Source organism: Nothoprocta perdicaria, unplaced genomic scaffold, assembly GCF_003342845.1.
Source record: "Nothoprocta perdicaria isolate Ctin4 unplaced genomic scaffold, notPer1 scaffold_3, whole genome shotgun sequence".
NCBI lineage: Eukaryota > Metazoa > Chordata > Aves > Tinamiformes > Tinamidae > Nothoprocta > Nothoprocta perdicaria.
The window spans coordinates 1609165-1679091 of NW_020455532.1; the positions used below are offsets into that span (position 1 = coordinate 1609165).

A 69927-nucleotide genomic window follows, 5' to 3' on the forward strand; every position below is an offset into this window, starting at 1 on the left:
TTTTCACTTCCCTCTGGAGCTCCAGGGTCGGATCCTGCTCTCCTCTGCACAAGATAAGGCTGGTGGCACTGTGAAGAGAAGATGGATCACATCTGAGCCCATGGCCCAGACAAACAAGCCCCCAAGTCTTTGCTCTGTGCTCCAAGGCCAGAGGATGGAGGAAGGCAGGACCAAGCTCTTCCTCCCTGATAAAGGGCAGTAAAGGCATTTGGGGGAAGCCAAGAAACAGAATGAGGTGGCCGAGGAAAACAGTAAGAGGGGATGGAAAAGGCAGCAGCCTTTGCCTAATATTTTGGTGCTCTCTCTGCTAGGCAAAAGGCAGGAGCTTCCACCTCAAGGCTGGCCCAGTTTTGCTCTGCTTTACTCTCCCCTGCACCCTCACCTTTTCCCCCAGATAATTGTGAGGAAGAGAAGGTTTTCTGGCGCCTCTTGGAATTGGTTTTGTTTCCTTGCCCGCCAGGGCTCTTTCATCTCAACAGGCTGCTCTCAACACACCTTAATTTGAGATCTCCTGCATGCATGAAGCAATGGAGTTAAGTGACCTTGCTGAATCTCTGGCCACTGCAACTGCAAGAGAGCAGAGAGGGAAAAGAAAAGAGGGGAGGAGGAAGAGGCACTTTGCTGCCTCCCATTAAAGCCCCGAGAGGCTGAAGATGAGAGAGCGAAAGTTTCAGATTGCCAGAATGTAATTCTGAAAGTCATTTTCCAAGCACAGAGCTCTCCACAATGTCACCTCTCATCTTCCAAGGTGGGGATTGAAGGAACTATAAAGCGCGGACTATTCCGCAAGACAGAGCTGCTAATTCAAAGACAGCAGAGTCACCGTTCCCCAAACGGGCGGATTCACCCCCTTCTTCCGAGGGATCCGCACAGCTGAGATGTAAATGCGCGGGGGGCCCGGGTCCAGCTCCTTAGTCGTTGCTAACACGGCAGTGATCTAACTGAGCTGAGCACGGCTTTTATTTTCCAGATTCTTCAAAAAGATGTTGAAATAAGCCCACCCGTTCAACACGTTCAACAGTCACACTTTTAATTTGATTCAAAGGCCTGTTGGAAAAAAAATAAAAAGAGAAAAAGTGCATTTTGCCTCTCCCCCAGACCCCCACAAAGCTGCTCCTCCCCTCCCCCTGCTTCCAGCCCTCCCTCTTCAAAGAAATCTGGATTAAGGAGTTCGATGCTTTCAACAAAGGCTTCAGCCCGGGAAAGAGTGAATTAGCCTCTTGTTCTACATTCTTTGCTGACCTTTATTCCAACTGTATTCCCCCTCATATTTATAAAATAAAAAATAACCCAAATGCGCAGACATGCCCCGCTGAGATAAATTGCATTCAACCCCCTTTCAGTTAATATCAGCTTTGTCCAGAGCTCCTTATTACCGTTGCCACCTGTCTCTCCAAGTGCCAGCGTTTTCCCTTCCATCTCCCAAATTGCTCAAGGGGAGCCTTGGGTGGGCCTGCCCGCTGCCTGCACACACACTCACTTACCGCCCAGGTCAGGGTGTAGCATTTCATACCCAAAACTGGGCTTTTTATTAGCGATTCCTTCCTCTCTTCTCACTTTCACAAACAACACTTTCCCCAGGACTGACCCACAGAAGGAATCGGTCCTGTTTTCATCATGGGTGATGAGCTGGGTGCTCGACAGAAAGCACTTTGCCCTCCGGACCAACCAAGTAACATAGTTCACTACTATTATACATATTAAACACAATCCTGGTTAACTTATTTTTATTTTTTTTTTTTTATTTTTATTATTTCCTGGTAGCTCGGTTCCCAGCTTTTCCATCTGGGAGGCCAGTGAAAGTGTTCCTTGCTGGCCCATAGCCAGTTTTCTCCAGCTGGGATCAATTCAGTCCAACGTTGCCATCTGTCCTTGGAGGCAGGGACACGTCCTCTTCCATTGCGGGGTCTCTCCCAGAAAAGCAGCTCCCTTTCCCACTGCCCCATGTGCCCTGGGCTCCACCAGTGTGGCCATCGTGGGCCTGATGTGTTTGCAAACAGCCCCCGGCTTGTGAGGGGTCCAGCATCCAAATGCAGGGCTGAGGGGGGGTCCTCCAGCCCCTGGGCTGCCTGCAGGGCACGACCTGAGGGGGAATTTGTGGGGTGGGAGGACTCCGCAAGTGGACATGGTGTCCCAGGATTTCCCTGACATGGAGGAAGTGGATGGGGCTCCCTGGGGATGCTCGGGGGGGGGGGGGGGGGGGGGGGGGGGGGGTAAAATGACACTCCCCCCTCCCCAGGATGCCCATGTCATCACCGCACCCCTCTAATAACCAACCCCCGAAGCCCCGCGATGTCCCCCCCGCTTCCCCAGCCGCTTCTCCCCTTTGCCCCCTGCCCCGCTGGGGGAAGACCCGCGGCGGGGGCCGGGGGGCCGGGGCCGCTCCGCTCCGCTCCGCTCCGCGCTGCGCCCGCCCCCGCGGATTGGCCGCCGAAGGAGCCGCGGGGAATTTGCGGCGAGGTCCCATTGGCCGCCGCACCGCATAAGTTTTTGCTCCGGACCACAACTTTTTCCAGGGATGGAGTGAGCCCGGAGCGGTCCCGCCGCCCTCCTCCTCCTCCACAGCCGAGCCAAGGCGCGCACCGCTCGCCGGCAACGATGAAGCTCTGCGGGACCTTCCTCGGTTCGTAACCGCTCGCTTTGGGTCGGATCCGCTCGCTTTGGGTCCGAGGGGGAAGAGGGAGAGCTGTTGTTGTTCCCCCCCCCCACCCCAACCTTCTTCAGCCCCCTCCCTCCGCCAAAGAACGAACCCCGCCACCCCCTCCTTCAAGCCCCGCCTTGAGGGAATAAAAGGGTTTGGTTGTGGAAAGGGACCCCAAACCACCCTGCGGACCCCCAAACTCTTCCGTTTTCCAACTGTTTTGGAGTGATTTGCTCCCCTCGTTGCGTGAGGAAAAGCAGTTTTCCGTGCGCGTTTGAGAGCACGGGTTTCTGGAGTTTTATAATTAGTGAATGAGTTTGCAGAGCCAGCACTGGTTCTGCTCTGGGCTCAGCTGCAAAGTGTTGGGTACGCGAAGGGCACGGGTCCCCCGCGCTGCTGCTCCGAGGGGCTTTGTCACCGCTGCCGCTATTTACAGCTAATTACAAAGGGCGAGGAGGGAAAGGCGGCGAGGGGGGCGGAATGAGGAGAAAATCCTGTTTTCTGGTGCGTTTTGTTCGGGATGTTTTTGCTCTTGCACGCTGCCGAATAATTGGGGCGAGGTGGGGCTGTGTGTGGTGCAAATCTAAAGTTGGTTCGAGGCTGCAAAGCTGCGTGTGCTCCAGTGCCTGCATTAACCGAGGCACAAAGAGAAGGTCTGCGACAACGCAAGGTGCCTGTTGCAAAAGATTGTGACGGCTCCAAATGTCGCTCTCCGGGTGGGGAAGAAAAGAGCTCTAGGTTTGGGTTAGACAAAGACATCGCCCCTTCGGAAGGAGCCGCCCGGCTCGGTGAGAAGGGGCGAGCCGGGGAGCGAGCAAAGGGTTATTAAAAGTTTTTTGTGCCTGTGCATGTTGTTCCATCTGCCAGGGGCCTGTAGTGGGCAGGTTTCTTCGCAACCCTTCAGCTGTTCCATATACAATATTAATGCTGGCCATTTCTATTCGGCATACAACGGCACTAATTGTAGTCTGAGGCATTAAGGCAGGCAGCCCATCTGCATAGAAGCTTTCAGAAGGAAACAAGGAAAAAAATCTTTCACCCCCAGCTGGTAACCGGAGAAGTTCGTGCCTATTACAAATGCATAAAGTTTGAGGTTTAAATTACTTTGAAAGAGTCTTGGAGAAGCAAATAAAATGCAGCTTAGTATCTTTATGTGTGTGTTTACACATGTAGTTCTGATTTTATTTAAGATAATCTTAAACTCGAAATGTTTAAAATAAAAACTACACTTAATGTCTTCATCTTTTTTTTTTTAAAAACTACTGCACTTGGGAAAAATCCTCTTCTTGGCATCCGTTTCTGCAGGCTATGCAATCGGTGACCTTCAAAATACGCGTTTCAACCTGCTTACTACAAAGGCCTAAATATTCAAATATTTTTTTTTTTTCCACGCTGTATTGTTGCCTTCAGGGAAACTGCGGCTCTTTCAGGGAACAATACAATAATTATTTCCTCCCTGAAATGGCTGCAAAGTGCCTCTAAGAGCTTTTATTTTCATTTTTTTTCTCCCCAAAGAAGGGGGAAACACCCCGAAAAGCGGCGTTAACCCCGCGCGCGCCGGGCCCGGCGGCCGGAGCTGTCCGCCCCAATGGTGCTGACCCGCCGGCGGGGCCTCGGCCCCGCTCGGAAACCGAGTGGTTTGCCCCAAACTGCCTCTCTGGATTTCTCTCCTCAGTACTTAAGCGTGGGGAAGTTCAAGGGGGAGGGAAGGAGCTTGCAGTTGTGGGTGATTCTTGCTTCCAAACTTCTTGGTGATGAGTAGGCACCCCGAGGAAGCTGCAATTTGCTTCCTTCTTTCGGGAAGCTTGGAGGGGAGGCAGTGAAATCTGGTGATTTTGGAAACAAAGGGGAGCCAGGTGCTTTTTCTGCCCTGAACTTGGTATCAAAGCTGTCAGCCCGAGGCGCTAGAGGGGATCCTAAGCGCACCGTGCGGTTTAATAAATACAACAGTAAAAACAATCTGTGCTAATACTGAGATATGGCTACATTTCCATGTGCATTTATATGTGTATGCACACTTGTACTTGCACACATGCAAGTAAACAAGCTTCCCTCCAGCTTTCCATCCGACCTATTGTGGTTTTGTTTCTCAAGTTTTAGCCTTACATCTCTAAATAGGAGAGCGGAGCAGGCAGCCGCCTTGTTAGCGGAGAGGAGCTGAGCCTCCGTCCCTCCCTTTGATTCTATCGCTGGCGCAGACAATAGCGATGCTGCGTAAACCGGGCCTGCTGCCGGCAGATAAGAGTTTAATAGAATTCCTCAATGCCAAAGGTTTAGGATGTAAAATATCCCCATCTTCGCGGTGTGTCCAAAGGAGATAGAAAACGGCTTTTCAGGAGTGCTCTCCACTGAATGCCTCCTTTATGCTAATGCCTTGGGAGCATGCTAGGCTTGCAAAGCGTAGAAATGGGCATGGTAGGGATTTCCAAAGCAACTCCAATAGTTCAAAATTAGTATTCGTGTCACTGAGTGTAACCCAAATTAGGAGGAAAATCGGCCTCTGCTGCAGAGGTTTGGGGACGGGATGGGGCTGCACTCTGCACTTGCTGAAGTCTGCACTGTCAGGAAGGTATGTGACCATGTCCTGGTCTGGCGTGGCCTGAAATCCCTCTGTGTGCAGGATTTCACCCCTTTCTGCCCGTGCACGATGTACTCGAGGTGACCCAGGTCGAAGAGGGGCTGTCTGTCGCCTGTGATTCTGCCGGGATCAAGAACTGGGCAGCTCGGGGGTGAAGTTTTGCAAAGCTGCCCGGCAGGACTCAACTTCCCTGCTGGGTGTTGCCTCCAGCAATTCTGAAGGCTCCTGGGGATTCAGCCCATTAGTGAGCTCCGAAAATCATCGTTGAGGATAACGGAGTCTTAATCTATTCGGCACGTCTTTAGAGTGCTGGGGACGGCATATGAGCGCAGAGAAGTTGCTCGGCAGAAGGGAGACCCCTCCACAGTTGCCACGAGCCCCCGTTTTCTCCTCCATATTCCAAAAGTGACAGGCAAAGTGCTCGTGCGCCCTTCGGGCCGGGGGTGATAGGGGTGAGGCGGGGGGGCTCCTCAGAGCCTTCCTCCAGCTCGTCGAGGGCTTCCTCTTCCGAAGGTGGCCAGATTTCCTCAAAACGCTTCTATTTCGTGGAAAGATGATGCTGGCTCCAGAGAAGTCCAACTCTTTCCGGGAGGAAAATACGTGTAATGGAAGAAGATGCACGTTCCCCGCCACCTCCCTGCGCTTAGAAACACTCTTCAAACTATTTTAGTCATCGTGTTCTTTAAAGAGAGTCATCATCTTGCCTATCGCCAAGCCAAAACCGTAACCGTCTGAGCCGCGATCCATCCTTGCTGGGGTGAGGCGGTGTCTACTGGGAATATGTTGTGTCATTTATTTTTGAGGGGAGAGGAAAAAAATATTTATACACCTTTTAACCACTCGCTTTTGAATATGCATATCAGCTAATATGCAATGCTTCTAGGTTCATAGAGGCGATAAATTTCCCAGTCTGTTCTTTATGGTGATAGGTCATCTTCCTAACCACCAATAAATATTGTAAAGTACTTTCGCTGGAGCTGTGCTAACCCAGGGCATCTGTCACTCGCTGCTTGCTGCTATTAGGAATTATTGGGCTGTACCACGCGCCGGGATGCGCGGGGGGGATGGCACGGCGCTTGCAGCGCTCTCCGTCCTTTTGTGCTCCTGCTATCAAAGGAGCCCCGAGCCTTGCGCATATTAATTATGAATCAGCTCCGGCAAAAATCACTCACCTTCTGCTGGCGCTTGGGGAGGGGGAGTGCGAGGCGAGAGGGGCCGGCGGGGCTGCGAGAGCCCCAACTCTTCACGCACTCAAGTCAGCGGCTCCATCTCTCTCTCCCTCTCTCTCTTTTTGATGCTATACTGTAAATTTATTTCACCTCGGAGAGTAAACAGATATATTGCAACCCCAAGGGTTCATGGGTAGTGTATTTACAAAGGGAAGGCGCAGCAAGCCCCCTCTGTGCCATTTCCATTAATGAGAGCGGTCATTAAGTAAATGAGACATTGCCTTTAGCAGGCTTAAGAGTTCACACACTAAGGAGTATCAGATATTTAATTGAAACCAACAACCCGTCTTACACGCGTGTTACTGGTGTAGGGAAGTGGGCTGCCCTCCAAGAGCTCTCCCCCCACAGCCTCCCCCATGCAAATTTCATGATTGGTTTCCGTGATGTCATTTTGCAAAGGGGCAGACAATAGCTGTGGGGAAAGGTAAGTCAATATTATGTTCTTTCGCTGACAAAGGCAGATAACGCTGGCTTTCCCCCCCTTTTTATTTTCTTTCTTTTTCTTTTTTTTTCTCTCTCTCTTTTTTTTTTTTTTTTCTTCGTTTGGATGGAGGCAGAGGGAAAAGGCGATCGGAGCACACGGTTAATGTAAACAGACGCAGGCTTTTCGCCTTTAGAGCATGAAGGCTGGGGTTGTTGTTTTGAAAATCGCACCGGCGAACCGAGGGGATTTTATGATGATCGTCATGTTTCTAGGTCCATCTTTGCTCGCTCGCCGCGAGTTGCTAGTGGACATGTTATGCTTCTGACTGAAAAGAGGTTGAATAAGACGAGGAAGGAGGAGAGGAGGAGGAGGAGGAAAAAAAAAAAAAAAGCTCAAGATCGCGTTCAGCTGGGAAACTTTCTGAATATTTCTGGAAGAGGATGGTTTTGCTGGGTTTGTGCACCTAGAGCTCGGTGGATGTTGCTCAGGAGGAAAGCGCGCGCGCTGCTCGCGGAAGACGCTCCCGGGAGCCGCGGAAGAGCCGGGCGCCTCCGCGGGCGCGGAGCTCTCGGAGGTGCTGATCCCGCGGCCGCCTCGCGCCTCGCCAGCCAACTCCAGGCCAGGTATCTCAAGCCGGCGCTTTGCGGACTCGTGCAGCTCTTATGGCGCTCTAAATTTCCTTGCTGCGAAGTGAAGGGAGTTTTTTTCTTTTTCCCATTTTTTTTTTCTTTCTTCCCGTAAATATTTCATCGGAGCGGCGGCCTCGGAAGGGGCACGACTGCGGCGGGCACGTTTGCACGGGCAAGTTGCTCACCGGGTGCTCGCTTTTGCAACTAACAGAGTTGCTTTTTCTCTTTCTTCTTTTAATTTTTTTTTCCTTTTTTTTTTTTTTTTTCCCTCTCTTTATCTCTCCCTCCCGTTATCGACTACTTTAGACTCCTCTATTTATAGCAGCGAGGAGCAAGGGAAGTGTGCCATGTTTGTGGCTCGCTCTCTACATTGACCGTGACAGAAATCTGCGGCTTCTTATTTTTAGCTAGCTCGGAAAAGAGGCTTTGCTGGACTAATCTCTTTATCGATATCGGCAAAGTTTTGTTTTGTGGGGAAGGGAAGAGAAAGGTGGAGACGATGCTTGAGGAAATGCCGTTGACCCCAACGAGTTCGGCTGGAGTTTGGGGGGCCGTTTTCCGGCGGGCAGGGGCGATGCTCCCCGCGGCCGCAGCCCTTCGGGGGGGCCGCTGCTCTGGGCCCCCCCGCCTTGTCCCCTATCCACCCCCCTCCCCGACCCCCTCGGTTTGTGTTCGAGCCCCCTCTCCTCGAGCAGCCCCTTCGTGCAAAGCGCAAAAACAGCTCGAGCAAAATACTCGCCACGGCCCTATCGCTACTTTTAGTTATTTTCTTCTTCCCTTTCGCTCTCTCTTGTTGGCTCATCTGCTGTTATTATCAGCCTTTTCCATATGGCCACTTTAATTAATGGCAGACAAAAGGGGGTTGCGGCGGGGGGGTGGAAACCAGGAATTAGAGTTTATAGTTGATTTGTCTCTGATGCTGTCATAGAAACCAGAAGCAAAGATGCCGCCTTTCCACTTCTTTGTATGATCCTGTTTATTGTTCCCGAGCGGCGCAGATTGGAGCAGGCGCGTGTCGCAAGGCACAAACCATCGCCTGCTGCCCGAGAAACCGCCTCGTTCGCAGGAACTTGTTCCCTTGAACTCTTTCGCAAAGCTCCTGCCTTCTCCCCTTCCTTAGCCTCTTCCCCTGCCGAGGATAACTTATTTTGTATTTTTTTAATATTATTTTTTGAAAGTTTGTAACGATCCGAGGGAACAAAGACAAGAGTGGGAAAAGTCTAGGAAGTTGGGTCATGCCTTTGCTAAAAGCGGCCGGGAGGCGCCCCTGGGTCCCGGGGCGGTTCGTTAACGGTTCGTCGCTGTCCCCGGGCCCGGAGGGAGTGGAGCGGCTCCGGATCGCGTTGCGGAGGGACCAGGGTGCTGACACTAAGCGGGGCAGCAAATGCTGGGGGGTCCCGTCGGGGAAGAGCCCTTTCCGGAGGTGTCTGTCCCAGTAGAGCCCTTCTGGACCCTGCACCGCCGAGTAGGGTCCCTGGGGGTCGCAGCCCCTTCACCTCGACGGGGTGGCAGCTAAAACACATTACTCCTCACCCTCGCAGGTCCCTGGCGGGCAACCCGGCGAGGGGGGAGCAGACGGTACCCAGTCAATGACAAAAGTGGCAAGAGTGCCTTTAGGACGGATGTTGCCCCCACTTTCTTGACCACCCCCCTGAGCTGGGAGCAGGACGAACCCCCAGACCTCCCTTTTCCTTCTACCCGCCTTTCGCAGCGGGGCAGTCTCCCTGTGTGCCCCCTTCCCACCTCTTTGCCCGCTGAGCACCTCCTTGTCCCAGAGGGCTCCCACCCAGCAGAGGGACCAGCCCGGGGGTGGGCACCCCTCCTCCCCGCCCCAACACACGCTTTTGTTTACTGAAGCTTTGTGGGCTAAGCCTAGCCCCGGGCCAGGGTGTCTGCGGGGAGCGGGGCGGCCCCGGGCGCCTCGCAGCCCAGGGCTGGGCGGGGGGCATTAGGCGTGAAGCAGCTGGGCCGAACCCCCCTGGGCTCGGGACTTGAGCAAAGCGGCAAAGTGAGAGCCAGGCTGCGGGGTGGGGGGCAAGTTGTGCGGGGCCAGGGCTCTGCCCCCAGAAAGTGCAAGACCTCCAAGAAAGAGAGGTTTGCAAGAAAAACCCTCCCAAGTCCCGACCCCTCGGGGGTTTGAGGCTCCCGAGGCGCAGACCGAGCCCCGTTTCTTTGCGGATTGTCCCTTTCCCCGGAGCGCCGGCTGCCCCGGAGCGAAAGTGCCGGTAAAGGGGCAGGAATGGGGACTCGGGAACCGGCGCTGCGAGCGGGTCGGCCTCGTTTCCTGGCAGTCAGAGGATGAGGGCCGGGCTGGCTTTGCAAGACGTAGCTCGGCGTCAGAGCAGCTGCCATTTTAGCAGACATTTTTAAAACACTTCTCCCCCCACGCTCCCTCTCCCCCGTAAGACTCCGTTTTGAGGCGCCGCTTCCAAACTTGGCTCCTGGGTGGAAATGGGAGTATCCTCGTCTTTTTGGTGGGGAGAGGAGGGGAGCAATAATGTATCCTAAACGAGCTGAATTTCCCAGCTTCTGTGGCTCGGAAACATAGACCCTCCTCCCTCCTGCAAACTGGGATTTAGGGGAGGGAGGAGAGATTATAACCCCTGTCTTCCCCCAGTTCAAAAATAAAATAAAAGGAGTGCAAAATGCCTTTTGTTGGATAGGGAACGAGAAGCACCTCATGCTTTAGCATCGCAGAGGGGACTCCTTTTGCAAAGCAGGACTTGCATCTGCCCGTAGGGAAGTTCGGGGGGCAGCCTACCCCCCGGCAGAGCGAGGAGGGGGAAGCGGCAGCTTTCCAGGAAGGCTGGGAGCGCGCAGGGAAATCGCCACGCTGGGCTGGGCTTCCCAGAAGACATGAACTCAGCCGTGGGAAGGGGAGGGAGGACGGGGGAGGCATCGCGTTACCGCTGCGAAGTCAGACGCGATGGAGTTTGATGGCAACGTGGGGGTGGGCCCTGCCCTCCCCTTCCCTTCGCCCGTGTGCAGGGGCTTGTGGATGGGAAGGACTTGCTTTTATGGCCATGAACTGTGCAGCTCGGCTGCTGCGCGCTCACAAAGGACATCTTCCTCCATCACTTTGTGGCTGTCTCCCTTTCTGCTTGGTGCGGCTGATCCACGTAGCAAACTTGGGGAGCCGGGAAGGGCTAACCTTGCTCTTCCTCCTCTGCGAGATTCCCCTGGGCAGTTATTTGTTGTGCAAATGCTGTTTACCCTGTGGCTGTGTGGAGAAGGATGCTGAGCCCCAGGAGGGTGGCTAAGATGGGCTTCAGGGCCCAGGTTTATTTGCATCTTTGTGAGAGGGACCTATAGATGCTGCCTGATATGGGCTGGGAGTAACTCCTACCCATCCTTGAAGTTCCCTGTTGGGAAACCTCTTCCTTGCCACCCTGCAGATGCACTTTCCCTGTGAGTTTTGATGAGTGCTGCAAAGAACAGCTCCTTTGCGTACACGTGAACACTGGTGTCCCATGGATGTGTGGCGCGGAGTCCCCCTGTACCTGCTGGCCTCGCTTTCTGACTGTCCTTAAAGCTGACTGTGTGAAACATCGTGTCTTAAAGCACTCCGTATCAGTTTGGAGGCTGTTTATCTTTACCTATGCAAAGTAGAAACTCGAGCTGCCACCTAGCCGTTAAAAAGGGAGAGCAATGTGTGAGTAAAGAAATAGGAGGATAAGTTCTTGGGGCGGGAGGAAACCACGCAAGCATCTTGCTCCTAGATGAAGCGGCTCCGCATGGATTTTCTGCTCGTGGACTCAGGGAGCCAGGTTGTCAATAATGCCAAAAAGCAAGAGGGTTTCCATACATATATATTTTTTTCATAGATGTGGAAAGAAGAAGAAAAGAGCTCAGTGTCGAGGAGAAAAGCGTTTAGTGTACAAAGGATTTTCTTCCTATTGTAGTTTTCTGAGCTCTCCAAGCACGTGATGGCAGCAGCGCCTCGGAATGTCACGGTTCTCTAGTAGCTCCTTTCTTAAGTATCATCTTGGGCTGGAGGAAGGTTGTTTTTGGTTGATGAAAACCTGGAGATAGTCAACAACAGCGTGTGTTGAACTCCAAAAATTACCTGGCTGGGCTGACTTCTTGCAATCAGAAACATTTTGCGTTTTTCTCTGTACTCTTGTAACAGGCATGAACTGGAGTTTGAGGGCAATGTGGCTATATACCTAAAGCAGAGTCTGCACGGATGAGGCAGAAACCTCTCTATAAAAGTGGCCTTGAGAGACCTGGCATGGGAATTGCAGCTGCTTTGGGGCAGAGTTGAGGGAACTGGAGCTGGTTCATTTGTGGGTGTCCGTGGGAAGGTGATGGATCATGAGCAAGGCCAGGGACCCGGCCTGGATACCTCTCCTTGCTGATCCCACTAGAGCATTGATTTGTGCCGTACGTGACTCAGATGTCCTGTGTGTTGGATACCAGTGCCTAAACATAGTTATCTGGGAAGGCTTGTCTAGGAAAAAGCCCATGGTGAGATGTGCCCTGGCACAAGGGGATGCCAGCAAAGCCAAGGGCGCCTTGCCAGGCACGTTATGGGCTTGTTGAGGAAAGGTGCAGCCGAAGGGGCCGAGATTGCCTCATCCGGCCGCTGGACGCCTTCCAACAAGGGCCAGGACTTTACAACAGAATAGGGACGGGACACAGCTCTAACCCCCTGCTTCTCACTTCTCCTTTACTATTTTTTAAAAGTTGGTGAAAAAAATATTTTCACCTGCATTAAAATACTTTTGATCTTTGTCTTTCATTTGAACTGTTTTACTTCAGAGAGAATAGATTAATAAACACTTTCAAATGGAAAAAACATAGTTTGAAAAGGTTCCCTTTTTATCTTTAGCAGAAAGCTTTAATGCTAACCTGGGTAGGGGTTTTGTCCCTCATTTCCTTTTGTGCTCTCTTTTTATCTGAACAATGATAAATTTGGTTTTATTGTGATCACACTGGCCTTTACTGGTCACTCTTTATTCTTTCCTTATTATTATTTGATTTTGAAGTCAGCACATTATAAAAATTGCAATGTTATTTTAATCAGACCAAATGAAAGAGCAAATCAGAGCGAGACTTTTAATCTGCCCCAAGCAAAACTGCCTCGTACATCTGTCATGTTGGGATTAGTGGAACTCTTTAAAGAAGCTGAAGACTTTTTAAACAAAGTATTAAACATTTGTGACCTGATTTCCATTCTTCCAATATTCTCATTAGTAAGAGTGCAGGCTGAAAGACATCTGTTGGCTCCTATTTGTTTTAAGAATATTAAAGAATAAAAAGAATATTATGGTGTGGCAAGGGGGGAGGAGGGAAGGAGGCATCTAAATGCAACGTTTGGAGGCAAATCTCTAAGCTGCACTTTTCCAAAGTGCTTCTGAAGTGGGACAGGAAGGGAATGCAATTGCGTGAAATCTGTCGAGATGGATGCTTCAAATTATTAGTTTAGCAGTAAACTCTTGGGCAATTGAGCATTAACCCTTGAAGGGAAATTGCCTGTCGGGCTATGAGCTTTGCTGTGCTGAAGAATGCTGAAGGGGCTTTATTCCAGGTTTGCCTTGGCACCCATGTGCTACCACAGTCTGGACTGCAAAACAAGGAGAGACCCGACCTTGAGTTAGGTGTAACTATAGACTGTGCGTATGGAACACCTGAATGCAACCCGTGCTGCTGCTGCCTGAGTGAAAATGTCACTCTGGGTTTGCTGCTTAGGCTTGGTTTGGAGATAATGCAGCAAAAGGAAATGGGCTGAATTGGACCCCTGAGAGGGGTGTAAAGGAGGAGCCAGTTCAGGAAACTACTTTCAGGCACATGTTCAGGAAACTACTTTCTGAAAGCACCCTTCGTTATTAACATGGGTGCGCAGTTTAAGAGAAGATTGCTGTCGACTGCAATCTTTGCATCTTGTTTATGCTTGCTGGGTAAAATATTAACTAAAGCATCTGAACATAAAGTTCTGGTGTGAAAGAATATCAGCAGGGGAGAGCCATATGGTGCCAGCATGCTAACAAAATACCAAACGTTGGAGATTCCTTTTTGCAGAAGACTGAGAACTCTCATTGCCATACATAATACATGAGTTCACGCCTTTGATTACTCTAAACATTAGCCCAAGCGGAGCGGGCGTCTCTTTGGAGCTAACGCAACTTAGGGCATGCAGTTCTCTTCCCCCTCTTCCTTTACATAAAAGAAATCAATGCCGAGCTGTTAAGGTACAAATCTCCAATATGCTGTAAGACAATATGTTTCCAAAACTGCTGCGTAAGCTGCCTGTGCTCTAATTAAATATAAGCTGCGGTAGAGACTCAGGTTTCCTCTGTTTCGTTCCTTTGCTTGAGACCATTTGGCAACCAAGCGGCTTTTCCCGGGGCAGCGTCTGTGAGCCGGGCCCGGCTCCCTTCTGGCAGCTGTGGGTCGGAGCCTTTGGAGCCTTTGGAGCAGGGCTGGAAGCAAAGCGGGGAGCTGCGGTCGCCCGCGCGCAGCAGCTCGCTGGGGTGCTGCTCACCTTGCATGCTCCTGCATGCAGGCTGCGTGTATGCAACAGCAATGAAAACCTCAGCATTAGGAGGATCCCCCAGGGGATAGTATTATAAGGTACCAGCAGTGTCCCCGGGGGAGCTTTTATGCATATGGTATTTAAAAACTAAGGGCCTGCTTGTAGAATCCACAGGTGCCAGAGCGCTTTTTTAAACAATCCCTCCAACATAACAATTTGTGGTTGAATAACGGTGCCTTCCGATTGATCCTGGGAATCCCTGCATGCAGCTTGTTAAGTGTTGTGCTGAGTTCCAAGTTAGCTGTGTGCAGAAACGCCTCCGTAGTGCCCAGAAACCTCCTCATCCAATGGCTCTGATGAGCCCATGCGCCCTAGAACCAGAACTTGCTGCCCTTGGCTCTCTGTAGCCCAGAGATGGGAAGCCGGGGGCCACTGCTGGTGTTTGAGGCTCTGAGCCCCCTGCTTCAGGGCTTGAGCATCCACATCCCCTGGGATGGGCGCCTGATATCAATTGTTTCTATGAACATATCTGGAAATGTGTCCAGATCTGAGGAAAACTCTGGCCGGGCCTTGCAGCATGAGAAGCTTCCCAGTGTGTTACTTGTCTGACTCGTGTGTGTTACAGGAAATAGGTTAAGAGACTGAGAACTTGGAAAACAGCAGCAGAAATGCTGGAACTAGGAGCATTGCTGTATAAAGAGGTGTCTGTTCAGCTAAACTGAAAAATCAAGTTGAGATGAGTGAGGTCGTACAGACAAAATGGGGTGACAGAGTGGAAAGGCAAAGATTTAGTTTGCAACGTGATGCCCGTTTTTGTGCACAGCTGGAATAAACCAAGATGTCAAAATTCGTGAATAAGCGGGTAGGAGGCAGTGGACGAAGCTGCGGCCCCACGCGCTGTCCCCTGCGTTCGCTGCGTTGTCACCAGAGCCTCTCCTTTGCCGCTGACCTTCAAGCTTGAGTTTTCATGCAAGCAAGTCCGTGGCTCTAGGCAGCCCCCCTCTCCTCGTCTGTTTTGCTTAGGCAGCTGAGAAGAGGCTTTGCCTTGCGAGCTCCAGAAAATGCCCTTGAAACCAGGGCAGGGGCTGGGAGGAGCCTCCTGACTTCAGCAGGAGCAACCAGGGCAAAACTCAAAGTTATCTTGGGGAAAAATCCACTCAGCTGGAGCAGTGCTGTGGAAATTGCAGGGGAAAAGGCTCAAAATGGGCCTGGATGGCTCCGCTTTGCAAACAGGAGCGAGTTTGGAGTCCAGCTTTGGTGCACCCTGTGCTCCTTGCATGCACTTGCAGTTCTGCATCCCCTAAGCTCCCGGCAAGCAGAGTTAAAGGTTTGTTTGTTGCCCTCTACGTTTTGATGTAATTAGTCAGCAAGCAACTAGCCGCTTTTGCCCAGAGAGCTGCTCTCTCCAAGAACATAAGTGACAGGGGAGGATTAACAACCTCCTGGAGAGAGCCGCTCGGGCGAGGAGCGCCTGGGAGCAACGCTGCTGCTTTCACAAAAAATGACAGCCTAAACAGTTAACTTTGCCCGCAGCGTCCTGGGGACTTGTCATCTCCTCTGCTGTTCCCCCTGGACCCTTTGGGCTCCCTCGTGTCGTGGGGAGGCTGCTCTGGCCGCTGGGCGGGCAGGTCGCTGCTGCGGTGGCAAGGTGGCCCTGTGTCCTTGTTGCTCCCGCGTGGTGCCTTTGCTGGGATAGTGGGGAGACTCTGTAGGAGAAGGGATGAAAAAGGGGCTTGCAGGTGTGGATCTCCAGCCTGCATCTGTTTGGATACCCATGAGGTGTGCTGCTCTCCCAGCCCTTGAATATTCCCGGATCCAGGCTGGAGATAGATGTGGGGGTAAAACTGATGTTGGGGCTGGAGCCGGACCTGTGTGAGTGACTCCGGATGCAGCCACGGGATGAAGGCTGGAAGCTGCTCTGAGTGCTCTGCCACTGCTCTCCCAGCTCCCGTGGCCCGTTATCCTGCTCCGTGCCCAACAGTAAGTGTGTTACCCCACGGGACTTCTTCTTCCACAATGATCTCACCTCCTTTTCTGCCTTATTGCTCCTGTCTGTTTGCCTCCGTGCGACACAGGCTTAAGTGTCAGGTTTTCACTTCTCATATGGCAGAGGAGAGGAGAAGCTGAATACCGTGGAGACAAGACGGCGGTGGGGAAGCAGCCTGCGTGGCCTCTTCCCTGGCTCGCCGGGCTCTTCCAGGCGCCCTCTGCTCCACACCCGCTTGGATGTCTCCTGTGATGCAGGAATCACCTGCTGGAGCAACTGCGCTTTGTGGCTCCAACCTAGGGCTGCCCTGGGGACTTAGCCAGACTCATGTAAGACTTGTACAGTCTACCGGGTCTGAGGAGACTTTGGACCGTGTGGTTCAGCTGCTTTCCAGCAGCCTGGTTCAAGCATCACTTGGATATCTGTACCCTGTTGTGGGACATGAGCAAAGGGCCAAATCCAGGTAGAAGCAGCAGAGGGTTGTGGGTGTTTTTTTTTTTTTGTTTAGATTTTCTGAGACCTTGTGTTGGCCAAGGGTGAGGTCCCAAAGCAGATTACCATTCCTTTAGATTCTGACACTTGGAATCGGGGCATCTCCAGTTCTTTGGAGGCCAAGAGAAACTTAACAGTTGTTTTCAGATCAACGATAGCACAGAAAGATGGGAGAGGAAGAATCAATCCATAGCTAGACTATTCCTTCCACTTCGTCCTGGCAGACTGAGGAAACTGGTATCCATCCCTTGGAGAAATTGGAGCTAATGGCCCTTTGCCCTGGCCCAGGAAGGCTGCCTGAAGCTGGATCTCTTCACTCGTTATTCTGCATGCAGGGAACCTCCTCTGTCACTTTTTCATTGCATATTTGGCTTTCTCTTAGCACGTGTCCCTCTGTCCCCACTTGCAAGCACAGCCCTTCGGCTTGCTCTTCCTCTCCTCCCTTGATTTCCATCCACATTGATGACGGAATGGCTTGGGCACATGGTCATGTCCCATCAAAAGCTGCTTCCCAAGGGTTTATGCATGCCAGCTGCACATGCAAAAGGTTTCCCAAGACAAAAGCTCCATTTCTAACTTTACCCTGAGCCGTTGGATTGCTCTTCTCAGCAGCAAAACCTCGTGGAGCTGCTTCCTTCCCTGCTCGCCTAAGACGCGCTTCTCCAAAATTGTCTCTAAAAATCCATCTGCAACGACTTCTCCTGCTGGTGTTTCGACACATTGGCTCCACGGAGGCTTTCGGTTTGGTATGAAAAGTAATTATTACCAGGGTGCAGTTTAGCAGTTGTTTTTTACATTGCTGCTAAGGTTAAAAGAAATAATAATAATAATATAAGAAAGACTCAGCCGGAATAACTGCTTGCAACATGCTATTTGCATTTTTAAGGAAATACTTCTTTGAGACAGCTTGGGTGAAAGGTCGGCATTTGCATATAAATGGAAAAGAAAGTGTGTGATGCTGGAAGTTACATCTATATTATTTTCTCAGCAGTGAGCTGCTGTTACGGAGATTAAGGGACGCGCTTTGCATGTGGCTTTTATTGAATAGAGAAGGTACCGGCAAAGCCAAATTAGGGCGAAATAATGAAGAAAATGTGCAAGGAGAAAGCAGCGTCGTCCTGTTTCTTGCTTGTTGGAGCTGCTCGCCTGGTGCTCTGTGTCTGTTCCCCGTGTGCAAGGTGTGCTGAGCGTGGCGCTCGGTGTGCACAAAAGGATGTTGGGGACAAAGCAGCCCGTGGGGACCCCGGCGGTCACCACTGGGAAGCGAGAAGCTCCTGCTCGCCTGATGCTGTTCAGGCTCGAAGGTGGTTGGAGAGGGATTTATCTCTGGGCTTGTAGCAAGTTCCTGCTGTTGCAATGGGAAGAAAGGTGTCTGGGCAACTCTTGGCCAAGAATCAGAATAGGAAAATCTTATTTTCAAGGGAAAAGCAGCAGGCAGAGATGCCTGCAGCTTGGGCCTTACCCAGCTCTTGGATGGGCTCAGCACCAGCTCCTCCAGCCTTCCTGCAAGCCCTGGGCGATAAGTGAACAGCACTCCCATTCCTTTGGCTTGCTCCTCCTCTATGGCCCTGTTTGCTGGTTCTCCTGACGCTAGCGAGGTGAATGGGCTTCCCTGGGGATCTCCTCGCTTCTCTGTCCACGGAGCAGCTCTGCATCCTGATATTGGATCCTGAGGAATGGGATGCAGCTGCGCTTGGCTCCGGGTGCAAGTGGGGACCAACGCGGAGAGGCAGCTGCACTCCTGCACGGGTGGCTCTTTGCCTCTCTTGAAGAGCACGCAAGCCATAAAATCACGAGCGTGGAAGGTGAAAAGTGCTTTATTTTAAGTCTTCTGCAGCTTTTTTTAATGTGCTTCTGTCACTCTGCAGAAGAAGCAAAAAAGCTTCAATAAAAATGCGATTAAGTGGCTGTGAACAGCGCTGCGTGAACGCGGCTGTTGGCAGCCGTGGCCTCCTGTGCCGCTTGACGTTGCGGATGGGATCAGGGTGTCAGATCAGACGTGGAAATGGGACAAAATCCTGCCCTAAAGAACTTTGCAGTAAGAGCTACCAAAATCCTGCCCTAAAGAACTTTGCAGTAAGAGCTACCAGGCAGAGATGAGAAGAGAGACCTAGAGGTGAGCAGGAGCAGCCCCAGTGCAGCGCACAAGTGTGCCAAATTCTTGTCGGGTCTTGACAGGACAGCATGGATGCAGCCATGGAATGAGTTTGCCGAGGCTTGGCCCCAGCGCTGCAGGATGGGAATGGTTGTGGCTCCCACATCCTGTCCCTTCCCAGGGATTTTAAGGTCTTTGAGGCTTTTCTAGGTCCAGTTCCCATGTGAGAGCATCGAAGCTCAGCATCTCCCCAACAATCAGTGACGCTCCCTTCCGAATCCGCTAAGGAAACGTATCTTTAGATGAACAAATAAAAAACGAAGACCAAGCAGCAAGCTAGCTAGCCCCGCTGCGTTTCCCATCCATACATCCCCTCCTAATTGATTATTAAATCATATTTGCTGATAAGTATGAGATGTAATATCTATTACACAGCTGTTAAACCTCAATTAATATGTTTTAATGATGAGTCGTTTACTGTGCAATATACAATTAACATCCGGTATTAAATCTTAAATTAAATGCATGTTTGGGAAGCTAAATTTGAAGCACTAAATGTAGCTGTGCTGCAGCAAACAGTGGTAATTGTGCTGGATACGCCGCGACACGGCGGAGCGATGAGATTCCCGCTTATGGAATGGGGCAATTGGTTGCGTTTCGGTGGGGATTTCATTGTGCCAAGTCCTGGTGGTTCTTTGATGAGGTTCAGCTGGGATCTGAGAGACCAGAGCCTTAAATCAAAGATGAAAGCCCTGCTGATGTTCCCTGGGGGAAGGCAAAGCTCCTGGTAAACTGGGTCTGAGGTCATCCGTGATAGCCCAGGGGTGAACCTTTCCTGGCCACAGAGGAGTCTGTTTTGCTGCTTGTTTTCTTCTTCACCTCCTTCACTCAAAGTTTTGTATGAGGTAGTAGGGAATTCCCTTTTGAGGAGTTTTCTGTGGCTGTTCAGATCATTTTAAGGCTTTTCCTGGCAAAAGGAATGCTCTGTTTTCTTCTTGGAAATGGAAAGCAAAGCACATGTCTGCAGACTAACTTTGGTGCTCAAGCGCCATCTGAATTGCATGTGGGTTCTCTCCAAGGTTTCCTAATCTTCTTTGGAGTTGATAAGGATGACCCCCACATTGACCCTCCTGTTTGCAACACATCCCTGTCCCTGCTGCAGGTGCTTTTTCCTCCTCCGTATTGAGTCTCGTGACCTCTCAATCTTGCACCGATCTTTCAAGGTGTCTTTATGGTCTGCAGTTATTTTGTATCTGCAAACCTCTGTTCCTGTGATTTAAGCTCTTCTCTGTCCTCCCTGTCCCCCATGGAAGGTCCTGTTACTCCAAAACGTAGTTTTCTGCTGCTTGGGAAAAGGCTGTTCAAGGAAATGCATCCCCTTAGCTAAGCACGCAGGCCACAATGTCCTACTTATGCACTATAGAAACAGCTTTTTTTTTTTCTTTTTTTTTTCTTGTTATTTGATGTGTTTCCTGTTCTTTCCTCTGTCCCTCTCTAGCGTCTTCCCTGCGCTTTGCCGCATTTTCCATCATCTGCCTGGCCATCTGTGTTTCCTTGTTCCATTCCTCGTGGCTTCTCCAAAGCAGACTAATGTTTCAGCAGCTCTTGGGTTTAATTCCCAAGCCCTGTGCCTTTTCCATGGATCCCAAGCAGGACAACACAGTCCTTCAGGCAGTTGTCTTTGGATTGCAGCCTCCGGCACGGGTATTTCTGAGGGGAAACCTAAAAAAAAGTGTCTCTAAACGGCTCTCCTGACTTCAGAATAGCTCTATTTTGGGACAAGTAGCATGAAGGTGACTTTCATGGTCATCTGTCTTGGATATTAACTTGGATTCTGCGTCACTGTAGGAGCTAATTATCCTGGTCTTTCCATGCATTCACCCTCGCACGAGCACTGGGGGCTATACTGGTCATCCCTTAACATGTTGTATGTGAGGAAGAGACACAGGCAGGGGAAGAATAAACTCCCTACATATTTCCCATGCGTTTTCCTAAAAGAGGTTTAGGAAACCACTTTTTGGCCAGCAAATCTGTAGTTGAGGCTAGGCTGCTCCAAGCTCCTCCAGCCTTCCTTACCAAGCACTGAGAGCACCTGCCCTTCACAGGGTTTCTCCAAGATATGGGAATTCTCCTACCTTGGGCATCCTAGAATAGAAACTAGCCAAGCGATGGGAAGATCAAGGCAAGGAAGTGCAGGAGCCTGTTGGGGCAGCAGGAATGAGACCCTGGGTGCTTCTATTGGCCTTGAGACGAATGAATCCCTGTGCACGAGTGCTTGTTAGCCCTGAGCCTTTGTCTGTCCAGGCTGCAAACTCAATCCTGGGTGACACCAGGAGGTCCTGCCCTGGCAGATCCTCAGGCACTGCTTAGGAAGAGCAAACAGGGAATAAACTTGAAATTTCGCCTTTGGCAGAGGTGGGTGCCATCTGCATTTTGCCGACTGACCCTGTTTTTCTCTCTTTTCCCCTCCGATAGAAAATGAGTTTCGGGGGGAGCTGCTGAGCCAGCGCTGGACGTGCGGGGAGAAGATCAGCAGCTGCGCGGGAGCCCCCAGCCTACGCGGCGCACGCGGCAAGGTGAGCGCGGGACCCCCAAGGAGCACCCCAAAACCTCCCGTCATTAACACAGGTCCCCCCCGTCAGCCGCTGGAGCAGGGCTTTGACCCTTGGGGACAAGGTGGTCCCCGAGGAGCCTTCCTCTTCCCCGGAGGAATTGGTGCCCAAGCAAGAATTAGGAGCCGCTGGCCCCTTGTTGAAGGGTAAAAGCAAAGCTGGGCTTCCAGCTGCTCCAGCTTGGCTTTGGGGCCAGGTTTTTTTAATCGTCTCCTTCCTCTCGGGTCCCATCCTTCAAGGATTGCTCAGATCTGGGTATTTAGGTCAATCTGAGGCCTCTTAAAAGGGAGGAAAAAAGGAGCCTTTCTCTCCAGCGCCGGCTGATCGGAAGAAGACCCTCGTCCGCCAGGTGAAGCGCTGGTGGCTCCGGAGGGGACAAGCGAGTCATTCATCCCGGCGGGGAGAGGCGGCAGCTCCCGGTCCCAACAGAGCCGCTCAGTCCCCGCCGCAGCTGGACTCCGGGAAAGGCTCCAGCCCCGCGCTCCGCAGGCGGGGGAGCTTTAGTTAAGCTGAGAACTGGGTGGCTCGGTGCACAAATGATGCTTTCTTGCCCCGTTTTGGCCTCTCGGGAACGAGGCGTCGAGCTAGGACTTGATGGGTCCAGCTGCGCTGGGGAGAGTCGTTCCCGGGTGAGCTGGGGAACATTCCTATGGCCTCAGATAGACCGAGCCTTGGGAAAAAGCAAATCTTGGCAAAAATCCACGGTCTTTGCCGAGCAGGTGTCGCTGGGATGGCTCGCACCTCTGCAGAAAGCAGAGTAAGCGCTTGCCGCTATATTTAACGCGAGCTCAATTAAGGCTTTTCTATTGAACCTGCCAAATAAGCACTTAGATTAGCTTTAATAAGACGGTTGTGTGTTAACGAAGCAGCGCATGGGAAAGGTAACGTCCTTCCCTGGCACGGAGCCTTTTCCCAGTGCCCGGGTTTCCTTGGGAAGCTCAGGGGACACGTGGGTCCCGTCCTGCACATCTCCAGCCTCAAGGCCAGTTTATTCCAGAGCTCAAAAAATAAGGAGTTAGGGGTAAAAACTGCAGGTTTTTGTCCTTTTCTCTGGGCATGGGTGAGCTGTTTGTGCGTGCTGAGCTGCTCCCGTGTCCCGGTGCATGGAAGGGCGTTGGGAGTGCGCTTTGCCATAGTGCTTGCAGAGAGGCAAGAGGAAAGGCCGTGTCAGCTTAAACCCTGGCAGCTGGAATGAGCCCGGCCCAATGGCTGGACGTCAGTGCCAAGGCGCAGCTGTGGCAGGATGCTCGGGAGCATCCTTTCTGCTCCGCTTCCCTCATGCGGAGGATCCCGCCGCTCCCGATGGAGAGCATCAGCGTGCGGGAAACGTTTCATTTGCAATTGTGTTTTTTTCCTTCTTTGAGAGAGTGGGAGTTGGACCCTTTTTTTTTGCATTTGCAAATGCAAACTGACAGCGCAGCCTCGTTAGGATGCCTCTGACACAGCTGTAGCTCTGGCTTGGAGGGGTGGTACAAGCTGTGCTTTGGCACGTGAGGATGCCGAGGCAAAACCCGCCACAGCCTCCAAGCAGGCGAACGCCACACAGAGCGTCCTCCCTTGAAAGTCAGGCGAGAGCAAGAGACAGGTGTGGGTTTATTCAGCTACAAAAGGGGCTCGAAATAGGTGGAATGTCAGGAGGATTTAAATCAAGCACCAGAAAAGACCCTAAAGGTGGACGGGAGGAAAGAACTCCAGAGGAGCTGGTGCCCGACAAGCGAGGCTCCTCCTGGCTGGGGTGAGGCACTGGAGGCAGAAGGAAGGGTTTGGGGAGCCTGCATGGTAGATGCAGCACCGAGGTTTTGAAGGCAAGTGTTACATGGAATAGGATCCCTCCGTTGGGCACCAGGCTGTCAGCAGCACCAGCGAGCAGCCGGGTCCCTTCCCCGCCGCCTGCGAGCCAAGGTCGGACCTAAGGACACCCCGTTTCTGCTCTGCCCAAGGGGAAGGCACCCACGGTGATGCCTTCTCGGAGTGATGCACTTGCAGGAACCCTGACCTGCCCAGGCACCAGAGGGCCAATTCCCTGGGAAAGCCATCTGGCAAATAAGGAAAACCTCTGGAATTCATTGTACTTGCATGTATGCTCCTCGCAATGAAGCGTCGTGCAAGGCACTGGCTTGGGAAGGCTTGGAAATGTAATGAAGTCCCTTTGGCACCTGCTCCTCCCTGTGCTTTAGCCATTGGCCTGCAGGGACCCGGGACTTTAAAAATAGAGATTACGGTAATTGTGTGAGCACTCGTGGGAGGGCAGCAATAAACGCGGAGCGTGCGTCGGTGCCCCTGGGATGTGCGCAGAGCTCCCTCCTATCCCTGCCCCTAACTAACTGCATAGGTCACTGCGGGTCCATACGGTGCTTCCCGAGTGGGAGAGCAGCATTTTGGGGGAATTTCACCTCCCCAGTTTGGCGGGATTCCGTGCTTTCCACTGGGGATCTTCTTCCCTCCGTTGCTTCTTGCAAAACGAGCTTTGTGCTGGATGCCGTTCCCAAAAGCCCACCTGGAAAAGCCCAAATCCAGCAGGGCTGCTGGTTTCTCCCCCATCAGGCAGCTGCAAAGTGCCCCTGGAGCTGGGTTCCTAGCAGGGAGAGCTGCATCTATTGGGGTGAATGCAGAGAAATCAGTTCTGCTTTGCAAGAGGCTTTGTGGCACAAGGTGGCTCTCCCCACCAGTCACCTCTTGGGGTATGGGAAGTGCAGAGGATCTTAAAGTCCCTAAATTTGGGCATTCAAAATCAAACCAGAGCTTGTGCCTTTAAAACGAGTATTTTTAGTCTGAGCAATCAAAGCAACCCTAGAAAGTCCACGTGGAGCAGAAGAAAGTTTCCCTGCAGCCCCTATGTGCGCAGAGCTACTTTGCTCACCACGTATGGGGTTTTCCTTTAATGGCGATTTCCCTGTGATCTTCTAATAATTCCCTTTCCTTCTTGCTGCAGATGAGTTTAGAAAATGACGATAAGCGAGCACGCACGCGATCCAAGTCCATCCGAGGTGAGCAGCGGGATGTGGGAGCCACAAGCTTTGCTGCTTCCAAAGGGGCTCTGCTGTCAGGTCGTGGGGTGGCACATTCCCAAGCTAGACCCTTCCTCTCCAACCCCACCAACACTTGTCCACAACCCTGGAAAAAAATCCCAATCCCTTTACAGCCCCTCCTAGCACATCACATGCCCACATGCATGTTGGAGAGGGCCTGGGCATGGAAGGGACATGAGGACAAATGACTTTTTAATCAAACCTTGATTGCAATTTATTTTCTAACATATATATATATATAAAAAGGCAATATTTGCAGGTATTCTGCAACTTCACCCCTGCAGCTGCTCTGTGTTGCTCTGTCTTGAGCTACCCTTGTCCTTGCTCTTTTCTGCATATGCATGTTAAAACCAAAATGCAGATGCAGCCGGTTGTGCTGAATCAGGAGGGCTTCTAGAGGGTTTGATGGGTTTGTAGCACTTATAGAAAACACTCACTAGGGTTTCCAATGAGAACATCCAGATTATACCTCTTTTCCTTCACCCTGCCTTCATTATACTTAAATCTGGAGCTCTTGGTGTAAAAAAAAGTAATTTATTGAACCCATCCTGGCCTTGCCACTATCTCCAGGCTGCTGGAGCTTGTGAGTCACCCCCAGGGAGCCGCGTCCTGGGAAACCCAATTAACTCCAGCAAACCGAGCCACACACTGTGGTTTTAAGCCTGGGCAAACGTAGCTTGTGCTGTGACTTTTCTCCCGATGGCTGCTTGGATTCCTGGCTTGGACATAAGCTGTTTGGCAGCCGCTGTGCCGTGTGCCATTCCTACATGGAGGGGGATATTGTCATACCTGCAGGATGGGGAGCAATCCCTAAAAACCTGCAGACCCCTTGCTCAGAGGTGCTGGCAGGGCAGATCTCCTGTTTTTTTCCCCCCCAATGGGATGCTCAAAAGACAATAGCTGATGAGGAGACGGGGACATTCCCATCGCGTGCATGGGGCGGGCAGGACAGGGGCGTCTCCCACAGAGCTCTGACCTTGTTCTTGTTTCTGCCCCCCGGCTCAGTGCCCACCGAGCTCATCGGCCAGGAGGTGAGGTAAGGAAGGGCCCCGGGCACGGGTGGCACGTGGGCAACGCAGCACGGGCAGCCTTGGGGTCCCTGTTCCGGAGGGCTCCCTCCGACGGCGCCGCTTCTCCGGCTCGTATTGCGGAGCACGCGCGCTGAGGTGGTAATTGGAGCAGGTGACATATAGAAGGGGGCAGGACGGAGCGCGCCACAAAGCCACCGCCGCAGCTGTCACCTAATTGCCTGATTAACTGGACGATTAATCGACTAATTGGAAGCGGGGCACGCTCTGCATGACAATAAGAGGAGGCTTTTGTGGCGTGTGGGAGCAGGTTAGCGCCCGGCTGTGGGCAGGGAGGACGGCTGGAACGCCGGGAAGCCCCACTCCCCTGTTGGAATTCCTGCCAAAATGCTGGAAATGTCCCCAAAGGGAACCTGGGGACAGGGGGCAGCGACGGAGCATCCCAATTTCTGCAGCTGGCTCTTTTTCACAGCCCCTAAATTGAGGTTCTGGAACCAAATATCCCACATCCCTTCTGAAAATCTGGATATTGAACTACTTGGCTCCTGTTTATTTATTTATTTATTTTACTGCAGGCTTCATTTTAGCACATTAAAAATGTGAGTGCTTGGAGCGATGTCGGTTTTGATTGATTCAGCAGAGCTTCTAAAAGCCCCTACCGTCCCCATCAGAGCCGCTCTTGTTTCCCCCTGAATAAGGCCTTTGCTGGGGACAAGTCGCTGGCAGCACAAACGCCGCTCTGTCTTCCTGCCCACAGTCCCTTACCCTCACTTAGAGCAGCCTCAGTCGCAGATTATTAAGGTTAAATAGACTTAAAGATCGGCAGCGGAGGGAACAGGCAAGGGGGGAGCCCCTTGTCCAGGGCGAGAGCCCCCCTTGCTACCCTGGCAAGTCCATAGCCCCTTTTTGTCCCGGTTTTGGGTTGAATTATCTCCCTTGATGGTATTCTGGGCCATTAACGGCCCGCTGGTACTGCTGGAGCTGTGGAATCCCTTCCCATGGGATTGCTGAGTTCATCCGACACCCAAGTCACTTGGGCATCCCTCGCTCCAAGCCGCCCTCTTCTTTTGCCAGAAAGTGGGTGTTTTAGGGTTTCTTCTTGGGCACCCTGGAGCTGGGGTTGGTTCTTGCTGCAGGGGCCGCCAAGGGATGGAGCAGAGCCCCTAGGAAACGCACGGATTCGGGAGCCCTGGTTGCCCATACCCCATCCACTTCCCCAAGAGGGTTTGCATCCCGGTGAACTTCACCCTTGGCAATCCATTCGCAGCCCGTTCCTTTCAACAGGCCACCCGGTTCCCAGTTCCAGAAATCCCGGTTTCCTGACAAGCCATCAAAAGAAGGAAAAGCCCAGCTTTTCTTCCTACACCAGCAACAAAAATAAAAGAAGAAAAATGTTGTGGAGTGGCAGTCAGGAGGAAGAGTGCAGTAGTTGTCTGCTTTTTAAAAGCTTGCTCTTACACATGCAAATCTTTAATTAAACATACTCATAAAACTATAATGAACCGTTCATCTAATTAAACGGGGTGAGCCATTTCATTAATTTTTAGCAAACGGCAAAGCTGCTCTCCTGCCCTCCTCTCTTGGAATTCAAAGGGACAAGCTGAACCATTTGGGGGAAATTATTCTCCCTTTTGCAGTTATTTTTGCTCCTGCTGCACAGGCCCTGTTTAACTGACCATAGTTAACGCGCTTTTAATTCTAAATGAAGTCTCCAAATATTATTTGCTCTTGACAGTCGCTTGTGTCCCTCTGCAGCTGTCCAACTCCAGGGTGCAATGGCTCCGGACACATCCGTGGGAAGTATGCGAGGCACCGGAGGTAAGGACGGGTCTGGATACGGGCTCTGAGGTGTGGGAATGCAGAAGGCATTAGCAAAGCCTCAGGCTTCAGGCCAGCACTAAACAATATTTTATCTTTAATCACACCCCATAATGGTGAAATCTGAGTAGTTGGTGCCAATGGGTAAATGGGCTGGTTCTGCTTCTCCTGACTGGTCCTGAAAGCTGCTGCTCCTGATTTTCTAAATGCTGATGGACCAAACTATTATTGCAAGTTTGTCAGACTCGCTGTGGTTTCTGAGAAAAACCAGCATCAGCAACTGGGCAAAGTTCAGGTCTTCCACCGATTTTTCCAGCCGTGATGAGCCAAAGCAGCTAGAAATCTGGGCCCCTGCACGCTTTTCTTAATATTTGCATTATTTATCCCACTTTACCAAACTGGTTGAGGTGCTGGGGAGCGGGGTTTTCCCGAGGCAATGCTTCCTCTCGGCCCCTTGCTCCCGTCCGCAGCTTGCAGAGCTGCCCGCTGGCCAAGAAGAGGAAGCTGCAGGACGCCGAGGCCGAGCACCTGGGGTCCAAGCGCAAATCCCACCCGCTCAAGCTGGCCTTGGACGAAGGCTACAACGTTGACAGCGACGGCAGCGACGAGGCGGAGGCCAAGGAGGAGTCCGGCTCGGAGGAGTCGGAGGGGACCCTGGAGGAGGACGAGGCCGAGGCGGTGGAGCCGGAGGAGCCCCGGAGCCCCGGGCCGGCAGAAGGTGATTTATCACCATTGAATATCAACTATTGAATGAAGCCCCGTATCCTGCAGAGCAGCAAAGGGGCAGGGGCTGTTAATAACCAGGAGTTAGTCTGCTCCTCAGAATTATGTATGGGGTAGGTGCTTTGGTTATGGGGTTCAGTGGGAGCACAGTGGAGCAGCTCTGATGCCTCCATGGCTTAAAAATGAGAGCTTTGACACCAGGGATGCTCCTTGGGCATAGGAAGCGAGATAGGAAGACCCTACGCCAATGCCCGAGGTGGACCCTAGCTGGATCCTCCAGAGCAGCAATATTTATGAGCTCCTATAATTTCTTCCATCCCAATCCTCCCCTTTGTTTTTCTTATTTATTGTAATTTTCCTTCTTTCCTTCCTCCCACCTCAGAGAGAAGCCCAGCAAAACCAACCCATTACGGGCAAAACGCAGGAACGAGTACGTCCGGGCCCAGCAAGGCCAACTACAGCAGCTATCAAGAAATCATCGCCAACTCCCTCCTAAACCTGGGCCAAATCGCAGAGGAGACCCTTGCCATCGAGGGGCAGCTGCCCGATGCGGAGCTCCAGGCCTCCAAGCCGCCCTCCGCCGTTGTGCATCTGGTCCATGAGGACACGGGCGAGGAGCTGGCGGAGGAGGAGGAGGGCGACAAGGACATCATCATCCAGACGGAGGATGCGGAGGAGGTCATCGAGGTGACCAGCGAACGCAGCAGCGAGCCGTGCCCGGAGCACCGGGATGACACGAGCTGCGGGGACTCCTGCAAGCTGCAGAAGGACATGGGAGCGGAGGTGGAGGAGGAGGAGGATGAGGAGGAGGACGAGGAGGACGAGGAGGATGAAGATGAGGATGACGACGAAGAGGAGGAGGATGACGACGAAGAGGAAGAGGAGGACGACGAAGAGGAGGAGCTGGCTCCTGAAGTGATCTGCGACGAGGCTCCCCACGCTTCTCAGGACGCCCAGAAGAGCCGCTGCGAGGGGCAGTTCAGCCCGAAGCCCGAGTACTCGGTCATCGTGGAGGTGCGCTCGGACGACGACAAGGACGACGACACGCGCTCCCAGAAGTCGGCGGTGACCGACGAGTCGGAGATGTACGACATGATGACGCGGGGCAACCTGGGGCTGCTGGAGCAAGCCATCGCGCTCAAGGCCGAGCAGGTGAAGGTGGTGCGGGAGCCCGGCCGCCTGCCCGGCGAGCACGTGAAGCACTTCCAGGTGGACGAGAAGCAGAGCAAGCCGCTGGACAGCATCCGCAAGGGCTACTACGGCAAAGGTGGGCATGGGGATGGGTTTCCATGGGTCTCCTGCTCCAGGGAATGAGGTGAACTTCTCTGCTAGCATCCCAAGAAAACTGGGCGACTGGAGGCTTTCACCACCCATGGAGGGCATTTAGCCCTGTGGCCTCAGCGCCTGCAGAGATGGGGACATCCTGTGGATCAGCCATGAATGTGGATAGGGTTAATGTCCTGCAGCCTCCACGTGGGGATTGCTGCCTCGATTTGCCTTGGAAATGTCAACCCGTGCCCAAAGGTTCCCGGGGAGCAGCTCAGTGCTCTGACGTGAGCAGCGCGTGCAGGCAGGCTGCTTGGAGCCTGGTGGAAAAATTGCTTTCCCCATTAGTTTTTTGAGATTTCCCATGATAATAATTCCCCCTTCAGCAAACCGGCTCCAGAGCCCAAGGTTAATCCTTGCTCCCTGCTTACCTGCAGGGAAAACCAATGGGAAATGCCCCTGAAATGTTCACCTGAAACATCCTTAACCCTTTCTGCTTTCTTCTCCTCCTGCTCTGCTTCCCTGCATCCCAACAGATCCCTCGAGACCCGAGAAACGGGAAATCAAGTGCCCGACTCCCGGCTGCGACGGGACCGGCCACGTCACGGGGCTCTACCCCCATCACCGCAGCCTCTCGGGCTGCCCGCACAAGGACAGGATCCCTCCGGAGAGTGAGTCCGTGGCCAGGCTTGATCCTATTCCCATTCCCATTCCATGGCAGCTGCACTTCCAGAGGGAAAAGCCCCCAAGCCCTGGGAACTGCAGGGGAGATGTTACGGAGACCAACCAAAAGTCCCACCTCGCCTAAAGATTTTTAGCACCATCCTGTGGAGACCGAGGTCCCTTCTCCAACATTCAGAGCTGCTTTAGGAATTACTGCCCATCCCCTGCACTGTTTTAAACAGGCCCAGTCTTTACACTGGATTTCTTATGTTTTTTCCCCTATATTTTGGAGGTAGCATGCTGGGAAGAAGAGGAGATCGTTCCCTCGTGTCCAAATGTGCTGCCATTGCCATAGAACAAATGAAAGGAGCTGCTCGGGATGCTCCCGGTCACTGGTTCTCCTTCTAAGCTCCTTCAAAACTCTCAAAATGTTATACTGATATTCATCAGTTCCACAGAAAAATATTAATCATCATAATAACAGCTTTTATATATCACATATATAGAGAGATTTCACTTTTACCTCTCTACTAGCATCCTAAATAGCTTTCTCTGCACATATACATAAAAATCAATGTTGTATGTTTATGATAATGGCATAATAGAGCAAAATTACCCCAATCCTTCCTTATCAGTAATTTCAGAGGTTGCAGACCTGTCATAAACAAAGAGCGGCAGGAAACAAGGAAAAAGTAGAGTTATCTTCACACAAGCTTGAATGTGAGGGGGGAAAAAATTAATAAATAACACAAGCTGTGTGCTTTAGAAAAGCTTGCAAATCAAATTATTTTCTTTACTTTTAAGGTCAGCGCTGCAGGAAGCAATAATCCCAAAGATTAAAATTAAAAAAAAAAATCAAACAAAGACTAGTCCTAAGGATAAAAGCAGAGATACAACTTCAATCACTTAAAACTACCTGAAATTGGTGCGCCTGGCTCCAAAACAGCAGTGCAAAGGAGGGGCTGCATGGGGGGGAACTGATTGCAGTGGGCGAACAGGGCGCAGATGCAGCGTGTGCACAGAGATGCTGATCTAGTGCTGACCCACACGGCGCTGCTTGTAAATCCCTTTTTGTTTTTATATATTTTTATATATTTTTTATCTTTTTTATATTTGCTGCTCCAGGCAGCAAATTCTAATTGCAGCATTTGGCATACTCTAATTTCTAGGAGGGCAATGTGCAAAACTTGTGGGCTCTCCGGTCCAAGAGGGATGTGTAGCTTCTAGAGTCCAGAATAGAGGGCCAAAGATGATGAAGGGATTTGAGCAGCTGTTGCATGAGCCCGGGAACAGGCTGCCCCGGGAGGTTGGGGAGTCTCCTTCTCTGGAGATCTTCCCAACCTCCCTGGATGCGACCGGGTGCCCTGTGCTCTGGATGTCCCTGCTGGAGCAGGGGGTTTGGACTAGATGGTCTCCAGAAGTCCCTTCCAACCTCAATAATTCTGGGATTCTGTGATTTTTATTTTATTTATATTTGCTTCTCTGCTCTGTCTCCGCAGTCTTGGCCATGCACGAGAACGTGCTGAAATGCCCCACGCCCGGCTGCACAGGACAGGGCCACGTGAACAGCAACCGCAACACGCACCGCAGGTACTGGCAGCCCCAAACCCAGCGGATTTTACCCCACAAAGAGGCCCTGGGCAACAGTGCAGCTTGGATGGGCAAAGCAGGAATAGCTGGAAATACAGGAAAGCATGATGAAAGCAGCTGGGAATTTTGATGGCATTGGCCCTTCAGGGGTTTTTTCTTAAGGATTTTCTTGATGTTTAGCCTGAAATGACTCTGTGATGCCTGTGATTTTAGACGTCCCTGTTGAAGGATCTTAGCTCGGATGCAGTTTTGTGTTTTGAGAGCCATATTTGCACCCAAACCCTGGTGTGGGGATGGTTTTGTTTATAATAATGTACAGTAGCCCCCCCAAAAAACACCCACTCCTTCCTTATCAGTAATTTCAAAGGTTGCAGACCCTGCAAGCGGGTGCTGTCTCCTATAACCTCCATCCCGAGGATGCAGATGTTGGAGGCTGTGCACATCCGAAGGGCAAGTGCCTCTTGGGCGGCTTGCTGCAAACTGGCTCAGCAAAAGAGCTGGATAAATACAAATTGCCCATGCTATTTATGGGCTAAAAGTGCTCGGAGAAACTCGCCCGGCCTTCTGCGGTCCTTGCTGGCCTCAGCCCAGGGGATCTGCCCCTTGGATCCGTCCCTGAGCCGATGGGATGCTTGGGACTCTTGTCCCTGCCAGGTTGGCCACTGGGGGTTTGGCTGTTTTGCTGCTTTCCAAAACTAACAAGAAAATTAAAAATTTTCAGAATAAAATAAGAGGGGGCAAAGGACTTCCTTTAAGGGACTCAAGTTTGGGTCTCTGCAATGAGTGCAGGTTTTCATGCTTATCCCTTATACTCATTTTCCATCTGTCTCTCCCCCCACCCTTATTTATTTTTTTCTTTTTAAACTCAGTTTATCTGGGTGTCCCATTGCTGCTGCTGAAAAATTAGCCAAATCACACGAAAAGCAACAAACCCAGGCTGGAGATCCTTCCAAGAGCAGCTCCAATTCTGACCGGATCCTCAGGTGAGCGGATGGGAGCCGCTGGCACATCCCAGCCCGGCTGTATCCTAAAACTGCTGAGTCCTGTTATCATCATCATAGCTCTGGCCAAGGTGGGGAGATGTCTAATTGATGATCCCGGGGAGGACGCTGAGGACAATGAATTGCTTCTGTAGCATCAATTAATGCCGAGGCTACAGGCCAAAGGGTTTTACCCGCGCAGCAGAAGGCATCCGTGCGACTCGTGCTGCAATGCAAACTGCCGGAGAATTATGGCTATGATATTAGCATTATAAGTAGGGTGGGCTCAGCAAGGGGGGAGGAGATTTAGGCTATGCATAAATCACTTGATTGCTGTTTCATTTAAGTACACCCACTTCGCTTTCCTCGCAGTTTGGAGGAAACCTGCCACTCATTTTCTTTTTGCAGTGCGTGTGTTTATTTTGTTGTTCTGCTCGGGTGCATCTGTCTGCAAAAAGGGGCTCCCTGGTGCCGGGGATGGACCTGGTGGATCCCGGCTCTGTAGCTGTGATGATGTGCGAGGCTGCAGATGAGCTGTGATACGGGATAGTTGTCCCACAGGGAGAGCAGGGGGAGAAAATCCCCACTATGGACCCTTAAAATGCAGTGGAAAGCACTCCCCCAAAGGCATCAAAGGCTGTTTGGTTTATTTATTTGCTCCTCGGGAGTGCCGGGCACCCCAGTGCACTGAAAAGAAGGCCATTTAGGGCAATTACTTATTTATTTGCAGCAAAGCCCATGATGGGCGCAGAGCACATCTCGAGGGCAGTCTGTGCTCCAAGGAGCCCCTGCTCGGAGGAAAAGCCGCTGGAAAGAGGTCACGGGAAGGAGAATAACAATAGGGTGCTTATATACAATTTATATGCAAGACAAATGGATCCACGATAGGCTGCAAAAGGAGCTTTGCAGCTCAGACAGGGCCCTCTGATCTCGCCGGGGCCTTGAGCTTGCCCTTGCAGTGGGGATTTAAGCTGAACTGGGCTCCTTGTGCTTCTGGATGACTTTTTGCAGCGGGATCCCTGTAGGAGGGTGACCTGAGTCCTTCTGCCCATTGCAAAGCGCTGCTGTGCTACAGCAGCCTGCAATGGAATTGCTTTGCATCAAGTCGACAATTCTGGGTTTTGTGCAAAAAAAGGATAAAAAATGATGGGGGGGAAAAATGAAAGGGGGAATCAGAGCTGAGCTGAGCTAGGAGGGTGGGCAGAAGGGCTGTCCCCTCCTGCTCTTGGGGACAAGGCACAACAAACAGTGCCCATCGCCTTGGGCAGGGGCTAGCGTGGGTCCTTCCCAGGAGTGGTTTGCAGGGAAGAAAAAGCAGGAATTACCGCTGCTCGTTGTCTCGTCTGCAGGCCTATGTGCTTCGTGAAGCAGCTGGAGATCCCTCAGTACGGAAGCTACCGGCCCAACATGGTCCCAGCAACCCCCCGGGCCAACCTGGCCAAGGAGCTGGAGAAGTACTCCAAGGTCACCTTCGATTATGCAAGTTTTGATGCTCAGGTTTTTGGCAAACGCATGCTTGCCCCAAAGATTCAGACTAGCGAAACCTCACCTAAAGCCTTTAAATGTAAGTTGGGAGCTGGGATGGGCTGGGTTTTGAATCCTCTCTGACTTTCTCATCCCGTGTCGCGTATTGGAGCTGCTTGGGCACGTAGGGCTGGGTTACGGGGAGAGTGAAACCGGGAGCCCCAGGCTTTGATTTGGAGCCGAGGGCTCTAATTTTGAGCCTTGGGCTGGGACTATTTTGGAAGGCTCTCTGGCCTCGGTTTGGGGAAGAATTGCCTGGCGCAGTGGGAACATTAATCTGCGTTGTGTCTCTAGGTGGGATAAGTTACGCAGTTGTCCTCAGTTGGTCCCCACTGCTTTGCAGTTCATATCTATTGATCTGTCTTTTCTCATCTAGCTAAATGGATTATAGTTTTCCTCCCCTCTATCTTATATATGACCCACTCGAGCCATTTGTCTCCCCTGCCGTATCCTGCTCTCCAGCTCCGCTGCCTATCCATCATTCCCCTTCCCGCTATCGGCTCTTCCCTAGCTGAGCCACCCACCTCTGCTCCTTCCCGAGGATCCTGCACCGTTTGCAGGGGGTGAAAATGAAATGCCTAAATGCACCCACAGAGATGGGCTATTGGGAGCAAGCAGAGAGATATTCGGGGGGGACAGCTGCCCCGTGAGGGCCGTGCCCCTGTCCCTGCTCCCTTTGACTCCCAGCATCTTCTAAACCTTGTTCTTAAGAAAAAAAAAAAAAAAAAGATTTAGGAAACCGGTTTGCAGAAGTCAGCAGCCTCAAGAGGGCTTTCTGTCTGGCTAATCCCACTTCCAGAATCCTGCTTAATCCTGATGCAGCTGCTCTCTAAAAAGTGCTCGTACTTGAAAGCATCCTGGTTGTCGCACTACAATGGGAGCTCCCTTTATTACAGTACTAAATCTGTAAAGGATCAGACAATGAAATTGGATGGAGGCCAGAGAGCACAACTGCCACTGTCATCCTGGGTTAGGGCTGATGGAAAAGTAATTTGTTTCCCAGCGCAAGTGATTCTCTTGCTGAATAGATTGTGTTATTTGCAATATTAGCAAAGAATTTTCAGGGTAATTGTAGTGACAAAAATAATTCCAGCAGACCCACTAGGATAATCCTTTCTATTTTTTCTCGTCACTTATTTTACTAATTTGCTGATTGCGAGTCTATTAGTGGTAGAAATACTTACGAAATGGAAAAGCATCGCTGAGCCTCCAGTGTGAAATTGGAATTGGCAGCTCATGATCCTGGATATTGTCAGGTTGGGCTCACAAACACCCGCGCCCCACCGAAAAGACATGGATTAAGCCAGACTTGAAAACAAGCAGTAATACACAAGAATAAGCATGTAGGCAAGGCTCCAACGAGTTAATCAAAGCGACAAGATGAATATGATTGCCAATCATAGCAGGGAAATCTGTTCCTTTCACTGGGAACTTATTTTAAAGAGATCTTCATCCGGAGGGATTTATATTCCCCTGCATGTGTGTGCATAACTCCCATTAATGTCAATATGCATTATATGTGCACACAATGAGGAAGAAAGCACTCCTCCCGAAGATTAGCATTTCATAGTGTCTAATATTTCCCGTTCATAATGGTAGTAATAAAATCACTTTATTCTAGCAACAGCAACCAAGGTTGTCGAACTGCTTTGCAAACATCAGGCCCAACCTTAGGCGTCTTCTTTGGGCAAGACGTCTGTGGAAGGGGTGATTTTCTACAAATAAGGGCACAGTGAAAGGAATTAAGATTTTGAGGATTTTACTGATTGATCCGGAACAGAGCCCCCAGCCCTGGGATGCGCATGAGACGCGATGATCCCGCTTGCACCCAATGAAGCTGCCCAGTTCAGAGGGGCTCCACGAGCCCCAGGGTCCTTCTAAATGGCTCCAGGTTCAAGATTAGGCCAAGTTTATTGGGGATTAACCCTACTAATCTCAGGGTGTCCCCTTCCTTTCATTGCCGTGGAGGGAGCACCACGTCTGCAGCGCTGGGCACCGCGATCCACGATAACGAGCAGCACGGTGCAAGGAGTGCACGCAGCTGTGCAAGAAATCCTATTATTCAGATATATTTAAATGATAGGGCAGCTGTCAGCACATCCATATTTCACCAGTGCCGTCATCAGAAGCTCATGTTCCAGGGTCGCATTTTGCTAGTAGTGTAATTTTTTTAAATTGCAAGTTTTCACACGTGACAAAAGAAACCTCCCTGTACGTCAGCTCTGCAGATCAGCTATGAATGCAGGGAGAGCAAGGAAAGTGCTGCGAAGCTTCCCTCAGCTTTCCCCTTTGAAGTCTTCCACTGAGGGGCAGCTTTAATGAAGTGCCGCGTTTTGGGGCCGCAATGGCCGGGTTCGTTAACTTTCTCCATCCAAAGAGGTTTGCATGAGTTCCTGGCCGCAGCCAGTCCTGCTACAGGTGCACATCCCCAGCAATAAACCAGCCGGGAATACATAATATAATAAATATAAGAAATGTAAAAATAAATATAATAAATGTAATAAATAATAATATTAATAAATAATAATAAATATTAATAAATGTTAATAAATAATAATGAAAATAATAAGTATTAATAAATAATAATAAATAATATGGTAGCAGCATCTGACTTAACGTCGCCCTTCATGCGCCTGTTCTACATTCGCCTTGTGTTTTTCCTTCTTTTTTTTGTTTCTGATTCCAGCCAAACCTTTTCCAAAGGCCTCCTCCCCCAGCCACAGCCCCTCCGGCAGCTACGTGAAGAGCACTTCATCTTCCTCCACAGGCTTCGACTACTCGCACGACGCCGAGGCTGCGCACATGGCTGCCACCGCCATCCTCAACCTCTCCACCCGCTGCTGGGAGATGCCCGAGAACCTCAGCACGAAGCAGCAAGAGGCTCCCGGCAAGGTGAGACGAGCGCGTCCGTGCTCAGCCCCCAAGGCCGAGGCAGAGAGAAGCCAGCCGGGACAAGGCTCTTGGTTGGTGGCAGAGCCAGTGGTTCATTTTGATGTAGAAAATAGTGGCTAAGGGAAAGAGGAAAGTGTAGAAAATAGGTTAAGAGCTGAAGTTTTGCACGCAAGGGATTTTTTTTCCGTGCCTCTCATTTTGATCCTGCAAATAGAGAGGGAATGTGGAGAGTTTTGGCTGTGAGGAGCAGGGAGTGAAGCCTTTCACTCCGGAGATGCCTGAGGTGCTGCTGCTTGGGGGAGATTCTCTTGGCTGTGAGCGGGTTATGGAGACATATCAGGGCTCGAATTGCCCATTTGGGACAAGTATAATTTCCGAGCTGGTCCTCAGGGCTGGATGCAGTCGCTCACAGGGAGGTATCCCATGAGACTGCCCCGTGTCCAGCTTGACCTTCAGCTATTTTTCAGCAGAGCACCGGTTTTCCAGAGCTCCTGTGCTGCACCCCTAGCCTTGTGCAGATGTCTTGGATGCCCTGGGGTATCGTAAATGGCCCGAGGTGCCTGTGTGCAGGCAACTGAGTCAAAACCCCGGGGTGCTTTTAGCAGAAACGGATATTTGCATGACATGCCTCTGAAAATAGGAGCATCTCCTTCCCATTTAGTTCCCTCTAATTGACTGCAGAGAGGAAGGGACATAAATGGGCTGCCCTCTGCACCACGAAAGACAGATGGGGACAAAATCCCTTGAGGGAACCACTAGCAGCAGCTAACTTGGGGCCTGTTTCCAACCTTGCAGTCCATGGACATTGAGGTGGATGAAAATGGGACTTTGGACTTGAGTATGAACAAGCACCGCAAGCGGGAGAGCGCCTTCCCCAGCAGCAGCAGCTGCAGCAGCAGTCCCAGCATGAAGTCCCCAGACGTGTCCCAGCGCCAAAACAGCACCAGTGCCACGAGCAGCACCATGACCTCCCCGCAGTCCAGCCAGGCCTCCCGCCAGGATGAATGGGATGGACCCATCGACTACACGAAACCAAATCGGCAGCGGGAAGAGGAGCCAGAAGAGGTGAGCGGTGACGTTTAGGTGCAGAGACGTTTAGCAAATGGTTTGTGGGGATCTGCGTGCCGTGCTTGCTTGCACAGTCGTCTTGTTCTACCCAGCCACCCTGCTTTACCCTTTGAGCCTAAGAGAGAAGAATTGTTAGTCTCAGCTTAGTGCTACCAGAGCTCAGCTGTACACAACCTGCAGGGATCAGAGGCATCCAAACACAGCCTGTCTTGGCCATGGGCACTCTTGGCCCCATTGGGATACCCCTACCAGGGAAGAATGCCCCACTCCCATAGTTTTGGGTCTGCATTACTGCTTTCATTATATATCCTTTGCATTAGTGGTGCCTCTCATGTGGTTCCCCAGGAAGATGCATCTGCCAGTAGCTAACACGGCCCCTTGTACCATTAGCACTAGTCCTTAAAGGTGGAATAATCCTAATCCTATCCCTGCAATACCTTGGGAAGTCCAAGTGAAAATCCAGGTCCCTGTACAGATGTTTCACACCTGTAAAAAGAAGAAATTGCAGCAGCAACAAATATCATTGCAACCACTTTGTTTCTGGCTCTTTCCTTGCAGTCAGAGCCTGCAGCCCATTCTTTTGCCTCCTCGGAAGCTGATGAGCAAGAGGTGTCAGAGGAGAACTTTGAGGAACGAAAATACCCGGGGGAAGTTACCTTAACCAACTTCAAGCTTAAATTCCTCTCCAAGGACATCAAGAAAGAGCTGCTCACGTAAGTGCTGCCTTCTTGTCTCGTCCTCCAAAATGCATAAAATCCTCATGACAAGTCGGGCGGGTAGAAGATAGAGTTTGTTAGAAAATATATATTTTTTAATCCATCAGTGAGGTGAGTAGCAATTTCTGAGGCAGAGCTCAAATTATTTTTTTTTTTTTTTGTGTGCTTTAACTGTATTATGAAAGCAGAGAAACCTCCTAGGTGGGAAAGTCTCTAGAAATAAATGGTGTTGTGGGCAGTCCTGAGCTTTCTTTCCTCTTTCAGCATCCTTACTCTTCTCTCGTTTAGCGTCCTTGCTCCTTTCTCACCCAAGGACTACAGTGAATTAGCTGAAGTCAACTCGAGAGAGGTTATGTCTTCGATATATATATAGGTTAGATATATAAAGGTTATATCTTCTTGGATTGATTCTCCACATCCATGCATAGTCCATGGGCCTTCTCTGGGTACCAAAGGCAACACTTATGAAGGTGTTTCTCACCTCTATCATTTAGTTGTAGGGTTTATTGCTTTTTTGTGGGTCTTGAAAGAGACTTGAGGTCATTTTCCCTGCTGTGAGCAACTTTTGCAAGTGCTCCTGGGCCCCAATACAGAGGGTCAACCAGAGGCAGCAACAGCAAAGGGCAGAGAACGTGCTGGTTTGTGGGGCATCAGAAAATGCAACCCCTGCACACCATGAAGCACTGATGCCTTTTCCCGTTCCAAAGAAATTTATTAGGAATTCAAGGGAAGGCATAGGGAGGAAAGGCAGCCGGATTGAGCCATCCGTCAGGGATGCGGCTGGCTTTGAGTGTCCTCAATCTGAGAGGCCCCCAGGCACTGGAGCCAGAGGTTCCCTTTATTTCCTGTTGGAGTGAATAGCATTTTCAATCTTTTCTTTGCAGCTACGAGGGCTGAAAAAAATCTTTTCAGAAAGCTAAAAATTGAGGCTTTCAGGGAATAACCCGATTCAGGCAGCCAGGGCTTTAATATTGCAAAAAAAAAGCATCTGAACTGGCAACACCCAGGCAGTAAATTTGTCTCTTTGTTCGTGTTATCCAGCAGACTGCTGTGAGTCTTCCGTTGTCACCAAGCAATGAAACGTTTTTAACGATTTTTTTTTTCATGTTTTGTCACGTTTTTGTTGCGATCTTTCAGAAAGAAAGGAGGCAGGAGTGGAAACATCTGGTTTATGTGCATGCAGGCATATAGAGGTGGGCTGGAAAGTGGTCACAGGCAGTCCCCAAGCGTCACACAGACTTGGTAGAATTCCTTTTTTTCCTGCATTTATTCACCCTTATTGTTGTTGTCCTTGCTCAGTTGCCCTACGCCAGGCTGTGATGGCAGTGGACACATCACGGGAAACTATGCCTCTCACCGCAGGTGGGTTGACCGTTCCTTCACACTTTGGACTTGAAAGACAACATTTTTGCTTTCTAGTGTATTTTTTGACCATGTGGATGGTTTATTTCCATTTCCTCCCCACTTCTGTTCCCCTTTCCCATGCCCTGGCCCCTTTTCTTTCTCCTTCTCCCCACCCCACCCTTTTTTTTTTTTTTTTTTTTTTTTTTTTTTTTTTTTTTTTTTTTTTTTTTTTTTTCCAGATATTCCATCTCTTCTCTTTCAGCCTTTCTGGTTGTCCTCTTGCTGACAAGAGCCTCAGAAACCTCATGGCTGCCCACTCTGCTGACCTCAAGTATGTTTGCACTCAACTTGAAACTCCTTTTTTTTTTTTTCCTTTTCTCTCCTCTTTTTTTTTTTCTCTCTCTTCCCTCCCTGTGCCCCCTCTCCTTATGCTCTGCTTTGGCTTTTCCATCCCCTCCCTTCTCTGCTCAAAAATCCAAATCAAATTCTCCTGCCCTGAGCCCCTCTCTGCCAGGTTGGGTGGGACAATGACTTGCATGCAATGAGAATGGCTCATTTTGGGCTCATTTTGAGGACAGGGCTCGCAGAACCGGTCAGAAATGACCTTAACCCCCTGGCAGGCTTTCTTTGGGCACCAGAAATATGCTATTTTCTTTTGCATTTGGAGCCTTTCCCTGCGCTCTCTCTACCTAGTTTGTGACAACCCTTTTCACTCAGGGTTTTTGTTGGTTTTGTGTAGCCATCAAAGAGCACAAAACCCAGAGAAACGCACGCGTTTTCGCATAGAGACACAGCTGGGAAAATAGCACCAGGACATAGCGGAAAGGAGCCAACTCTTTTGGAGAACCTGGTATGCTAATTATATGCTGAATTTTAGGGGCCGTTCAGGATCCCGTGGCAGAGATTTCTATTCATTTCGATGGGAGTTTGATTTGCGAGGAAATGGAAAGGAGGGAAAGAGCAGGAGGGCCGTGAGGATGGACACTGGGCAGCTGCAAAGGGGTCAAGTGAAGGAGCTGGCACCGAGTTGAGGGATCCAGGCTCAACACTTCAAATCTGCTCCTCTCTATCCCGCGTTCCGCTTGGTAGCTTCTTCCCAAAACCGCCCCTTTTGCAGGGGGGATTTATTCCTCCTAAGAGAATTTCCCTGTTGTTCTCCTGTGGCTGCCCCTAAAGAAAGGCTTGGTAGAAATTGCATTTTAAAATTAGGGGATGGCAATTAGCAAGGCTGCTTCTCCACTGTAATTCAAGACAGGTCTTTGGTGGGGAGCTGGTTGTGAACATTTCTGAGATCTCTTACCCGGAGCCAATGCGTCTTCCGTGGCCGAATCTCCTCTGAGCTTCCTGCTTTGCTGAATCCAATTTTGGGATTATTTGACCGCTAAGTTATTCATACTCATACGTACAAGTGAAGAGGCCTCTGCTGAGAGGAGAACCTCGCAGGGAGGCTTTGCATTGCAAAGGCTTATCGCAAAGCGCTGCATGCCCTACGGAGAGGGGAGGAAGAGGGGAGGAGAGGAAGATGAAGGGATTTGCAGGAGTGTGTCTGTGGCGAAGCTCAGACTCCAACGTGTGTCTCCTGAAGAGCTGCATGAGGGCAACCAAGGCTCTGTGTGCAGGAAAAACTGAGCTGGCGATGCATTTCTGCAGGAGCTGATGTTTATGCTGGTGCACACATGCTCTGAGCTCGCTTTCACTCCTGCATCCATAGGAAATCCTCCTTCTCCGACGGTGGATATTGAACCTCTGCCCTTGCATCTTACTGCGATGCCAACTCTGCCTCGGTGGGAGCAATGAGGCTGAGGCATGAGCTCAAGCACAGCCGGTTGCTCCTGCATGGGAGAAATATTTGCAGAAAATAGGGATGCAACGGGCGGTGCTTGGATGCTGGGATGGAGCCCGTGCTGCTCTGCTCTCCCACCACTGCCAGCGGTGTCAGGGAGGCCGCTCGGCCTCACCGAGGTGCCGAAGGATGCAGGATTCCTCGATATTAACAACATATTCCATGGGCAGGAAGGACATGCGTGATTAGTGCCAAGTGTGCTTAATGTGCATTATAGCCCACACACAGTTTAAAGGCACCTCTTAAGAGCACTTTGCTGAACTAGTGTTTCTCCAGCAGCCTGAAGAATAGCCAAGTCATCGTACAATTAGTTTTAAAGATATTAAAAGCTGTCAGTCCCAGTGCCCATTTTCAGCATGGGCCAGGAGAGAAAACAGTCATTTCTGAGGCCGAGTCACTCGACTATTTGCTGTTTAGGGTATTCCAACCTGATATGTTTTTCCTGAACTCTTGAGGTATCTGATGTTAACAGTATTTATCAAAACCATACAAAAAATAGGAGAATCACGGGCAAAACAAAACTTTGTAGTACTATTTCCCAAATATTGTTTTGTCTTTTATATCCTGGTGAGGATGAGGGCACAGAAAGGGAGGAAGGGAACAGGATTCAGAGATGTTGCAGATAACGTAGTTGTATCTTTGCCACAACATCAGATACGGCTATGTCAGCACTTCTATTATAAATTCTCTTTCAGGGGTTAATATCCCTGATATAAAAAAGGACCTTCAGGCTGGAACATCCAATAAAGGGTCTCTGTCAAAATGATTTGTCTCCAGATAATTAAAAATAAAAACCAAATCACTTCTTCCACCTTTTAAAAAGTCCTGAAAGGCAAAAGGAATTAGACGTTAGTGTTTTCATAGATTCATCCCACCCCCCAAGCTCGAACAACAAAGCAACAGTTTTGCTTTCAAATTTAAGTGTGCAGCAGCCAAATGTCACAAGCACATGGTAGTCTCCTAAACCTGTATATTTTAAGTGATACAGAGAGTTTGCACCATCTCAGCATCCTCCTGCCCATCACATTGCTGTTTTTCAGTTCTTCTCTCTCTCTGCTGGACCTGTGTGCCTCTTTCTCTGGATCTGAGCATTATTCCTTACTGAGTCTCCCAGACATCCTTTTGGCACCAGCCTGCTGTCCCATCCTGTCAGCTCTTTCTGCTGGTCCCCAGGTGCTCCCTGCACCTCTTCCTGCAGCTCCTGTGCTGCCGGGAGTCCAGATTTACAGCTCCCATCTCACAGGGATGTGTGGTCATGTGTCATCATGAGTTGTAGCATCCCCCCCAAAAAAGACATTTACTTTTTACTTTATCTAGCAGAAAAGAAGGAAGAATGGCAAAATACCTCATCTGTTGATTTTCCTATTTTCTCAAAACTTAAGGAAAGCTTGACATAAAAAATCCTCCAAAAAGCTCGGGCTGCCTCTGTCCCAGATGTGCTTTCTTTTCCGATTTATGGCCTCTCTCCCATCTCTCCAGGTACTTTCCCTCTGGTACCACTGTCCTGGAGTGGAATCCTGGCCTCTTCCCTCTCTTTTGGCAGCACTTTTCCTGATCAATCCTGACAAATGACTGCAATCCCCCTGCTAGCAGCCCAGCTCCGCGGTTTTGCTGCTGGCAACACCAGTTTGCACAGGCTGCTCTGCTATCATCTTGGCCAAAGATGCTCATCCGATGGATGAGCTGTGGTGCTGGATGAACCTGGCATGCACATCCTCGCCCGGGACTGTTCATCCCTTTCCCTTGTCCCCCTGACCACTTTTATGTCTACGTGTCACCTGCAGCCCTTGGAGCACATGGGTGCTTGTTGTACTTGGTATTCCGTCCCCTTTCTTGCTTGCGTGGCCTTAATGATGCTGAACTTGCCCCGTTATCCCGCTCCTCGCTGGACGATGCTGGGAGCTGCGCTGCCTTTGTGCTCTTCTGTGTGATCACAGGGCTGTTCTTCACTTCGATTTCATTCATGTACTGCCTTCAAACCCACGGTCACAGCCGCAGCTTCAAAGATTCCTTTGTCACGGGCAGAGGCTGAGGAGGAAGGGGGAGATTTTTCCCTGAAACACAAAAAACCTCCCCGTACATCATGTGAAAGGACCTGGCGACTTCCAGCCTTAGACCTCGGGGGAAGCGATTTTTCTCCCCTGAGAGGAATATGCAGGTCTCATATCCACAGTACTGGAGACCTCAGCACACCGAGATTAACTGAACCCCGGCCTGGCCAAGGTCCCTTTTGCCCCAGGAGGAGTCACGGCACAAGCAGCCTTGACAAAAGGACCTGCTCTGCGCCGACCCGCTCCGTGACTTGTGCTCCTCTGCTCCTTGCAGGGAGCCCGTCCGTGTGAGCGGAAAGCTTTGCATGTTCTGACCTTGGAGACCTCTCAAATAGCAGGAATTGCTGAAAAGCCGGGCTGGTTTCTTCGTGTTCAGAGGCACTTGCTGTGCTTGGAGCACTCGTGTACCTGCTCTGAGCTGCCTGCCTCGGCCCCCTGCGTCCTCCTGGCGCTGCTGCAACAGCCGCCTCTGCGTCACCTACTTCGCTTCCCTGCTCACTTCACACTTCCCAGGGTGTTTTTGAGCAGTTCTCAGTGGCTTTTCAGAATCCTTTCATACTACCTGGAGACCGACTCATTGTCTCCATCCAACACATTTATTTGGACCCTTTTTTGCTCTCTTTCCTTCCTCATCACTGTCTGGCAGAGGAGGTGGTTGGATTTGGGCTTTGAGGACCCTCTTGCAGCTGCGATGTGGTGTCTGTCTGTCCTCAGAGAGGTTAGCCACCTGAAACTGTAGACAGAGCTGAGCTAAGACCTTCTGAGGAGCTGGTGATGCCAGCAGGAGAGGGCTGCATGGACATGTTCTCCAAGGATGCAGGGTGTTTTTCTGGCTTCTTGTCTACACTTGTATCCAGCCAGATGGCAACTGCTGGAAGACACACACTACCTGGGAGGTCTTCTGCTGGTCCCTTTCTTTGTACCCCATGAGCCATAGGGATTCAGCGAGCTTGGAGCTGCAGTGCTCGGATGCTGTTGGATCCCAGGCCCTCGTGCTCCGGGACACCGCATCTCATCCCACTGCTATTCCCAAAGCTGGATCCCTCCGGATTCCCGGAGCACAGATACCACCGGGATTATTGCAGACTGGGCATTATCCTCCCAGCCTGCGGCGGTGAGGGAGAGGAGATGATACAAAAGAAGCCTGCACGTTGGTGCTCCCTAGATTCTCCTTTGCAATGAGCTATCCCAGGGCCTCTTGCCCAGGCTAATCGCAGCCTCCCTTTCTTCCGCAGGTGCCCTACTCCTGGTTGTGATGGTTCAGGTCACATAACAGGAAATTATGCATCGCATAGAAGGTAAGATCTGCCTTCAAATTATTTTTTCTTCCATAGTCTCTATTTTTTTTCCTCTGCAGTGGGCAGAGTTGTAAAGTTCTGAATAAAACATTAATGTTACTGACAACTGAAGCCTATTTTCATCTCTTTAATCTGACTTTCTTTTTTTTTTTTGATGTTTCCAGCATCTGATTAGACGCTCCCTTCAGTAGAATAAAAGACAAAGGGTCAGATTTTCGCTGATGCAATGTTCCTGTTAATAATGCTACCTATTTATGACTTCTATTATCCCTTTAGAACATTAATAGAGGAGATCTAAGCCTTCTGTCTCAACAAATCCATTAAACATCGCGGGCTGTTAGCAGATATCTTCTTATCTAGACACCATTAATTACTGTCCATCTCCCTCAAATATTTTTTTCCCTCTGACTCTTGCTCGTGATATGAAGGCGCAAAAACCAGCGAGATCAAAACGCTGTGTTAAATTCAAGGAAAAGATGACGGGAGCGGTGGAATATAAAACGCGGTGGTTCTGCCAGCGCGACAGCCCTTTCTTCTCTTTTTAACCACAGTCTGTCAGGCTGCCCTCGTGCCAAGAAAAGCGGAATCAAGATAACCCCGACGAAAGATGATAAAGAAGACCCCGAGCTGATGAAGTAAGTCCGGATACAAGCCCCGTTTCTCGCCCTGGCATCCACAGGGTTGTCGCAGTGTTGGAATCCGACGGGAAAATTGCAGGGAAAGGGGGAGGTGATGGAGTATTTTGCTTTGCTTTCCCGCTAGGAAGCGTGAGCACGAGCCTGTGTGGGCTTTATATAATTTATGTGGAAAAAAAGGGAAAGTCAGCAATGTTGTGAGTGAAGGGTACGAATCGCTGCGGGTTTTGCAGGGCAGCAACAGGCTGGCTGGTTCTGCCCAGAGTGGGGCAGAAATGGAAAATCGGATCTGGAAATGTGGAATAGGATGCCCTTCATAGCCTATTCAAAGCAGAAAACTGCAAAAATCCTTCCTGCTGCCTCTGGCTGAAGTTTTGCCATACAGACGGGGGGATTAACCTTGCCAGGAGCAGAGATTTAAATCCTAATTTCACTTCAAGAGATTTCAGCTGCTGTGAAATCCTCAGCCCTGAGGTCTTGTGTGTAGGACAGTCACCAGCTCCGTGTCTGGCCCCTCTCAAGGTCTCAGTCTCTGTCCCGAGTGTATTTAGAGGGTGGCAAAGCCTTTCTTGGAGGGCAAGCTCTCCTGAATGCATTTATTTGTTAAATCAGAATAATCCCAGCCAGAATAATCCCGGTGGATTTAGCTAATCCAGCAAGTGCAGGCAGAAGAGGGAGGAAAAGCAAGACGGAAAGACTTCTCAGCTGCTCCAGATGTGCTGGAAGAGCCCAGCAGAGCCAGTGCTCGCAGCCAAACCCCTCTGCCGAGGCAGGCTGTGCCCAAAAGCATCTTGTTTTCCCCCATTTTAGCTTCTTTTTTTTTCAAAGTAAAGAGGTGAATAGCTCGCACCTCTGGTACCCCATTTGGCCTTGGTGCAGGCAGGTTAATTGGGTGTTTTAGGTTCCCCCTCCCAAGCGGGTGCAGGAATCAGGGGGTGCAATCGAACACCTCGGGGCCCGCGGGGACAGCCAGGCAAGAGCGGCTAGAAAGGACATTTAAGAAACCGATGATATTTGAGCCATCTGCTCTGTTCGCTTTGCTTCTACAGGAAGCAAAGCCTCCGCGTTAAATGAGCTGTGTGATAATTAGCGGGAGTTCGCAGAGTTTATTAAAAATTAAGCAACCTACTCGAGGATCTGCAGGGGGGGGAAAAAAAAAAAAAAAAAACCTTTTTCTGACTCCATAGTCCTAAATTGCTGGTGCTCGGCTTGTGAGGGTGGGAGAAGGCTGCAATGCTGCCCCATTAACCAGGCAAAGCGAAGGCACCATCGGGAGCATTAGTGGGTTTTCTCACCTGAGTTTGCCCTGTTTGCCTGGGGGCCACGAGCATCCTTGGGGCCACGAGCATCCCTGAGGCCACAAGCATCCTCCTGGCTGCTGCAGTGCTGACCGGCGAGGTACCAGGCAGCTCTCCCGGGTGCAATTTCTTTGCAAAGAGGTTGCTTTTCCATGCAAAGCAGAAAGGGGCCCTTGGGTGGCCATGATATTGCAATGCAATTGCAGTGCAGAAAGGAGGGCTGAAGCGTAAATGCCGTGGAGGGGATGCAGAGCGAAGCAGCAAGGCCCAGTCCTCTRTTATTTGCAAAATGAGCAACGCGGTGCATGATCCCATCCTTGCCAAGCTACCCCATCCCTTGGAAAGTTCACATTTAGCCTCCCACAAGGTGGGTCCCAGCACAGGTCCTCACAGGTTCCCATTAAGGAGCCTTAGCTCCAATTCCATTATTCCATCTGCACAGAGAGGGGACCCGGAGCGTGTCCGGGATGCTCACGTTGCCTCCAAGGAGAAGGTCATTTAGCCCCTGTTCTTGGTGCTCATCCTTGGAGTCATTTGCTGCCGATGTGACTGAGCAGATCACGTCCATCTTCAGCCTGGGCACAAAACGGAGACATTCAGGGTTGCCTAATTGATCAAGCGCTCTTAGTGCTTCCCTTAAACACCACTAATAAAATAAAATTTAAAAAAAAATGTAAAAAAGTCCAGGCCAGCTGTTTTGCACAATAAGGCTCTGGTTTATTTTTTTGCCAATAAAAGTGTAATGAAAGTTAAATTAACAGCGTAAAATATGTAACGCTCGGGCCATAACAGTGCGCGCTAAACGCTGGGGTTTGCCTCATTCTCTCTCTCTCTCTCTCTTTTCTTTTTTTTCTCCTCTCTTTTTCCTCCTGAGGATTCAGTAATTTGCTCGTGATCATATAAAAGCAATGATGTTATGAATTTACTGAGGATCCTGCTGGCAGCGATATTATAAGTGAATTGTGCTGCATTTGCAGCTGATTAAAATCGAGATCAGCATTTTTCAAATTATCTTGAGGAAATAACGGGCGTGCGGCTCCCTCCTTCAGCTGCCAGCTCCCCATGGAATGGGATAGAAAACAATGCCCATACAGGCCCTTATTTCAGCATCAAAAATAAGCAAAATAAGCTTTGCACGAGCAGCTCAGCGCGTGTTTTGCAAGACAAGCTCCAGCTCTCTAACTACATTCACGCAGAGGACAAGAGGGTTATATTTGCTGTTTCTTACCTATTTTTTTATAACCCTTTTATAGGTAGCCTCCCTTGAGTAATAAACTTTTAAGTGTGTTTATAATTGACTAGCGTCTTTAAGCAAATGCGAACGGCAGCAGAAAGCTCAATAGATGCGCCGGGCTGGTGGCCCTGCTCTTCACCCAGGGACCCATTTCCCAGGGAACAGTTGTGTCCCTGCGGCTGCTGGAAAGGCTCCTCGAGCCCAATTTGTACTTTTGCTTTCAATGATGCAATCAAAAAAAAAAATATATATATTCATATATATTATTTAAGACACCTCTGTGACCTATTTTTGGTTGTTTTGCTGCAAGAGGGATGTGATCTCCACTCCGTGTTTTCCCTTTTGGGGGGATTCATGCTGATTCCTCTTTGTTTTTTTTCAAGAGCCAGTTCCAGCTTTTAATTYCCAGCCTGTCTACCATACTTAGTGTTTTAAAAGCAACGCGGAGTCCTGCTGAAAGCCCCGAACGCCTGCGCTTCCTTGCTTTGCTCATCCCAAATTCTATTTTTTTTAGGCTTCCTTGTGTCCCCCTTCGTTCCCATTTTGTGATTTTGGGTGATTCTGYCCTCCTAGGTGCCCGGTTCCCGGCTGCGTTGGGCTTGGCCACATCAGYGGCAAATACGCGTCCCACCGGAGCGCCTCGGGCTGCCCCCTCGCAGCACGCAGGCAGAAGGAGGGATCGCTCAACGGCTCCTCATTTTCCTGGAAATCGCTGAAGAACGAAGGGCCCACCTGCCCCACGCCGGGCTGCGAYGGCTCGGGACACGCCAACGGGAGCTTCCTCACTCACAGGAGGTAACCGCCGATGTTGGAACCCTCTGGAGACACCAAGGAGCTCGGTGTTGGGCATTTTGGGCTAACCTGTGTGCTCTGTCACCGTGGCATCTTCATTGGAGGCTTCGTCATTGCTGCCTTGGGTGCTGTGCTCAGTTGGGCTCCTATAAATTTGGAGTTTTCTACATAGGAAAAAAAAGAGCGCATGGGGTTTCTTGAAATGGTGAGATGGGCCCTGGGCAAAATCACAAAAAGTGATAATTTAACGTTCTTCTGTTAACACGCCAGAACAGGACGTTGGCACCCAAAGCAAGAGTTTGGCACCCAAAGCAGCCAGATTAGCCTCACTCACCTAGGYTGTCACGTCCTTTCTTTTAGGAAACATTGCGTTTCTTAATCTCCACTCGGAGAAAATTGCTCTTGCTTTATAAATGAGGACTTTCGTGGCATTATTCATAAAGCAATTTCCTCCGTACCATAAAAAGCTTTTAGGAGAACTGTCTCACAGCATGAGCTCCACCAAATGGTATGAACTCTTGTGGGGAACGTAAGCACCTATAAATACCAGGGGTTTATGAAACCCATTTTTACTTGCCTTGCAGTTTGTCAGGGTGCCCAAGAGCTACTTTTGCTGGGAAGAAAGGAAAACTCTCAGGGGATGAAATTCTCAACACAAAATTCAAGACCAGCGACGGTAAGGGTTTTCACTCCTTTTTTTCTTGCCGATGTAGCAGGAAGTTGGATATTTATTATGTATTTCATCCAGAGTGTGTTATCACRGAAACCACATGGATCAGATATACTTGTTCTCGAATTTAAAAGGGGAATAAACTGGAGGCGTTTGGTCCATTCGCAAAACTCTTGTGCCTTTTTGCAGTCATGCTTCTTATGTACTTGAAAAGTATTTATTCTCTCAATCTCTTGTTTTTCGCATTTAAGCGTATTTTGCTTGCAGAGCTCAACATCATCGTCATAACTAAATATTTATTGAATTATTATTATTTAATGATTTTTTCCCCCAAAAAATGAAGGGAATGCACCTTGCACATCGATTATTACTCTTGGACATTGCTTTTTTGGGCCAGTGGCCTTTCCGCCTTGCCAAGAGGGAGCGTGTGCTGAGCCCTGTCCCTTCCCCTGCAGTGCTGGAGAACGACGAGGAGATCAAGCAGCTGAACAAGGAGATCAGCGAGCTCAACGAGTCCAACTCGGAGATGGAAGCAGCCATGGTGAAGCTGCAGTCGCAGGTGGGTGTGCGGAGCCCACCTTGGTGCCCCATGGCAGCCCCGGGTGCTCCCCACTGCCCCATGTAACCCTCCTTGCTCCTCAGATCTCCACCATGGAGAAGAACCTGAAGAACATCGAGGAGGAGAACAAGATCATCGAGGAGCAGAACGAAGCCCTGTTCTTGGAGCTCTCAGGGTTGAGCCAGGCTCTGATCCAAAGTCTTGCCAATATCCGCCTTCCGCACATGGTGAGTCTCRGACGGGATGAGGTGACCAGGCGAAACCCAACGTGGCCATAAGGCTCCCGTGCAATTAAAGAGTGGGAGAATTTCTCTTTGTGCACCTGGTCCTCCTTTGTAAGATCAGTACGTGGGCCTCATCTCTGAAGCTTGCKTCGAATCTCCCTTTTGTTGTCATTTTCTGCCCATCTCCCTTTGTACCTATTGTTCCATCTCATTGCATCGCGGAGCGTTATCACAAAATAGGAAACTTTATCAAGGGCGCCCAGCGCCTTTTAGGCTAAGGCAGCACAAGCAGAGATCAGGAGGGATTGGATTTCAACGTCAGAAAGATCTTAGAGCCCCTATTATAATGCAGGTAGTTTCAATTCAGTTTTGAATAGCTGGCAGCCAAAGAATAGCATTCTTAAAGAGAATGTATTTTGTTTAATTTAACAAGGTCTAACAGCCCGCAGCGTGTTACCATAGAGTTGCTACAAAATGAAAAGGCTGCATTAAAATAGTAAAGCCACAAAAGGCTATTAATTACCTTCTCTCCATTCCCAGGAATGTAATTACTGTTGTCAGAACCAGGTGTGTGGCTGGGGGTCCGCGCCGTGTTGGGGAAGCCGTCCTCCCGCAAATAATACCGGCCGTCAGGATGAGCAGAGGAACGAGCTTTTGATTTATTTCCCTGCCATCGTTTTTTTGGGAATCCTTTTYATGGGGGCTTGCATTGAAACCCCGGCTCTTTGGAGCCGAGCCGTTCTCCAGCGGCGCGTTTTTGGACCGTGTTCGCCCAGCTGCCGCCCTGGCACAGCATCGCTCCCCGGGCGCTTTTCCTGCAAAGCATTCGACACACAAAGGTCAAATAAACCGCTCAGCAAATATTTTCCCAAGGTTTCCAATTAAACAATGCCCACGAGATGGSTACGCTCATTTTATTCCCRTTCTTTTCATTCTTCTTCCTTTCTTCTTCTCTCCGTTTACTCTGTGTTTGCAGGGATTTCGCCAGGCCCCTCTGAAGCACCCAYGGGTGGTAGAGCCCAGCGCTGGGTAACTGGGTGCTTCTCCTCGCTTTGCTTTAGACTATCACCACGATGCTTCTGCCTCCTTCAGGCTTTAATTTCCCCATCTTAATCCATCCTCCATCCCATCCAACCATCTGCAAGCGCTAACCTCATGTTCTGCTAATAGCCCCAGCCAGCCAACATATAAAACTAAGCATCTCCATATGTTTTTTTGCCGGATTAGGGATTGGACACCAAGATTGCAGGGAATAACCTAAAAAGAATAAACCCTAAAAGGCTCTGACATTCAGATCCGTTGATGTTGCTGTACATAGGACTGATTAATGGCAGAGTAGCCTCCCAACCTCTTCCCACGGGGGCTGATATCCCYGTTTGTGCTTTGCCGTGTTGTTGCAGGAGCCCATCAGCGAGCAGAACTTCGAGGCGTACGTGAACACGCTCACGGACATGTACAGCAACCAGGAGTGCTACCAGAACCCCGAGAACAAGGACCTGCTGGAGAGCATCAAGCAAGCCGTGAAGGGCATCCAGGTTTAGTGCCGCGCCACGGAGCCAGCGAACTGTAAGAGGGAACTTTCACTCCACGTATTCAGGTTTACAAGTTAGCAAACTTGTGTCATGAATGGAAAAAAAAAAAAAAAAGGAGAAAAAAAAAAAAAAAAAAAAATTTAAGAAAAAAAAAAAAAAAAAAAAAAAAAAAGAGAGAGAGAGAGAAAACCACGTAGAGGGTCTCATTAACCCTCCTCCGTTACGACGGGGATTAACACCCAGCTCCTTCAGAGGTTTCTCCGGCGGGGCTTCGCACGGGGCTAACGTCTCCCGCCCGCCCGCTCTCACAGCGCTCCCAACGGTCGCCCCCAGCGGCCACCCGCGCGCGCCGCGCTCCCAACGGCCGCTGCTAACGGCTCCCCGCGCTCCCAACGGCCGCTCCTCACGGCGCCCCGCGCTCCCAACGGCCGCTCCCAACGGCCGCCCGGCGCAGCGCTCGTTCCCCCGCGGTGGCGCCGAGCTCCCTGCCACCCTTAACTCTCGCCGCCATCCCGTCCCGTCCCGTCCCACCCGATCCCGCCCCGAGCCGCAGCCGCTCCCGGGGCCCCCTCTGGAGGGTAACTGATTTTCGGGCAGGTCTTTAGCGCCTCCGGCGCGGCGGGAGGACGCGGAGCGGGGGGCCGCGGCAGCTTTAAGAGCTCCCACAATGCCGCGCTGGCGCCCCAGTTCCGTTACATGCCCGTGCCGGTGAAGGGGAGCCGCGCCAGGCAGGAAGCAGGGCGGGCAGGGAGGGAGGAAGGGGGCGGCCGCGGCCGGGGGGGGNNAGGTTTACAAGTTAGCAAACTTGTGTCATGAATGGAAAAAAAAGAAAAAATGGAGAAAAAAAAAAAAAAAAAAGAGGACCAAAATGTAATCAAGAGGCCATTTATGAGACATGGAACTGATTGAATTCAATGTTCTCGTTTACTTAACTTTGGACCTTCTTGAGAAAAGAGGGGTTTTTCTACCTGGACCATGAGGTAGATGGGGATGGAAGGGTAGATTCTCCAGGAGGCTGTGGGGCTTGGTAGCTGGTGGAGAGCAGGTGTCCTGCTTCGGCAGAGCAGATCCAAGGGTGAGAACGCTGCAAGAACAGGTTTTATCTGATCCGAGACTAGCGTGCGACTGGCTTAAACCCTCGTGTCGTCTATGGTCGTATGTCCAGATCACCTACTCACACATGAGTTATGTTCTGTGTTGCTATAAGTGCTGGAGCTGCAAGCTACCTGTAAATCTGAACCTGTGCTGGGCCTCCCAACCCCGAGCTGTTCAGATATCCACTGGGCATGGGAACTCTTAAGTATTATAAAGTAGCTTATTTTTATTTTCTGAAAGAAATCCGAAGAGCAGTTCTGGATCTCCAGTGGAAAGCGCAATGGAAAAAAGGTTCTCAGGGAAGCTTTTGGAGTTTGCAACTACAGTATTCCTTTGTCTGTCTTAAATATGAGAATAGCTATTACAAATAGGCCAAGATACCAGATATTTCGTACAGAAGAATTCTAAATGTGTCATGGTCCAGTGTATATGATTTTTTGGAAGTCTATTTGATGACAGTTCTTGGTTCTTTTCATTATTGTGATCATCCTAACGGTGGCGCAGTACTGCCAGTCCAGAGACCATCCATCGATGATGCTGGAGAATGAGATTGTGATGAACAAAAACAACAAAAAAAAAAGGAGAAAAAAAAAAAAAAAAAGCAAACGAAACAAAAAGAGGGATGTTAATTGATGGCCAGCAAAGTGCTTTCCCAATGAATCAGTTGATTTCCTAGAGGTATCCACATGGGAATGGGTTTTCTTGGTTTGGTTTTCCAGATTTTGAGCAAAATTACAGCACCATTCCAGGAAAAACAAACAAAAAAAAAATAGAGAGTGTTCAGGAATTGGATATTCTTCCAAAGAAGCAGTTTGTTGCTGGGGGACCGAGGTGAGACGGGACGTCCCGCTGTGTGACGCGGTCCTATCGTGTCCCTAAGGGCTGCAGAACGGTGCTCACGGCAAGGCTGGCAGTGTCACCGTGAGCCCAATCCTGCCGAAATTTAGGGCATAATCCCTAATTTGGAGCAATCGGTGGCCAGGGCCTACTTTCAGCAGTCACCACGTCCTGATACTGAGTTTATGAGTGGCCCAACTTGCGCCCGTCCCCCCGGGGCAGCTCCCACGAGTGAATTTCCTCCCGCGCTTAAGTGTTTGCAGGATCAGACTCCACGAGTTCACTTATTTTAGAACCCATTCCAAGTGCAAAACTACAAAAGAAAGGGAAAAATAAGAAGAAGAATAATTTGAGGTGTTAAAAACACRAAGTTCTTAACATGTAAATAGAGTCCAAATTGATTGTGACTGCAATTCAGTTTAGTATTTAAAAGTAGAGAAATTGCACTTCCTGGAAGAAAGAGAGGAGAAAAAAAAAAGTAGTTAGTTTAAACTATCCTGTAAATTATTTAATTTTGGCAAGATATATGTAATTTATATTTACAACACCTTGTGTTAACTTTTTGCTATTTATTTAACTTTTTTATTTATTAATTTTATACTTATTTTAAACTGGACACCGCACCATAGAAAAGAAGATAAAAGAAGCAAAAAAAAAAAAATTTAAAAATTAAAACTTTTGACCATAAAAATGATATTCCAAAAAAAAAGAAAAAAATAGAAAACCCCCTATCTACAACTCCTACTTGTAATTTTGATGCAACCAAGTTATTTTTTATATATTTTGTTATTTATTCTTTTAACAATGGGAATTTTTTTAAAGATATTTTATAACTGAGACATTTTGATAATTTTTTGGTTTGTTTTCTTTTTTGAAGGGACAGGGGTAGCGGGGGGAAGAGGGATTTTTTTTGTTCAAATTTTTTTCTTTTTCATTCGTATGGTTTCAGGCACTGATAACAGGAAATGAGAATTCTGTATTTATTATTTATTTAATATTTAAGTCCGAACTGAACTGTGCTCTTGTTGTATATTTATTTTGTTGTTTGTGTGTCGGTTACGTGATGACTGCGTACTTGTTTCTGTGCAGGAATACTGTTCCTATTTAAATAATAAAGAGGCGCATTGAAAGTCGTGGCGGGCTACCTGTTATTCTGTGAAGACGAATACTGTGATCTACTTTCCTCAGGAAATGTATTTTGCAGACAGAACTTCCTCATGTACCGGCAGGGTCCTTTCGTAATAAACGCCCGGTTCTGTTTGTGCCTGGAGGTCCCCTGGTCTTTCTTGGGCGGGATGCGCCGCTGCGGGAGCCGGGAAGGGGCATCGGCAGCTCCCGGGATGAGCGGGATCAGCGGGATGCTCCATCCAGGCTCTGCTCTGGGATGTTCCCACTCACGCTGCCCAGAAAGGATGTTGGCAGATGAACGTCCTGGGGGGACCTGAGCTTCTTCCCTGGCCAGAAAGCCTGGGATTTGAAGCCTGGCCATGGCATGGGAGGCTGCTGCATGCACGGTGCCACTTCCGAGCTTCCCTAACCCGGTTTTGCAGGAGCTGCAGCGGTGAAATCAGGGAAATCATCGTAGCGAGGTTGGTTTGGAGACAAGTCCGGGTCAAATGGGAATCTGGGTCAGCCAAATTTCCTCAAATGTCCCTGTGTGAGAGGCAGGAGATGGGGGGAAGAYGCTGCAGATATTCCATCGGGAATTGCAGATATTCCATAGGGAGCGGGCACTCTTGCTCCATCCTGCATCCAACACCGGCCGGCACGCTGAAGGGCACATAACTGTTTTAGGGTCTTTTTTTTTTATTATTTTAGATAGACTTTGCACTGCCAAGCAGTTCATTGTGCCCATATTTGATTACGATGATGGAGCTAACAGCCGTGCTCGCGTGTCCTTCCTTAACGAATTGGCTGTGCCGCATAATGGAGCGGCGAGATCCGTGCGGAATTGCAGCCCTGGGAGCCATCGCTGCGAGATGTTATCTTCTCGGAACTGGCCTCCGTTACGGCAGGGAAGGGAATTGAATCGGTACACGGTGAGTTTATAGGCGTGCTTAGGAGAGCTCGTGAGCCTCTGCCAACCTGCTGAGGTGGAGCTGGGCCGCACGGAGGAGCAGGTCTCTGGCTCCAAGCCTGGGAGGGAGGAGGAAASTGCCAGCGTGTGGCTATTTCCAAACACGTCAATAAGCCACTGACCTAGAAGAGCGTGATTTGGCCTCACTGATGCTGCCGTTAATTGCTCAAAGCTGCTAATGACCCATCCCTCCATCCTTCTGCCAAAACGGTGCCTTCCACCCAGCCTCTCGTGGCAGGAGCATCCTGCACCCAGTACCCTGGCCAAGATGATGGCTTTCAGGTTTAGCAAAAGAATGATTTTCCTCTCCAGTTGCATTCATTTATTCTGATTTTTKTCTTTCCCCCTAGAGCTCCTCTGGAGGAAGTTTTAAGGCTTGGTTCATCTCACGCCGCTCCTGTGGGATGGATGTTCTCCTTGTCGCCTGCTTCTTGCTGCTGGGCTTAGCAAGTCCAGTCCTGTGCACCTCCCTCACTGCCCACCCACAAGGGTACAGCGGGAGCGAACACGTGTGGCCACCTGCAGAATGGGTAGGTTTGGTCCCACCAAGAGGTCCCAGAAAGTGCATGGGTGGGTGGCAGCAAGAGCATCCTGAGGAGAGAAGGCAACTTTGCACCCCAGAGCTGCCCCTCGCACCCGTTGGGCTCCTTTGGTCCTGAGCAGTCGGAGCTGTTCCGATCCGGAGCGATGTGATGTGCCAAGGGAAGTGGAGCAAGCCCTGCCTGGAAATTGCTCCTCCTGAACCCAGCATTTAGCACAGCTTGGTTGGATTAGAGCCTCTGGACTGCGTTTGTTAGTGCGCTCACTGCTCCTACGCTTTTATGAGAAACTATATCCTTAAACGACCTTCTGCTTTACACAGAAGTGCTCCTGGGACCGAGGCTGCAAGAAAGCACCGAGGATGTGATCCCAGACAAACCGCTCCTGCTGCTCCAGATGCCTTCGTCCCCGTTCCTCAGCGTGACGAATAAATCTCCGATCGTTGTAAAAATGGCAATATCAGATTTACGGACTCTTCCAGCCCTGTCAACAAGGAAGCTAAGAGCCATTAAGGGCTGGTTTTGTTTTTAGAACTGCGATGCAGTTTTGCTTGAACGTCAGTGTCTACCTGAGACCGCTTGAAGCAACAAGAGGCGGGAAGGGATGGAGCAGGAGCCTGGCTGGCTCTTTGGCATCACACTGTGATGCTGTTGAAGTGAGGACGTGCCGAAGCTTTTCCCTGCCTTTTCCCTCCTCCCAGCAAGTCCTGGAGTTCACCCAAACAGGGCACAAGGCAACGGCCAAACAGCTGGGACACGAAATAAGCTTGTGCTCAGATTTGGGCTAACCTGGACCGAGCCCCTGTCTCACATCCCTGGCTGCAGGGCAGCTGTTCTCAGCCTGAAGCTCATTCAAAGCTAAAATCAAGAATCATCTCCTCAGGCTTTGCCTTTGCCAGAGGAATCCTTCTYGGGTGTCAACACTGAAAAAACCAGCCTCTCCATTCTGGGGCTGTTTAGCAATTAAACAGCATAAATCCAGGAGCTAGATTAATAAACAGTCTAGCCAGTCTAGAGCAGTCTACTGAGTGAAGAGATAAAACTCTAAAATATTTATTACTGGCTGGGGGATGAAGTCATTAATTTAATAACTASCCCTTGCTTTGGTTCTTACAGCTGTCAGCGGCCTGAAGGTTACAGGAGACGAGGTGGGAAACTCGCTGCCTCCCCGTGGGGAAGGGTCTTTCCCGTGAAAGGCAGGGTCCAGCTCCCATCTGCCACCCCATTACCTCCGGCGCTGGCGCATGCATTACCGGGCTGCTTCCCCAAATAAAACAAAACAGAAATTAGGGCCGCCCACATGGCAACACTCTGCAAAATTTAATGAGGACGCTGGCCTTTGTGCGTGGGGCTGCCGCGAGCAGCTGCGGAGACGACGGCAGCGCAGCCGTGAGCTGCTTCCGTGGGGCTCGGCACCCATGGAGCACCCGGGAGAGACAGGGATGCTTGGATGCTCCGGGAGGGATGATGAGAGGGATGCTTGAAGAGGGATGCTCCAAGGGGGATGCTGAAGGTGGATGTTTGAAGAGGGATGCCCCTGGAGGGATGCTCCAGGAAGGATGCTCCAAGCGGGATGCTGAAGATGGATGCTTGAAGAGGGATGCTCCAGGAAGGATGCTCCAAGTGGGATGCTCAAGGAGCTCCCCTCAGGCTGGCTGCTGTTCCACGAAGTCTGCAGCATTGTTTGAACCTTCCTCTCCCCGGATTAAGCAGTGGGTCTTCACGTTCTCAGGAGGGGGMAAGACGGGTATTCTTAGTCCCTGCYGTGACCTGATCTTGGGAGCATCCAGGACTCACAAACAAACATCTTCTTTATACTGATTATGGAGGGAGGGAGCCCTCAGATAAGGAGGGTCCCCTGCAGACAGCTACACTGTGCACGGAGGCTCCAGCACAAGTCGGGGGGCAGGCAGGAAGGAATGTTCCTGGCCGATTTTGTCATTAATTTCACCCCGGGACAGCAAAGAGCTTCCATCCGGAGGACGAGCACAGGTGACGTGGGGACATGTGCCCCCCCGGCAGCCTCTGTTGATGAGGGGCTGAGGTGCTTTCAATTCCCCCCTACGGCCGTGCTGGCTGCCGAGGTAATCGAATTGCCTGAGATAATTAAATTACCTCTTTAGCCTGCTTTTGTACAACAAATACACGGAGAATGGGCACACGCTGTGAGCCAGCGAGTGCTGGGTCCGGCCGCTGGGCACCTTCCCCGCTGCAAACTGCGCAGAGACCCTTAGTGCCCGTCCCTGCTCTTGAAGGAGACATCAGAAGCAGCATGGAGAGCATTTCAGGGTGTTGACTCTTTCCTGGAGATCTCTCGGGAGCTCAGGAGCTGCTGGTTCCTGCAAAACCTTCTGCTCCTCTCCCATTCGCCTTGGAAAAGTCCCTTTGCTGGAGGGCATCTCTGGTACTGCCAGAGGGAGACGGACAAATCCCAGGAAAAAGCGGTGGAGCAACTGAAATGTCTTGGCCAAGTCTTCACGCAGTGATTTAATGACGCTGAGCTCAGTTTTTGCACAGAGTGAGATTTTAGTGGTGCCTTTCGCARGGATGAAGAGAGAACAAGCAAAAACGCTTCTCAATCAGGAGGGCTTCATTAACCACGAGTAGCATGACAGACCCGCAAGACATTTCTGTTGCCACCATGAAGTAATAGAGAAACATTTCTGCAGAATGTAGTCTGTTATCTGCAGAATATAAGGGTTTTTCCCCCTTACAACAGACTAATTTGCAGCCCTCAGCGCAGACCCCTTTGTCCAGACCATCCCGTGCGCCCAGCACGGACAGGGCTACCTCCCTCCTCCAGCATCACGGCATCGCATCACCCTTTCATTTCTCTTATCAGTGCCACCAGTCAGTCCCGCTTCTTATTCCCAGCCGTTATCACGAGCAGCCAAGAAAGCGCAGAGCTTGAGCCAGAAAAAAAAGAGAACAGGTTAAATTCTGATGTTGTCAGCTAAAATAGGCTCCAGACGAGTTCTGCCCATGATTTAGTTGCCAAATTTTGTGTTTTCTCCCTCTCCTCCATCTCTTCCCCCAGCTTTGCCAATGGGAACCTTGACAATGCAGAGTGTTAATAGAATTAGTCTCCTGCTATAAACTGTTTGCTCGGGCTTGTTAGCTCAATTGTCGGTGCTAAATTCTTATCAGAGGCACCTAAAAGAACATGCATCAAAAGAGGCTGAACTCCCCGCCTGGGTCACAGAAATTTAATTAAAGCCCAAGCAAAAACGGAAAATCATTTTGAAGAGAGACGAGACAMATGCAAAATGGTTTGCATCTTTTTAGTTCGAATCCTTACTCATGGTTTCAAAGAGAGTTTGGCCAGAGCTAAAGCTGAGCAAAACACGGACATCCCTCAGTGCCTCCTTTAACACCCGCTCCCGATGCTCCTCTCCTGTAAATGGGAGCAGTTTAATTGACCCAGATGGAGCAATGCTGATTAAAGCCCGCTAAGCACTGGGACCTACAAATGGGAAGGGGCAGAACGCCCTTCCAAGAGAAATTATAATCTTCACAAGTAAAACTGTGCTATGGTTACTGGTTTATGGATTTGTATCTACTTTCTGCTTGCTGTGCAAGAAAGGTTTCCAAATCTAGAAGGCCAAACACTGGTTTATGGTAGACAAGAAGGAATATTAGCCACAGCATGCAAGGCACCACGAAGACCTTGCGTGGGATATTCCGTGTCATCCTGGGCCCTCCCTTCGATAAAGCAAAAGATAAATTTACACTTGACAGGTGCAGAAAAGGCCTGGCAGGGTGATTAGCAGAACAGAGGACCTATCTTAGGAGAGGAGATTAGAACAGCTTGGCTTGTTTAGCCTAGAAAAACAAAGGCTAAGAGGGGATATGATTACTCTTCATAAATACACTCRGGGAGGGAGAGGAGGGGAATGATCCAAGTTAGAGGATAATACTTGTAGAAGATCAAATAGGGGCATATTGGCCTGGAATAAATTTCCTTTGCAACGTTGAAGATGTTTTCCCATTGCTGTAGAGGAGAGGGGCTGGGGTGGCCTTCCGAGCAGGACGGCCAGGCAAGGAGACTCGGGAGCTTTAAGGGGATCCTGACCAAGACCACCGTCTGCTGGGACCCTCTGCCAGGAGAGGGGGAGTCTGCAGCTGGAAGCAGCACACGGAGACTGGCAAAGTTAAAGCAAGGGAAGGAAAACGGGACAACTCATTTATTTATTTGTTTYATTAAATCTGTGTTTCAAACCATTAAGCTCTGGAGCCTTTATTTTCCCCAAGAACATGAAAAACTTGATTTTTGATTTTTTTWAATTTAATAGTCTCTGCTAAACTACGGCAGACAGCCCATAACAAGAGACAGGAGGCAGGGCACGGGACAGGGCTCACTGGTGCTCCTGGCAGCACCAAGAAGTCATTTGCTGCTCTGTGTCCCCTATCACCTCTAGTGATGTTTTCTGATGCTTCCCATGGGACTGCAGCGTCTCCTGGATGCGCCTGCTCCTCTCCCTCGACCATCTAGGATTATAAAGCAATTTCCTCCTTTTAACTCAGACATCTCAGCTAAGTGAGATGGATCCAGGTCTTTACGGGTCCTTTTTTCCAAGTGGCAGCAGTTACACACGCTGCAATACAGTGGAAATCAAGACATATGCTAGTCCTCTTAGCCCAGCAATTGCTCACAGTGCTCTGATGAAGTGAGGCAGGGCAAAGCTCGGGAGATGCCAAAGCCTGCAGCGATGCCTGCTCTGCGGATGACACCTGGTGGTAAATAGCCGATAAATAAACGCTATAAACGCTGCGAGTTGCTCGTGGCGCAGGCACCGCTTCCTCCTCCTCCTCAGCTGGCTTTGGACGCACTCAAAAGCTGGCAGGGCTCTTGGATCTGTGGACAATGTGGATTCAGGAGTTAATCACCCACCGACTGCTGACTGCGACTCATGGATCACTGAGCCCCAAGTGAGCTGAGGAGGAGGAAGGGAAGATCATTTTAAAGTGCGGGGAAGGAGTATTACAAAGACTCAGCTATTACAGGCTCATGAAGTCATAAGAAAACCCCCCATCCATTCCGTGTTTTTTTCCAAATCTGGGTGCTTTGGCAATAATAGTAGCCAACCAAAGTGCTTTGGACGGGCACAGACTTGCGTGATGTCTGCTACCTGTCTGACTTGGCCCATCACAGGCTTTGTCCTTCAGGGACGCGTATGAACCGGGAGGGCAGAAAACTTGGCTTCTCCTGGCATTTTTCTGCAGTTCTGCTCTAGGCACCGCATCTCGTGTCCTGGCAGTGAAAGGCTGGAAGGAATCGTTAACAAACAGGGAGGGCTCTGGGGGGATTTGGGAATCCCAGTCCCTCCGTTGGTGCCTCCCTCTCTTCTTGTGGCTGTGGGTTCAGCCAACAGGGATCTCACGACAACAGGATTCTTTTAAATCCAGATTTTAACAAATTTCACACAAAATAAGTAACTCAACAAGCAACTGTTCTTCACGCAGCTCATTGGGAACAGAAGCAGTCACGGTTGGGAATCTCTTGACTCCTCCGTGTGTGGAGTTTGTCCATTCTGCATTTGAAGACCCATTTGCTCGATCGCTTTCCTTATCAACAAGGACGAGGCCCGTGGCATTCCTTATGAACAAGGATAAGGCCCGTGCCATTCCTTATCAACAAGGACGAGGCCCGTGCCATTCCTTATCAACAAGGATGAGGCCCGTGCCATTCCTTATCAACAAGGATGAGGCCCGTGCCATTCCTTATGAACAAGGATAAGGCCCGTGCCATTCCTTATCAACAAGGACGAGGCCCGTGCCATTCCTTATGAACAAGGATGAGGCCCGTGCCATTCCTTATCAACAAGGATGAGGCCCGTGCCGCCCACCCGGCCTGTTCTGGTCGCATCAAGGAGGAGCTTCAGCTCTCGCCCTCCACAGACATCCCGCTCTCCGAGCAGCTGTTTTCCGTGAAGGAAAGTGCAGATATCCACAGTATTACCCTGTTTGCACAGGCTGCTGCTATCGCGTTGGTGACGGGAGCCGAAATAATCACCTTAAAGAATAAATATCTCGCATGCTGATTCACTTTCTCCTAGCGGAGCCTCCTTTACCAGGGTTATTTCTTTCTCTTTCACTACATGCTCGTTGTGTCTGGGAGGATGGATATTTTTTTTCCCCAAAAAAGTGATTTCCAGGCATCCTAAATCATCAAGTTGCTGGGTTTTTCCTCATTTTGTAGCTACGCAGCATAAGAGAGGATGGATCTGAGGCCCGTGCAGGCGATGCTGCTGCATGTGCAGCCTCGGCGGGCGCACAGGCCACACAACTGAAACTGTGCGGGCCACTTTGGGGTGAAAAGGGTCATTTTTTCCTCCTAAAAGGGCGGGAGGAACCTTCTTCCAAGCCATGACCTGTCTGCCCCTGCCAGGGTGGGAGGGAGGAGAAGGGCAGGACAGACTGTGTCCTGGGGCCGGTATCTGGCCCTGATTTGTCACCAAGGGCAGCGCGAGGCCACAGGGTGACATGGAAGGACGAACCCCCCCAACACCCCCATTGCTCCCCACAGCGTGGGGCGCCCCCCCCGCCTTCCCGCCATGGTACAGCCCGTGTCGCGCCCCCCCCTCCCCGCTCTCAATGGTCCATCCCCGGGCAGCGCCTCCCCCCTGTGGGCCGCAATGGTCCGCGCCAGGCGCAGYCCCCCCCCGGGGCTGCTGCGGTGGTGCGCGCCGCGCGTGCGCACAGCGAGGGCGCTCAGCTGGGCTGTAAACACAGCGGCGGGGCGGGCTGGGGGRAACCGGACCGGACCGGACCGGAGCGGAGCGGGGGCGGGGAGGAGGGGCACGGCGGGCCGGAACGGGCGGGACCGGCCGCGCGCGCTCAGGTACGGCCGCGGGGAGAGCGCGTGGGCTGAGCCGGGCTCGCCTCCGAGCTCGGCTCCGAGCAGGCCGCCCCCTCCCCGCTTTACCTCAGCGCCCCACGCGTGTCCGCGGCGCCGCCGTGGGCGCGGGAAGCGCTGGGAGGCCCTTCAGGCCCCCGCGCCGACCCCCCGCGTTGTGTCCGCGGGGCCGCTGCTCGTGCCGCGGCCCCCACGCGCGTTCCCCGCGGCACGCGTGGAGCTGCGGAGCCCACGCGTGGCCCCAGGGCTCTCCCACCCCCCCGCGCTGCCCTCGGCGGCCCCGCTTTGAAGGGGCTTCCTTAAACTGCATCCCGCTCGTCCCCTCCGGCGGGAGAGGAGCGAAGATGTGAGAAAAGGGCCAAAACGGCCAAATTCTCAAAAATCTGCCCCTGAAACACCCAACTTTTGGGAAGTGGGCCCGTGGGAAGAGGCGTTTCCGAAGGAACCGGCACCTGTTGCTGCTTGGTTGTTGCTGGGTCTCGGTGCAAAACACCTGYGGGATACGCAGGAACCGCCGCGGGCCGGTTGTGCCGGTGGAATGTGGGTGTGTTGGGAAGCGTGGGGAAGCTTGTGGGGATCCCAAGTGGAGCATTGACCAAGCCACAGATGCTGTTCAGGCTTTACGTGTAAAAAGTGGAGTTTTCCATCTCAAAAAAGAGCCTTAGTAGGGGAAAGAGAGAAGGAAGTATAAGATCTCCTAAGGAAAGTTAAGAAAATTTGACTGTTTCAGTGCTGAATAATACATAATGTGCAGCTGACCAGGCCTATAGGCACCCTGCAGCTGTGCAGCTATAGCAGGTTGCATGTTAGAAGCGGGAAAAAATGAGGAATAAAACTGGCTCATGAGCCCACCGAAGTCTTAAATTTGTTTTTCCACTGTGAAGTAAGAGTAAAGCACAACAGTTTGGGGTAATGGAAATTAGAAAGTAGCTATAGAAAGGAGAAGGATGATGTTTTTGGAAGTGCTGTTAACAGTCTAGAACTGGATTGATGTGTTTGAGATGTGAATGTATTTTAAAAAAAATACCAAACAAAAGCTAGTTTCCTGAATACACCCTGTTTTGTGTGGCTTTTTGGGTGATGGGGACTGTATGCTATTTGAATAACTGTGAAACTTCCACTGGCTCCTGCATTTGGGTTTTTTTTTTTTTTTTTTTTTTTTYTTCTTCTCAGTTTCCTTTGAAACTGCAAGTTGTATAATTTGTTCTTGCTGACTGGAACAGCCTTCCGCCTCTGATAATTCAGCTGCGGGCGGATCTTCTGATCCTCATAAAGAACACTAAAGCTGCTGCCTCTGCGGTTATTGTCAGCAGAGGAAGGCTCTGTAAATAAATGCGTTTTAAAATACCCTCGTGTTTCTGCAGTGGAGCTTTGGAGGAGATGTGGGAAACCTGTGTTCTTCTCTATATATACTTTAATCTTTAAAAGTTACAGCTGCTTTGCTGTGTCTGATGCATAGTGGAGTGTGCAGTTAAGGAAGGTGCGTGTTTTTCTGTTCCTCGCAAAAGGATGTCTGAATTTGCTACTAGAGATCATTGGTGAAATTAGCAGTGCTTGAATTATTAAAAAAAAAAAAAAAAAAAAAAGTTATTGAAATTATTCCAAATTGGGGATTAGCTCATTAGGACTTAGGACCTCAGAAATTCCATTTGCTTCAGTAGAATTTTTCTCTTCAGTTGCTGTTTGTGCTGTTGTATGCTTTAGTGATGATGATGCTTGAAATTTGAAAGAAAAGAGCTGCATAGAAACATATTTAGTAAAGAAAGTAAGTTTGTACCTGCGTGTATGTCTAGATCAGATTTTTTTTTTTTTTCTTGATTTGATATCCTGATGACTCTTTGTTGAACAAGCAACTTGAAATCTTTTTTTGGTTCTTGTGATGTGACTTTTCAGTCTCCCAGCTTTTCCATGACACCGTTAGATAAAAAGTCTACATGTAGCCAGAATCTCATGGGCAAACCACGCTTCTGTTACTGCTGGGACTTGCAATAAAAAATGATTTGTAAGCACAGGAGCTAGAATAATCCTTTATATAAAAGGCTTCAGTGAAACAGCTGACGTGCTGGTAGTGTGTGAAGGGGGCACTGCACATCTGAACTGTGTATTATGACTTTCCCTGCATGGATGCTAGTATCAAGTGCTAGATACCAGATCTGCTGTATTTTAGTTTTAACTGTTTGACCGGGGGTGAAATGCAGGAGGGTGGCAGTGTTTTTTTCCTATTTGCTGTCCTTTAAGTCCTCAGAGAAACTGTATCCTTCAAATTACTTTATATGTAGTGTTCAAAGTGTGTCCTGTGCCTCACCTTCCTTTATTTCTCTTTAGTAACCGAACTTGCAGAAAACTATTGAAGATGGGAGGCGCAGTGAGCGCGGGAGAAGATAACGATGAGTTAATTGATAACCTGAAGGAAGCTCAATACATCCGCACGGAGCTGGTGGAACAGGCCTTCCGAGCCATTGATCGAGCTGACTACTACCTGGAAGAGTTCAAAGACAACGCCTACAAAGACTTGGCCTGGAAACATGGGAACATTCATCTCTCGGCACCGTGCATCTATTCGGAGGTGATGGAAGCTCTGGATCTGCAACCCGGGCTGTCGTTCTTGAATCTCGGCAGCGGCACCGGTTATCTCAGTTCCATGGTTGGGCTCATCTTGGGTAAATATCTTTTTTGGTYGTGTCAGCTGTTTATACCAAATTAAAGACTCTTGAACGTGGAACGGAAGCTTTCCTCATGTAATGAACCTAAAAAGTTGCTGAAAAACTAAAGAATGCGTTAATCAGATTGACTAATTACTTGGGGTTCTTGCAGCCGAGCCAGCTGGGGCCCACATTTCTGTGGCAAGTTAGAGTAGGCAGCAATGCTGCTGCACGTGGAGCTGCAGTGGATTCCTGCAGGACTGGGCACAAACTTGGCTTTGTTTCTCCCTTAGCAGGATCCCAGCTCAAGATTGCATGAGAGCTGCATTGTTTAATGTAGGATTGAGTGAGTTCTGTTGTGATTATAGATGTTCTGCACCTGCTTTGCTTTTACACTMTTCTGTCTAGATAGAAATGTGTTCCAATTCTAGATCACGTGCTGTTCTTTTCCTGGTTATAAATCTGGTCTAGATAATGAACGGAGTTTCAAACTGTTCCTCCCAAAGAGTTTTAGTTCTGGTCGCTGGGGTAGATGATGAATGGCTGTAGGGTACCTATTACCCTCATGTGTGGGGGTCAGGAATTTTAGTTACTGAAATGCTTGTTGCCAGAATAGATTTTACTCCCACCTCCAGTGACTTTTCATGAAATAGTGTTTTATGAATTTTCACCTAGTTGAAACTGCTTAGAAAGTCACTATGTTCCTTCAGAGCTCTTGAATTCTTTTCCTGGAAAAGCTATCAAGTCAATTTTGAATAAAAAACATTGGTGACTGATTCTGACTTTTTTTTCCTGAATTTTTTTTTAGCGTTTTTTATTCAGAAAAGATGTATTTTTTTAAATTGTTATTTTTTTTTTTAGGAATTTATTTGAAGTAGGCTATGTCTCATGTTTTATCCAAGCTTTTTCCTGTGTGTTCATTTTCACAGCAGTTGCATTTCTTTAGTATGAACATTCCTTACTGTAGAGGAATTTCCTGCATAAGTAAGAGAAAAAGATTCAAAATAGTGCTGTACAAAAAGCCTTCTTTAATTCTAGACACGGCAGGTGTAAACTTGCACTTCACGTTGTAAAATATCTGGCCCTAGGCAAGTCCTGATTACCTGACACGCAAGGAGCAATTAATCCCTTATAAGAAGTAAGCAAAACTGTGTCTAGTTCTGCTGGATTTTATCTGGTTGCCTTCTAGGCATTATCCCGATGTTCTCCTACATTTACAGGTCCATTTGGTGTTAATCATGGCGTGGAGCTTCATTCTGACGTGATCGAATACGCAAAGCAGAAACTGGACTTCTTCATCAAAACGAGCGACAGCTTTGACAAGTAAGACTGCAGAGCACCCGTTAGCCTGCGTTTTGTGAGCGTGGTTTTAGCTGTGGCAGTTCTTGCTCCCACATGGCAGCTCTGGATTCCAGGGTAATCTGAGGATTCCGGCTCCTTAGGCTTGCTGAGCTGAAGTGTGTGACCTTCTAAGCTGATGGGAATTGCGGAGGAGGGTGTTCCAGGCATTTTTGTAGTGTTTTAGTAGCAGTTCAAGTGTTGCATAGCTTAAATAAGTTTTTCAGCTGCTTCTAGCATCTAATGGCAGGTAGCACCTTGAAGTCTGCAAAGAGTAATAGCTCTGTTCTTGATCTGAGAGCATGATTGGAATATAAATATAAATAGACATATAAACAGATTTCTGTCAAGGCCTAATATGTTCTGTTTGGAACTTTTTTTCTTGCTCCAGACAAGTAGTGTTAGAGGAAAAAGTCAGCTGAACTAGAATATTTGCTAGACAAATGGAGGGAAGAAAATGAGTGAGGCTACCGCCCTAGTGCATGAGGAATGGATTTCCATAGCATTAATTGGGGGGTTTGTATAGATAGCATGTTTCAAGACACAAATGTTCCATTGAAATTCTGTTTTAATTGGTTATTGATCTTGTCTTAATTATACGCGTCATTTAAGCTGATACATTTCTGTAAAAGCCTGTGACTTCTGCAGTAATTACACAGGTAAATTGGCCAATACCTTATTTTTTTCATAAAATAACTTTGGATTGCCTTCAGCAAGAAGGAAATATGTTAAAAACAAACTAGAGTTGATCAATCTGAGTTTCAAGAATCAATAAGACTGAAAAATTTGCATTGCTGACAGAAATAGCTGCTGGGTAATGTCGTTAGAACACGGTGTGGAGGAATTGTTAGCTGAGTTCTACAAATGTTTAACATGCTTTTCAAAAGCAAAAAGATACAGGAAATTTTTATGAATAAGTATGTGCTATGTTGAGTTGTCTCTTCAGATAACAGTAAAGGAATGGATATGTTGTACAGTTTTATCAACAACCTTTATCCTTTAAATGTGGGCTTAGTGTTTTTGCAGATTAAAACTATTTTGCTTCTAAACTGAATCAGAAAAGTTACAGTCAGAAATTCTGTCTATGAAGAGTGAAATCATGGTTCTTTTAAAGCTAATGGCAAAACTCCCATGGGCTTCAGCAAAGCCAGCACATTTCTGAAACATCAGCCTCTAGCTCCCCAGAACATCTGAAAGCCATTTAAAAGCGTATTAAAATGGCAAAAAAAAAAAAAAAAAACCACACTGGTGCACTTCTCAGAAGACTTTTACAGTTGGAATTGCAGGTTTGATATTTTTATGTGGATATTATATAACTGAGCCTGCACCAGGTAACTAAAAATGGTTGGTGCTGAGCCAACCTCAGGTACAAAGTTTTGCCTGTGTACCCTGGAAATTCTCATCTGTGAATTCTCATTTCAGTATTGTTGTGGTTTTAAGACTTGCAGCTGTGGTTTTGTGTGATGATTTGTAGAATACTTGGGCTTGGGAGAGGAAATTTTGTGAAATATTTTGAAGTATTTTTCACTACTTCTTCCAGATCCATTAAGCTAATTCATTTGATAAATGATTATTATTTGTGTATGGTATTTCTTAATGTCTTTGTTTTTTTTTCAGATTTGAGTTTTGTGAGCCATCTTTTGTTACTGGCAATTGTTTGGAGATTTCTCCAGACTGTACTCAGTACGACCGTGTTTACTGTGGTGCAGGAGTCCAGAAGGAGCACGAAGACTACATGAAGAATCTGCTGAAAGTTGGGGGAATTCTTGTCATGCCTCTGGAGGAGAAGGTGAGGTGCCCTTCTACCCACTGGGCCCACATTTGCAAATGTCAGTAGATTGCTTTTTAATAAAGAGTGGAAAACTGCTCTGTTTGAGGACCCAGGCTGCTGATTCAGGTTGTCTTTTTGGTGAAGAGGGGTATTGTTTTAATGGAGTGAACGCCTAGGTATGATAAATATATAACCTTTTTGCTTTAAGTTGGGTAATTCAGATTTCCCTTCCAAGTAAAATGTTGTGAAATTAATTGGTGTAAGAAATTTGAGCTGTGCAGAAATCCAGTGGATCTTTATTATCCACAAATCCAGTGGATCTTTATTATCCGCAGACCTTTTTTTCAAGAGCAAATGTTAATCAGTAACTGTCATATTCTCTCAGTAACTGAGATACTCTCTCAGTGGTCAAACATAGCTGTTCTGGTTCAGAAGTGGTGAAGAACTGGGAGAGCAACGTGACCCAAACTGCCTTTGCTCATACTGAAGTTACAGGGGGCTGATCCCTTCAGGAGTTCAGAATTTTGTTAAGGGAACAATGATTCTCTTTATTTCACCTAGCTCTTTACTGGTTGTAATTTCTASTACTTTAACCATTTATGTGGGTGGAAGTGGGAACTTGTTAGTTCATTTTCTGTTTAAAAATCTTGACCTAGTTCACACAATGGAAAATGTTCTGCCTGTTTTGGTTTAGTTGACTAAGATAACACGCACTGGTCCCTCTGCCTGGGAAACCAAGAAGATTCTTGCTGTTTCTTTTGCTCCTTTGATTCAACCTAACCATGCAGATTCAGGAAAATCGAGGCTTGTTCACTTGCGTGAGTACAAACATC

At 49.7% G+C, this 69927-nt stretch overlaps 2 protein-coding genes across 2 annotated transcripts in view; both read left to right on the forward strand.

Annotated features, from left to right (window-relative positions):
* Positions 1 to 2549: 2549 nt before the first annotated feature.
* On the forward strand, positions 2550 to 52036 carry MYT1 (myelin transcription factor 1). Its single transcript, XM_026042183.1, has 22 exons — positions 2550 to 2623; positions 21026 to 21126; positions 24095 to 24163; positions 26955 to 27037; positions 27508 to 27755; positions 28143 to 29027; positions 29563 to 29697; positions 31189 to 31279; positions 32149 to 32262; positions 33609 to 33823; positions 36551 to 36675; positions 37471 to 37740; positions 38302 to 38456; positions 39759 to 39821; positions 40066 to 40134; positions 44933 to 44995; positions 45547 to 45630; positions 48736 to 48957; positions 49539 to 49630; positions 50080 to 50183; positions 50267 to 50410; positions 51808 to 52036. The coding sequence occupies exons 1-22, from the start codon at positions 2599 to 2601 to the stop codon at positions 51946 to 51948; spliced, it is 3498 nt and encodes a 1165-aa protein (XP_025897968.1). The 5' UTR covers positions 2550 to 2598; the 3' UTR covers positions 51949 to 52036.
* An 11271-nt stretch (positions 52037 to 63307) lies between these two features.
* The window catches only part of PCMTD2 (protein-L-isoaspartate (D-aspartate) O-methyltransferase domain containing 2), an 11423-nt gene continuing 4803 nt past the window's right edge, over positions 63308 to 69927 (forward strand). Inside the window, exons 1-5 of the mRNA XM_026042017.1 lie at positions 63308 to 63328; positions 65669 to 66003; positions 67206 to 67308; positions 68941 to 69112; positions 69789 to 69912. Coding sequence (XP_025897802.1) covers positions 65697 to 66003; positions 67206 to 67308; positions 68941 to 69112; positions 69789 to 69912 — 706 coding nt within the window. The 5' untranslated portion in view covers positions 63308 to 63328; positions 65669 to 65696. The remainder of the gene's footprint in view (positions 63329 to 65668; positions 66004 to 67205; positions 67309 to 68940; positions 69113 to 69788; positions 69913 to 69927) is intronic.